Source organism: Taudactylus pleione, unplaced genomic scaffold (assembly GCF_031769625.1).
Source record: "Taudactylus pleione unplaced genomic scaffold, aTauple2 ptg000154l, whole genome shotgun sequence".
NCBI classification, from domain to species: domain Eukaryota; kingdom Metazoa; phylum Chordata; class Amphibia; order Anura; family Myobatrachidae; genus Taudactylus; species Taudactylus pleione.
Window position 1 is genome coordinate 24,414,575 of NW_028284556.1, and position 72,089 is coordinate 24,486,663.

Sequence of the window (72,089 nt, forward strand, 5' to 3'; positions counted from 1 at the left end):
AAATTAAAATGGTCTCCGAAAAGTCACAGATCCTTGAGGAGAGTCCAAATATGTCCGCGGTTGCCATGTGTGAGGCTGACATTTCTAATACTGTACTTAAAGAGGATCCTCCTTCCACCATTTGTGTGCCCTCTGAAAATGAGCAGCACAAGTCAACATACTGACGTATAAATTGAGGATGCTTCTGTGGAATTGCACCAGGAGGATGAGGAGTATATTTACGTAGTTGGCGATAACAACAAGAATGATGAGGATGTTGATGATGAGGAGGATGTTGATGCCAAAGGTGTTTTTATAAAAATGTTACATCAGGCAACAGTTGTTGCCCATGGTGGGAAAAAGCCCATTGTTGCCATGCCTAGGCAAAGCACCAAAATATCCACTTCTCATGTGTGGAATTATTTCCACCCAAAACCAGACAACCTTTGCCAAGCTATTTGGAATCTTTGCCATGTAACAGTGAGTAGAGGTAAGGACCTTAACCATTTATGAACCTTCTCCCTGTAACGTCACTTGCAGCGCATTCATCAAATTGGAAAGGGTATTTCAAATTCTGAGATTTGGGGACAAAAAAACGAACAATAATCAGTCCAGTGTCACCTAGCTGCTCCCTTCTATCTAGATCCTAGTGCCTGCAATCTCTACTACCAACACCTGCATCATCATCAACATCCTCATTCATGATTGGAAGTAGTCCTGCATCCAATTTCATAAGCATGACTGACTCCTCTCCTATCCGTGATTCCTTAGAAGGATCCTTGAGTGCTATGCCTGTTGCTGCTGCTGGGGGTGGATCTTCATCCCAGAAAGGGACCAAGAAGACTACTACTAGTAGTAATTAAAAAAAACAATTGACTATTTAACAGTCCTTTGATAGAGGAAGTAAGTATAACAGCTGTCACCCAGTTTCACAGCAGATCACTGATGCCTTGACGGCTGTGCTAGTATTAGATGGTGAAATAATAGAAAATGAGGATGATAGTGTGGAGGAAGTGCAAAAGGAGGATGAGGGGGAAATTTGTGTCCTATCTGACGCTATTGAGGATGTTGATGATGAGAATGTTGTTTGGGTAAATCAGCCACCAGTGGCAGTAGTTCTTGCTCATGAAAAAAAGAAAGCCAGAAAAGCCACGTCTTGGGTGTGGAATTATTTTAATCTAAATTCTGACAACAGTTGTGAAGGCATCTGTTCCATTTGTAAAGTCAAAGTTAGCAGAAGAAGGGACATTAACCATCTAGGCACCTTCTCCCTGTTACGTCATTTGCAGCGAGTTCATGCAATTTATTTAACAAAATTATCCAGTCCAGTATCAACTACCAGCAGTTTGGACTAGCACATGCAATCTCCACCACCAACACCTTCATCATCAACCTCCTCCTTAATAATTGAAGGTAGTCCTTCCAAAAAATGTTTTGTGGGGGCCCATACAAACCAAGGAGTTCAGCCACTATAGTGTCAGTCCTACTGGCTAAAGTGCTTGGTTTATTAAACTGTGCATGTCCTTTTTAATTAATTCCACATAAGAGTGGGTAGGAGGGACAATTCCATCTTGCACCTCTTTTCTTTACATTTTGCACAATTTGGCCCATTGCCAACTGACATTATTATAGTTAATTAAACTGCCATCCTGTCTGCCACTGCTGTGTGGCAATGTTTCATAGATGTCCTATATTTTTTTTAAATTCCCCTGCGTTTGTGCCGCTGCTCTGTTGCTTACTTTAGCCAGCCAGCTCGCTGCAGCCTTTGGCCTGTATTGGTGAAAAATAGTGAAATCAATATTGTGAGCTGTGAGGAGGTTGAAAATGCATGGAAATGACTGAAAATCATTGTTATTAAGGTTAATAATACTGTAGGAACAAAAACAGGCCCAAATTATGTGGTTTTAGCTGTTTATATAATTTTGGGGAAAAAATACAGATCCAAAACCTAAAAACAAAACACCAAGGAGATACAGATCCAAAACCAAAATACGGGGGTCGGCGCACATCTCTAATAATAATACACTATACAGTGCAGTGCATAAGGAGACCAATCTGTACATCTATGTCTAGGGCAGTGCTAGGTTCTTGTGCTGCTCCCCCAGACTCCCGAACTTGCTCAAATGATCTGGAATGGAGCCCACATCTGAAATAAAAACAATCAGCTCTGGCAGGATGGCCCTACTGCTGCATTTAATGGCTTACTGTGATCGCTGGTCCCTATATGCTGGAATTATGACACACAATACACTTTGTATGACACATATTATAGCTGCTAAGTGCTTAGTATACCCTCTTCATGGACTGGGCACACTTGCTTTAAAATCAAGCATTTGGAAACCCCCCTCTAGAAATCCTGCGTTTTCCCCTGAGACCACCCCGCACAACCCCACATCTCAACTAGTTCTCCACACATGCCACACAGACCTCCTGCCATAATATATATATGACTCCCGATATGCTCTTCAGACCTACCCACATGCCTCCCAGATTCTCTTACATTATTTCAGGACACTCCGTGTAGTACAGTTTAATTTTTTGGGGAGCGTATTTTGTTTTATAAACCCTAATTGGATTAACAGATGAATTCTTAAAAGGGGTCTTGGGGTATCTTTATTATTATATGTGTTTGTTAATAAACTTGTTTCTGTGTTTTATTTTCATTTTTCACTAGTGCAATACAGGTGCCAGGGTCCCAGGTACTATGCAAGGTGACACTTGTGGTTCTCCAAGAGTTAGCATGCCCTGATGGCCATTTTTGGCAATTGAGCCATGATGGGACTTATAGTTCACCAAAGAAAAAACCTTTTTTTTTCATATTAGTAACAATTCTGGTGCATGTAGCGTGCAAAGGGCCTGATTCAGCCAGGAAGGCACGCTAGCAGATGCACGCACCCGTCCGCTGCGAGAATATGCTAATCAATGCATACACACGGAGACCGCAGCACAAGATGCAGACGCCCAGCCCCATATTAAGCCGCTCATCTCCCTTTACTCACAGACTGATCAGCACGCAAGATAGCGTAAACATCGGTAACACTGAGAACCATCCAACCCATTAGCATAATAGTGGTTGACGTGCCGCAGGATTTTGGCCACTTCCTGTGTACAGCTTACGGTATGGCTGCATATGCCACCACACTACCTTAATTATGCACACCCCTATAACGGCGTCATAATGCCTGCGTTCGCCTGACCACCCCCCCGTCACCACCCACAAACAGCACTTCCTGCCAATCAATTTCTGAAGGTTCGGCAATAATAAGTAATTTCCCACTATAACAGTGCCACGATTTCTTTTCAGCACTCTCACACGGCTGCAATTTTACAGACTTGCATGTAACACATACAGTTTATACTCACACACATACACATCCAGCATATTTCCCTCCTCCCAACCCCCCACCACTCCCCCTGACATATACCCCATTTGCTGTGCTGTATCAGCCACTATAAAAATCTTTATGTATACTATTTATTGCTGTTTGACTTTATGACATGTACACATGACATCTTTCAGCCAATAGAGAATGTAATGGCGTGTTTTCACCATTACATACAATATTATTGTTATTTTATATTCTGATGGCAAAACCGCCACAAATCAGCATATTTGAAAATTATCAGCTTAGTAAATACAGCCCAAGGACTCAAACAAATCATCACAAAAAAATCTCTAGAAATGATGTGTATGCCCCTGGACGGCATTCAGCAATAGACACAATTTATGAGCCGTATTCAATTAGAGACGAAAAGCCGTAATAGGCGAAAAAGTTTCGCATATAGACGCTTTTCGCCTGGTCGGAACTTATCTCCAAATTCATATAGGGGTGTTAATTGACAGGATTTCAATTGACAGAGAAGGGGGAGGTTGTTAGGTCTGCAGGGGGTGGGGGACAGTTCTAGAATATGATTGCAATTCTAGGGGAAGGGGTTGTTAGATTTAGGGGCAGTTCTGGGACATGATTTTAATTGCGGTAAAAGGAGGGGTTATCAGGTTTAGGAGAGGCAGTTCTATGACATGGGTCGGGGCTCGACTTGGGGGGCAGTTCTGGGGTATTATTTACATTGAGGTAGTTGTCAAGTTTGAGACTGATTATAAAGTAATTGAGGAAGGAGGGGTGATTGTCAGGTACAGGGTATTTTGCAATTGAGGGAGGAGGGTTGTCAAGTTTGGGGTATGATTATAATTGGAGGAGCGGGTGAGGTTGTCAGGTATGGGGTATGATCATAATTGAAGGAGTCTGTGTGATCTGGGGTCTGATTTTAAACTAGAGAGGAAGGGGAACTGACCTGTCAGATCTGGGAACTATTTTTTAATGAGGGTGGGGTCAAATTTGGGATCTACTTGTTAATGTATAAAAAATTGGGAATGATCATTTATTTCTTTTACCAATATAAAGTAGTCACTGTTTTGCTTGTGTTGCTTGGTGTATATGTAGCAAATTGTTTGTATTGTGTTATATAAATGTATGTTTTAATATCAAGTCAGTAATATTCTTATTTATTTTTACCTTTAGGGGTCGATTCAATTAGCCATGAGGTGGCTTGCCCCGCGAGTAAGTGCAGCTATATAACGCAGTTTCGGTGGCTCTGAACACGCAGCTTTTGTTTGCAGCGCTGTGTACAAAAAAATTGAAGTCTGGGGCGGTATTGAGCCGGGACTGGGCAAGTTCAGCTGCCATTGCTGACATTTCTACACCATTTCAACTGAAGCTTTCTTCTCCTGCGACTATTTGAATTGAACCCATAGAGTGGCACTTTACTAACTCCATGTATTAGTCGTACTATTAATTATTTATGATTTGTCCTGGTTTGTGTCAGTGCCAGCGCTCACATTTGTATGTTGTACATCTTGTGGTACACCTGACCACTAAGCATATGTTTAGCTTTTGCTAATTATCATCATCGTACATCAGACTACACTTGTTGCAGAAGATGCACCAGGCGTATTTACACTAAGGAACAACTCAGTGGCTGCAGTTCCATCAATACGCCCTCACTGAACATTATCTACATGAAATTGCTCATTACAGCCCAGTTATGCCTCCTCAGCCATTAGTGGAGATTCACTTGAAATGCGTACTACCCTGTGTCTGTTACACTTGCATATGCCTGGTTTGTGCCTATATTTCTTTTGCCGTACACTGGTAAAAAGCCAGGGCCACTTGCTTGTATTTTCTCCCAGGCTAAAAGCTGCCAGACCCTGACTATTACCATTCACCAAATAATGTAACAAGCAATCCCAGACCAAACATTTTTTTGTAATTGCCATTCTGTAGGACTTCCATAATGCAGATTACTTGCATATGTACATTAATTAGTAACATAGATATGAAACATAATACACAAGAAAAATAAAAGAATTGTCTAATATTGGTGAACACTTGAATGGAAAAAAGGAGAGAAATTCCTCTTAAAATATAACCTTTATTGATACAGTATAAAACATCATACACATTAAAATATAAAAAATATATAAACACGTAAAAAAAGTGATACAAAGTTGGAAATGTGAGGTAATAAAATGTCACATTGAATGCTGCTATTTTTGTATTAAATTATACAGTACTGTACTAAATTGTAACCATGACTATAAATAGAGAATAGTGTTAGTAAGGTAAGTCCATATAACCCATAGAGAGGGAAATCCCCAATAAAGAATATAATAAAAAAAAAGAAAACATATATATAATTATAGAGAGATAGAGATCATATATGGTTTATATACTGGAAATAACACAGTTTAAACTTATAGCTAATAATAAAATGGCCCCCATTCAAGACCTATTCATCTTCCTCCTCAACATCACTAAAACCTGGCTTTCTCCCACAGCTCTCTACTATGGTGACCTCTTTTTTACTCACTCAACAGGTGATGGTGTGTTCGTCAAGGCTTTCATCTCCTCCAAATCCTCCAACTACCAGTGTCTCATCACCAACTTCTCTGCCCTCCTCCACTCCTATATCTCCTTCCCTATCTGCCTATATTCCTTCCCTATCTGCCTATATCTCCTCCCCTATCTGCCTATATCTCCTCCCCTATCTGCCTATATCACCTTCCCTATCTGCCTATATCTCCTCCCCTGTCTGCCTATATCTCCTCCCCTGTCTGCCTATATCTCCTCCCCTATCTGCCTATATCTCCTCCCCTATTTGCCTATATCTCCTTCCCTATCTGCCTATATCTCCTCCCCTATCTGCCTATATCTCCTCCCCTATCTGCCTATATCTCCTCCCCTGTCTGCCTATATCTCCTCCGCTATCTGCCTATATCTCCTCCCCTATCTGCCTATATCTCCTCCCCTATCTGCCTATATCTCCTCCCCTATCTGCCTATATCTCCTCCCCTATTTGCCTATATCTCCTTCCCTATCTGCCTATATCTCCTCCCCTATCTGCCTATATCTCCTTATCTATCTGCCTATATCTCCTTCCCTATCTGCCTATATCTCCTCCCCTATCTGCCTATATCTCCTTATCTATCTGCCTATATCTCCTTCCCTATCTGCCTCTGACTTTGTCATCTTTTCACCTGCAAAATAGAATCTATCAGACAGGAAATCTCTACCTGCCAGACACCTTCTGCCCCTGTCTCCTATCCTAGTTCTTCTCCCTCTAGCTATTACTCCTTTTACTCCGTCATCCTCATCATAGGGAACAAATCCAAGTTCTTCTCTCTTCTCCCCTGGTCCCCCTAACTCATCTCTCCCCTATTCAATCTACCCTTAGGGCCGTATTCAATTGCCGGCGAAAAGCCGAGATCGGCGAAAAGTTCTCACTGGTGATTTCATTTCGCCAGGCGAGAACTTTTCCCTGTATTCAATTCTAAAGACTTTTTGCCGGTGCGAAAAGTCTGTGCCTTGTAACCAGCGGGAAAGATTCGCCTCTGAAAGGAGTCGGAAAAAAGTGCAGAATTGGGGGTTTGGGGTGCAAAGTTGCTGGAGCACACCTTCAGCCTTGGGACAGTCCCTCAAAGGTAAACTGTGTCCAAAAAAGCTTAAAAATTATTTTGTTTTGGGGGCGAAAAAAACTAAATTTGGGGGACAAACTTAAAAACTAGTGTAATAGACTCCAGGGGGTCCCCCAAGTATTCCCCATGTGTTTTTTGGATTGCAGGTGTTTGCTGAAGGTGCATTTTTTATATTTTTTGAAAAACGCACTCTAGCGATTATTAACCATGCTTGCACCCATTTTCATGTACCCCAAATTTGTAGGGACTGCTTATTTTCTCCGTAAAAACCTTATGATGCTATTCTTCACCACTTATGCAAAGACGCTAAATAGCACTAATTGAGAGCATTTAAGCACTCCAAATACCTTCAGCATGGCTATTCGGGGGGATCCATAGTGATCCCCCATGTCAGTGCATCTTTTGGGGGGTGCCAGGATGATTTCCCCATTTCTGAAAGGACTTTTCGACGATTTGAGTTTCGCCGGAATGCGTTCTCGCATATTTTGCGATTGAATAGGGCGAAAAGAGGTAACGAGCGCGATACTTTTCCGGAGGCAAAGCAAGCGATGACGGAGAAATCTCCGGCATGCCAAAAGTCTGGGACTTTTCGCCGGCAATTGAATACGGTCCTTAATGTTAAGTAATATTTCTTTCAGATAATAATAATAATAATAATAATAATAATAATAATAATAACAGTAACACTGATTTGTACTGTCAATTAAAAAAAAGTGTAATACAAACTGTTTTATAATACCATGTTTTATTTAATCCGGCCTCCACCACCCCTAAATAGCCGGCCAGTCACACTCCTTTGATACTGTTATTATTATTATAATTATTATTATTAGTTTTAATAGCAAGTTTATATACTGGAAATAACACATTTTAAACTTGTAGTTAATAATAAAATGGCCCCCATTAATGACCTATTCATCTTCCTCCTCAACATCACTAAACCTGGCTTTCTCCCAAAGCTCTCTACTACGGTGACCTCTTTTCTACTCACTCAACCAGGTGATGGTGTGTTCTTCAAGGCTTTCATCTCCTCCAAATCCTCCAACTACCAGTGTCTCATCACCACCTTCTCTGCCCTCCCCCACTCCTATATCTCCTTCCCTATCTGCCTATATCTCCTCCTCTATCTGCCTCTGACTTTGTCATCTATTCACCTCCAACATAGAATCTATCAGATAGGAAATCTCTACCTGCCACCTTCTAACCCTGTCTCCTATCCTACTTCTTCTCCCTCTAGCTATTACTCCTTTTACTCCATCATAGGGAACAAATCCAAGTTCTTCTCTCTTTTCCCTTGGTCCCCCTAACTCATCTCTCTCCTATTCAATCTACCCTTAACATTAGGTCATATTTCTTTCATATGCTAACAATAATAAATGCAATAATAATAGTAATAACAATAATGACAGTAACAGAGATATGTACTGTCAATTTTTTTTGTAAATAACTAAAACACAAACTGTAGGTTTTATTTTTATATGGACACATATTTACCATGTTTTAGTTAAAACCCGGCCTCCACCACCCCTAAATAGCCGGCCAGTCACACGCCTTTGATATTTATTATTATTATTATTATTATTATAGTTATTAGTTTAAATAATCTCTCTTCTCCCCTGGACCCCCTAACTTCTCTCTGCCCTATTTATTCTCCCTTTAACCCCTCCCTTCAGCAATAATAGCATTAGTAGTAGTAATAATAATAATAATAATAATAATAAAACCCGGCCTCCACCTCCCCTAAATAGCCGGCCTGTCACACACTCCTTTGATGTTTATTATTATTATTATAATTATTATTATCTTAAATAATCTCTCCTCCCCTGGTCTCCCCTAACTCCTCTCTCCCCTATTCACTCTCCCCTTAAACCCCTCCTTCAGCAATAATAGCAGTAGTAATAGTAATAATAATAAAACCCGGCCTCCACCACCCCTAAATAGCCGGCCAGTCACACTCCTTTGATATTTATTATTATTAGAATTATTATTAGTTTAAATAATCTCTCTTCTCCCCTGGCCCCCCTACCTCCTCTCTCCACTATTCACTCTCTCCTTAAACCCTTCCTTCAGCAATAATAGCAGTAGTAGTAATAATTAAAATAATAACAATAATAAAACTCGGTCTCCACCACCCCTACATAGCCGACCAGTCACACTCCTTTAATGTTTAATATTATTATTGTGATTAGTTTAAATAATCTCTCTTCTCCCCTGGTCCCCCATAACTCCTCTCTCCCCTATTAACTCTCCCCTTAAGCCCTCCCTTTAGCAATAATAGCCATAGTAGTAGAAGTAATGATAATAATAATAAGAAAACCCGGCCTCCACCTCCCCTAAATAGTCGGCAAGTCAAACTCCTTTGATGTTTATTATTATTATAATCATTGATATTAGTTTAAATAATCTCTCTTCTCTCCTGGTCCCCCCTAACTCCTCTCTCCCCTATTCACTCTCCCCTTAACCCCTCCCTATAGCAAAATTAACAGTAGTAATAATAATAATAATAATAATAAAACCCGGCCTCCACCGCCCCTAAATAGCCGGCCTGTCACACTCCTTTGATGTTTATTATTATTATAATTATTGTTATTAGTTTAAATAATCTCTCTTCTCCCCTGGTCTCCCCTAACTCCTCTCTCCCCTATTAACTCTCCCCTTAAGCCCTCCCTTTAGCAATAATAGCCATAGTAGTAGAAGTAATGATAATAATAATAATAATAATAATAATAATAAAACTCGGCCTCCACCTCCCCTATATAGCCGGCCAGTCACACACCTTTGATGTTTCTTTTTTTTTTTTTATTATTATTATTATTATTATTATTATTATTATTATTAATATTAGTTCCATCCTAACTCATCTATCCCCGATTAAATCTCCCCTTAACCCTTCCCCTTAGCAATAATAATAGTAGTAATAATAGTTCAAATGATAATAAAAATAATAGGAATAATAATAGTAATAACAATTAAATAATAATAATAGTAATAACATCTAATGTATCTAAATTATTTGTAGAAAATGTAAAAATACAAAAAATATAAACATGTTTTAAAAATTCTAAAAACATAAACATGTTCTTCTTTTCTTCATCATGGTTCTGAAGTGCTGTGTAATAACAAAAAAAAAAGTAAGACTTTAATGTGTGTTTTCTATGGTAAAAAACACACACACTACAGTATCTTATTCTGTTTGTTGCTGTGTGATCCTGCACTATGGATGCAGAAGGTCTCCAACATGCATTGTCATCTCCTGCCAATATGTCTTATTTCTATACCCAGCACCCTCATCATTAGATCTCTCATATTGTGACTATTCATGATAGTAATTATCGGGATTCCGACCCCGATAATTAACATTCTAACTCGATGCAAGCGTGGAGACAGCTTATCCGAAAATCAGCTGTCTCCCCGAACTGTTTCACTGTTCCTTTCAGAGCAGTGAGACAAGTGCACATGCGTAACCTACAGGTCACGCATGCGCACAAGAGCCCCGTCGTGTAGAGGAAGGAGTCGGACAGGGGTGGAGGGATCCGAAAGAACCCTCTTCGCTATACGGGACTCCTTCCCATAGGAAGGAGTAGGTTGCGAGCCCGGAGCCAGAGCACTTGTCATCTAAAGATGGCGAATACTCCTGCACTCAAGCCTTGAAAATATTGTATTTTCGGAGCTTGATTAATTCTGACCCCATACTAGTGTATGGGGACAGTGGCCCATTCAGCGAGAGGAAGGTAAGCAGGAGATATCACGGATACCTTCTTGATGAATGGCCCGATAACTTAATTTCTACAATTGCAGGTGAAAATGTTCATTTTCCCCTGCTTTTATAGAAATTAAGTGATGATGAATAGGCCCCTATATGATGAAACAAGGGATGCACAGGATGTTATTGTTCATTTACTTATTTAATCAGTATGTGAGTTAATATATTCCCTATCCTGCATTACCTAATATCACATAGACAGCAGGCGCGTTACCAAATGGGATAGGCCATCCCCTTCCCCAAGTTCAGTCATACATTGTGTGGCTGCACAGTAACTGGGTATGAGATCTTCTTACACAGTAGCAAACTGATTGGTGGATGGTGCTGGTCATTCACAAGATGGAGTAGCTGGAGGTCTCCATACTTTAATTAGTGAATGTCTGAAACTATCCACTAATCAGAGTGCAGGCTGCTGTCACATGGCCTGTACAGTGCACAGACAGACTGCAAGACACCACAGGAGGGGTAAGTTATTTAATTGTTTCACCCTACAGATATGTGATCTAATTTCATAATAATTATACCAATAAACTTTTGGAAGTGGGCTCAGGGCCTGATTCAGAGCCGCTCGTAAGCGGGCGCTCGTTCACTCCGAGCGATGTTCGCACATCTGCGCATGCATATGGGTTGTAATGCGCATGCGCCAACCAGTCAGTGCGGTCGGAAATCGTCTGCTCGCAAAATAGCGAATGCCTGCTAATTTGAGTGACATGATGAGGCATTTGTGGGTGGTAACAGGGGAAGGTGCTTGAAAACTGGGAGTGGAGATCCGAACGCAGGTGTGCCAAATGGTCAAAACGGGCATTTTAAGGGTGTGCATAATTTACAAAGCAGCGTCATCGACCACGTCACTTGGTTGTCTTTTAGTCTGAACTGCTCGCATGATTGCGGTAGGAAAATGCTACCAGAAGAATAGCGAGCAGTTCATACGCCTTTCGATGTACTCGATTAATCTAATAAATAGCGGAGATGACGTATGATGCGAGCGGCCAAGGGGCGTCTTTACAAAATAGCGAGCGCATGTTTTGTTCGCTCGCTCAGACATAGAGGCGTCAACAGACCGCAAAGAGCGAGCGCTCAATTTAAATAGCCAGCCCCTTTTTCTGAACGACCGTCCACAAATTCCAGCTCTGAATCAGGCCCTCAGTCCAGGGTCGTATCTATAATGGGTGCAGGCTGTGCGGGGAACATGGGCCCCTGGGTCAAAGGGGGCAACGCACTGCACACCCTGCACCCATAATATTACGTACCTCTCCAGAGTCGCACATCAGTGCGGGGGTCCTGCGCTGTAAAACGACCATGGTGGCCATTTTCCTGTTGTTTGCGCATGCGCAGTACAGGGAAAATGGCCGCCTCTGCAGTGCCCAGAGTCTATACCTCCAGCGCTGGCCGCGCACAGCTCAGTGCACTGCCGGCCGCCGGGCGGAGAGGAAGGGGCCTATGTCGGAGACTGCACACGGGCCCCCTCCTCTCTAGAAACGGCGCTGGCTCAGTCTCATAATTACTTCAGAGATCTGATTTTATATTATATTATATAGAAGGTAGATTTAAATTATATTATGCTGTATTATATTATGTATATTATATTGTGCTGCTAGAGATCTACGGTCTCATTTAGCATTATTGCAGAGATTGGTAAGGAGGGGAATATTTTACATTATAATGTCATCAGAGATATGGGGCCTGATTTTGAATTACAGAGATTGAAGTATGGGGTACTCTATATTAAAATGCCAACAGAGATCTCATGAACAACCATGGCTGTGTATGAATCTAATAATTAAGACACTTTCATAGAGGAGCTGACTATAAAACCTCAAAGTTCAATATTATCACCAGCATCAATCAACTGATTTGCTGAGTGACAGACATGAGCCCTGAGATGTATAAGTCACCCTCTTAGAATTTACCTTCTTCATCCAGCGAGAAGTCTAAACTATTCCTGCTGGGAGGTGGTGGCATAATCTGTAGAGCACATCCTCAGAGGTGACCTCAGAAGAATAGAAAAGAAAATGTGTTAAAATTATACTCTTAACTTATAAAGAGAATATACACATACAATATAAACATGAATACGAAAACCATCAGCTTAAAACCATCTCTTCGTTCCATAACCATCTTCCAGGTGTTAGGCCATCTCGCTCCATGCAGTTGGAAGGCTGGTGTTCTGGGGATGGTCCTCCAGTTGGAGCCCACATATGAGAACCCTCTGAACAGCTCCTGGTCCATTGAGCTCAGTGGTGTTATCTGAGCCTCTGCTGCTTCCATCTCCTCGATGTTACATCCTCTGGAGCTGTGTTCAATGGTGGGCTACAGGAAGAAGAGACAAATAAACATCCATGTACTCAAATCTGATTTCAAATTCATAAAAGCTAAAAGTGTTAGAAAAAAGTAAGATGTGACATGTATCTATGGATCCGCTGATAGCACAGACTAATGTAGTGTGGTTCTGCCTCTCTATAAAGGGTGCGGGGTGTGCGGTGCATATATTGTAGGCTGCAAAGTCTACTGGCGCCCAAACCATACCAGGGCCAAAACTAGGATTTTTCACACCCGCGGGAAGGCAGTAATTTGGCCCCTCCCCCCCAAATAAACAACAAAGAAGACATTTTTTTACGTGCAATGCATGTGCACTCCTGAAAAAATTGTGTTGTTTCATGTATTACATTACGCCACACAGTAACGCCAACAACACATTATACCACAGTAATGTCCCTTACAACACATTATGTCACACTAATGCCCCTTACACATTATGCCACAGTAATGCCCCTTAAACATTAAGCCACCTTAATACCCCTTACACATTATGCCACAGTAATGCCCCTTACACATTATGCCATAATAATGCCCTCTTACACATTATGCCACAGTAATACCCTTTACACATTAACCCACCATAATGCACCTTACACATTTATATCCCCCTTCCTTCCCCGAAGCCTCTCACCTTGTTCCCAGGATTTGAAGCCTCTCACCCTAAAATTTGGAGCTGCACGCCGCATTGGCAAGCTTGCTTTCCAGCTAAGGATTTGGGGCCACATGCCTGCATTGGCAGGCAACCGTCCACAGCCCTTGAGAGACAAACACCACCATCATTCTAATGCGATACCGGTCACGGGCCATTCAGAACTTGCAGACTGGCAGCCGCTGCTGATTTGCAGCTGGCCCATGAGTTCTGATTGGCTCTCAATTGGCGCTACAAGAGAATGATTGCAGCTCTGTGTCTCTGCAGGGCAGCGGGCGGCTGCCTGCCAGTCCTGGCGTGTGGCTCCAAACCCACACTAACAGCCAGGTACCTAGGCCCCCGCTCAACAGCTTGTTCTCAGTGCCCCCAAGACCAGCGTCAAGGGCACGTGCCCCCCTAGTAGCTACCCTGACCATACACCCTGCACCCATGTTCAATACTTAGCTCTCCGGAGTTCCATGTTGGCAGTGGCTGGACTCAATATAATAATGTATATGAAATCACTTACTACATATGGGTGCAATGTGATTGCATTTATTTCACTAGCTAAATAAAGCAGGTAATGCCACAGTGATCACCATGTGGATAGGCTGAGCGATGTCCTCTCATCATAAAATGATAGTTGACTTTCATCTTTTTATTATATTTGTAAATGACCCTTATTATCTTTAAATGCATTAATTGTGCAAAACTGCATTTTTTCCTATACTTACTGGGTCAGGGACATGTGGTGGTGGGAGTCTAAGGGCTTCCAGCGAGACCCAATCCATACGCTGGAACAAAGGATGCTGGCGGATGTTTCCGGTGACTCCCAAACGCCTGGATGGATTTTTACACAGGAGCTGCTTAATGATGTCTTTAGCCACAGCTTCTGCCTCGTGGAACCGTCTGGGATGGAAGCGACGGGTTCCGGTAATCATTTCATTAATGATGACACCAAATGAATACCAATCCACTCCAGCGTTGTACTCCTCTCCTGCCAGCATCTACCATAAGAGAGATATTATAGCACATTGTTACTCTATCATTATCTACTATATGCATGTGTCTGTGTCTCATTGGCACTAGTTCTTTGCTATTATCATCCCACCTCTGTCAGTAGGTAACACTTTGGGCAGCATTCTATTAGCTGAGTCTTTGCCGCAAATTGCTTAAAGTGGCTAAAAACGTCACAACCGTGACTAGGAATGGTCATAATGTTTTATTTGTGTGTGGTGTAACCATTTTTTTCTCCATATGGAGAGTTTTTTCTATGTTTTAGAAAAGATTTTTACATTTTATGCCTAAAAGTGATGTATACACTGTATTTTGCAGTCAAAACAAATGGCAAAAAACATTGATTAATAATGTAATAAGTGTATGTGACATCTGCAAGGCGTAAGCCGGAGCATATGCTGCTGATAGTAATAATATATTATACCCCTCACCTCTGGTGCCATATATCCAGGGGTTCCAGCGTATGCTGTGGCTGTCTGGTCACCAAAGATGTTATCGATTGCCAGGCCGAAATCAGCAATTTTCAGATGACCAGACTCTGCCATCAGGATGTTATCTGGCTTTAGGTCTCTAAAAAGAAAGATTTATAATAAATGAGAACTGTTTTGTCTAGTGAGAAATATATACTGTACATGAATTACCAGTAGTATTACAGGAGTCACATTTTGCAGACAGCGCCACCTAGTGATTACAGTGATTTCAGTTCTTACTTTAAGCGTAATAAGAAAGTGCACATCACTGTGACCTGATTATGTATGAAATTGGAATTATTAGTATAATTACCGATGGATGACACCCTTAGAGTGCAGGTGTTGTACACCACATGTGATCTCAGCTGCGTAGAACCTTAAAGAGAGGAAATGACTGTAACTTGTTGACATTAGAGAAAGGTAGAAAACCTGATATTCCCACTTACCCCCTCATGTCATAACACTGCCCCTGTCACATGACACCCTATTATCACTGACACATTCTCACAACTATGCCCCCACATGATCAGCACATTGACATATATGCAAGACATTCCATGATCTAATAGGCCATATGTTAGCAGGGCTATCAAGACAATGGTGGGACCAGGTGATATATAGGGGGTGTGGTCAAATCCCCCTGAAAAAAATTAGTAGAAAATACTATGTGCACCTGCAAAGGGGGGTGTTTATCCCCCTCGACAGCTGGCCCAGGCACCCTGCCAAGCCCCTCAAACAAGTCCAGGTCCCGGTAATTAGTATCTGCTCCCCCTTCTCTCTGTGCCCCTGCATGTTATTCTATCCATACTCACATTCCACATAAAGACTTAATTAAGGTGATCAGACCGTACCTTAATGAAAAGATTACATTGAACATTTGCCATTCTCTGGAGAGGATGGCCCAGGTGTATGGGATGGGGGCATGTACATTAAAGTCTGCATTTTATTTAAGTCTAACTCATTTCAATGCAGATGTAATGCAGCTCAAAACTGAGTATTATTATCTTAAACAAGCTCTATTGAAAAGGACAAGGTACCCCAGTAATGTTAGCTGCTGGGCCATCTAGCATCCCAGCTTTGGGTAAAGGTGTAGGGGTAGGAAATATTAAGGGGAATTTACAAAAGGTGTACAACCCTTATACTGTCCCTATCTCTGCACACCCTGTTACAGTTCATTTCAGTACATGTCTGTTGTATTTGAGGTGCTTACGTTGCGCTGGTGATGTCCAAGCGGCCTTTCCTCTGCAGGAACTGGTATAAGTCCCCGCCACTCGCGTATTCCAGACCCAGAAATAGATGGTTCTGTTTCATTGGACACACACAATAGTCATATAATACATTTTATTAGGAGAACATGGCAACAACTCCAAGTGAGCGAACTGGCTCATAGTAACATTATTACCCAAGAAGAGATGAATCCTGTATATGTTAGATGTGTAAATATAAATAAAGAATCCCAACTAATGATCCTTGTCTAAGAAATACACTGTACCGTGGTCTGGAAGGCAAGGTGACCATGGATGAGGAAGGCACTACCAGACGCAACCTCTAGCACCCTGCGCTCCACAAACACCAGCTCCGGGTCCTTCAATAGCAGATTTCTCTTCCTGATGACCTTCACTGCCAATCGCTGACCAGTCAGAGAGTCCTCAGCCAGCAGGACCTACAGGTGATAGAGGCATACACACACAATCATATTTCTACTTACATTTTATTACCTCCATACGCATCCAGGTAGCTCCATATCTTTAGAGGTTAGCGGTATATTGTATTTCCAGTGTCATTAAAGTAAAAAAAAATTTCATTTTTACATATTATTTGATTCTATAACAGAGTAGACTGTGGATGATATTTCTGTAAATGACAATAGTAATATGCAGTCAGCCAGCACAGGAGTAAGGCCTACCCGGCTACTTTCCTGGAATGAGAATCCAGAATATTCCCAGATTAATGATGTGACTGAGGGTAATAGTGCCATTAAGTCCTGCCCCCACTGCAGGGCCGGATTAAGGGGGGGGGGGTGACGGGGTGGTTGTCCCTGGGCCCCACACACGGAGGGGCCCCTACACTTGATCAGTGTGACCCTGCCGAGAACAGGTGTCCAGTGACAGTGCCGCTGCATACAGCTCAAAGTGGCTCCCGAGTCTTCTTCTCACCGGCGCCACGTGACACATTACGTTCGTGACGTCGATTGGAGGACCAGGCAGCAGCTCTGCCGGGAGGAGGTCACGCCCGCACGCCGTCACTCAGATAAGTCAGCGGCAGAGTCTTTGGGGGTAGGAGGGCAGGAGGCTTAGGGGGAAGGGGGGAAGCTCCATGTGGCTTGAAGGGGCCCCCGCAATTTAAGGGGCCCCCACAAGCCTTAATCTGGCCCTGCCACACTGCTTTATGGTGATGCTTAATGACGTACATGGAGTGACAATGATAATATATTCATGATGCCTCCTTTACTACAATGTCTGAGTCACACAGTTGTTACCTGAGTTATGTAACCACAGTCACATGACTTACCTTCCCAAAGCTGCCCTGGCCCAGTAGATGGCAGAAGGACAGCCTCTTGATGTATGTAGAGACTGTTTCTCCAGGAGCAGCTTCCTGAACACCACTTCCTCCTTAAAGGGATAAAAAAGTGAACAATGTAACATTTACTATTCAGAGTTAGGGCTCTATTTATTATCATTAGTTTTACTAAAATTAAGTGAAAAAGGGTGTTTTCACACCCTTTTCACAATATTTTAGTTTCACCTAAAGTTACTACAGGGAAATTGGAGTACAATTCGTAAAATTCTACTCCAACCCCTACGTATCACTTATTTTTAGTAATCAGATCGCATTTCCCATAATTGGAATGGGAAATGCGATTTTGTGTGCAAGTTACTAAAAATAAATTGTGAAAAATATACCTGGGGAGGCCCTGTGATAATAACGCCACCTGGAGGTGGCATTATCCAGGGTCTCCTCCGGTTACCGGACTCCTGCTCCACTCTAACATGCAGAGCAGAGCCCGGAGTTGGCCCCAGTGATCAGCTGTGTGGTGGGGTAATCATTTAGCAGTGGATGGGAACTGTTCATTTAATGATGAGGGATATTAATATAATAGTGGCATCTTGGCAATGTCTATTCATTTAAGGTGGGGATGAGGGATATTTATTAAATATTGATGTTATTATGGGCTTTATAGGATGGAAGGTATATTTATTTATTGGGGATGGCTACATGGCATCAACAGTGGTTATGTTTATTATGTTGGTCTCAGAATGGGAGATGTGAAATGACTGAGCAGTGAGCGCTGTATACCGTGATCACTCGCACCGCCGGTATTCTGTGCTGACTGCCCCAAGTCCTGACAATGCGCTTGTGCTGCTGCGCAGTGTGTAACTTCCCGTGTCCCCATACAACTGCATGCCTGAAAACTCTGTAACCCTGGTTGTCTCTAGAATATGTGTTATTTATAGAGATGAGCGGTTCGGATTCTGTGGAATCCGAACCGCTCCGAACATTGGGGATCCGAGTCCACCCGAACCCTGTTCGGGTGTTCACCGCCTGACTCGGATCCCCGTTCGGGGCCGAACGGCGGCCGCCTGATGTCGGATTCTCACTAGAGAATCCGACATCAGGTCTCCTCGCGTGTAGGGCAGAGCGCAGTGATAGCGCTCTGCCCTACACAGACACAGACACACAGCCGCCAGCGGCAGCTGTGTGTTTGTTACAGCAGCCAATGAGAGTCACACAGACTCTCATTGGCTGCTGCATGGAGGGAGCCGGCTGGAGCTCACACATGAGCTCCGTCTTCCGGCTCCCTCCTCAGCGTGTGACAGAGCGGACGGCGCGGGAGCGGGGATACAGGTAAGTTTTATTTTTTTTATTTTTTTACTTGTCAAAGGTCCGGGGGCGCTACTGGGGGGGGGGGGGGTCTGCACTACTGGGGGGGTCTGCTACTGGGGGGGGCTATACTACTGGGGGGGCCATACTACAGAGGGGCCTGCTACTGGGGGGGCTATACTACTGGGGGGGGGTCTGCACTACTGGGGGGGGTCTGCTACTGGGGGAGGCAATACTACTGGGGGGGCCATACTACAGAGGGGCCTGCTACTGGGGGGGCTATACTACTGGGGGGGGGTCTGCTACTGGGGGGGCCATACTACTGGGGGGGATCTGCACTATTGGGGGGCCATACTACAGAGGGGCCTGCTACTGGGGGGGGGGCTATACTACTGGGGGGGTCTGCACTACTGGGGGGGGTCTGCTACTGGGCAGGGCTATACTACTGGGGGGCCATACTACAGAGGGGCCTGCTACTGGGGGGGGCTATACTACTGGGGGGGGTCTGCTACTGGGGGGGCCATACTACTGAGGGGCCTGCTACTGGGGGGGGCCATACTACTGGGGGGGCCTACTACAGGGGGGGCCATACTACAGGGGGGGCCCATACTACAGGGGGGCTACTACTGGAGCAGCCTACTACTGGGGGGGCCTGCTACTGGGGGAGCCATACTACTGGGGGAGCCATACTACAGGGGGGGCCCATACTACAGGGGGGGCTACTACTGGAGCAGCCTACTACTGGGGGGGCCTGCTACTGGGGGAGCCATACTACTGGGGGAGCCATACTACTGGGGGGGCATACTACTGGGTGGCATGCTAATGGGGGGCATACTACTGGGGGGGCCTGCTAATGGGGGACATACTACTGGGGGGGCCTGCTAATGGGGGGCATACTACTGGGGAGCATTCAACTGGGGGCACTGCATAGTGGACCGTACTACTAAGGGGACTGCATAGGGGGCACCACTGCTGGGGGACATTGTGTAAGGGACACCGCTACTGTGGGCATTGTGTAAAAGGGTCACTACTGTGGGCATTGTGTAAAAGGGGCACTACTGTGTGTCGTAACATAAATAAGAGACACTACTTTATGGTGTAATGTGAATCAGGCCCTATGTGCGGTGTAATGCTAATAAGATTGTGCACTGTGACTCCTAGGGCCGTAGCCCACTTTGTAAACAAGTACTGTGACTCTGCTGGCCGTACCCCACTGGGTGGGTGCACTACTTTTCATTTCTGCCACTGCTGTGTGGCAATGTGTCATAGATGTGCTTTATACTGTGGTGTCTGTGTCGTTGTGCCGCTGCTTTGTCGCTTAGTAACCAGTCAGCTCACTGCAACCTTTGGCCAATAATGTTGAAAACAATATTATAAGCTGTGATATGGTCTAAATTGACTGGAAATTAATGTTATTGAGGTTAATAATACTCTAGGAAGAAAAAAAAGACCAATTTATGTGATTTTAGCTTTTTTTGTCAATTTTTGTAAAAAAATCCAAATCCAAATCCAAATCCAAATCCAAAGCCAGTCACCGCAGTTTGGCAAATCCAAATCCAAATCCAAAGCCGGACGACGAATTAGAACCAAATCCAAATCCAAATCCGGCAAAAATGGTCCGGCGCACATCCCTAGTTATTTATTAATGGCAATGTGAAGGCACAATTGTCCCCTGTGGGCTATATTGCACTTTATACATTATATTGTGTAGGAATAATGTACTATAACTGTGAGGGAGGAGTGCTAGTCCCTTATTTTGCCAGGGGCCTTCGTCATATAAACTCTAGGTGGGGTCAGGTAGGTATTTGAAGACCCCATAGCAAAAGTTTGAGAAGGCCCCTATGTAGCACCCAATGGCAGTGTATTACTGGCCTCCAGGGGTACAGGGGAAACCCCTGGTGGGCCCCACTGCCCAAGGGCCTACCTTCTTCTCTAGTGCTCAGGTTCCAGACTGTACACTTGAATTATTAATTATACATATGTTAAATTATACTGCACAGAACTATGATGTATTTTCTACAATGCATTGCTGTTATTAATCTTGTACATTATCTTGCATGCATTAGCAGTATTTACTATATAGATTATTCAAGGGACCCAGACCATGCACTCTTGATGGTTAGCCAAGTCTCTGTGGAGGCTGGCCACAACCCCAAATATGGGCCCCTATCACTGCATTCCCCCGGTGGGTCCTTCATGCTCCAGTCCGAGACTGCCCAATGGTAAAAAATATAACACATATAACTTTGACAAGGTAGATCAGCCCTCCTCAGCACTGGGTCCTAAAGCAGGTGTACCCCTTGCACCTATTGTAGTTAGTAGGGATTAGCACAAGATGAGAAGTCAAGGCTAAAGCAACATGCAGGGCTGGCACGAGGCATGTTCAACCATTGCAGTCAAACAGGGGCGCCACCCCATTGATGGCGTACCCCTGCCAATCTTCCCGATTTTCAGCGGGACAGTCCCGTTTTTTGGGCACTGCCCTGCTGTTCAACCCGCGGGCTGAAGGGTCCCGCTGGTGGTCGGGAGGTTGGACACTCCCACCGCCGCAGCTGTGCCGGCCCCATAGAAAAGTAATGGACAATTCAGTGCAGGAAGAGGGCTGGGGGCAGCCCAGCTACTGAACGAGTGCTGGGCTTGCCCCCGGCCTGACGTTAAATGGGAGAAGTGCCATACAGGCACGTCCCCAATTAGTGTCACTTAGGGGGCATGGTCTATGATAATTAAGCCACGCCTCCTTTTTGGGCGCTCACGACTTCACCGAGCGCAGGGTGAGGGGCATCGTATTCCCTCTCCACACAGGGCGTGACACCTCCTCGAGCCGGCCCTGGTAACATGCAATAGTATGTGGAGTTGCAGCAACTCAAGTTGGAGCATATTACAGTAAACAGACCTAAATACATAAAAAACGCTATAAAGTATTCAGTTATACCCCATGTATTTCATTAATGTAGAGGTCAGATTGTATGCTGTGCTCCATTTTGTTGTGGCTAAAGGGTATTGACATTTAAAATACTCCCTGGAACTACAATGAAACATCTTACAATGGAATTGTTTCCTCTATGAGTAACAAGTAGATATAGCTTATTATGAGCATCTCCACATAATTGTGGGCTATGCAGGGATTGTGCATATGTGTAAATACACCTGTATATTCAGGAGGATCTCTTGCACCAGGGAAAGGGCTGACACAAGTGAGAACTGAAAATAATGACATCTATGACGCCAAGCATACAGATTGTAGCAGTCCAGTCACAAGGATGCATACAACTCAGCGTGTGGGTGATATCTGTATTTAGGGCCTGATTCATTATAGATCGCTATTGTGATCGTAGCTGTGATAATGCATGCAGTTCTGCTGCGAAATATGCTAATGTTTGCAACCACTCAGCCAGCATAGAGACGCCCACTACCGCTTTCTCACATCCGTAATACCTCTCAGTCCTGCGTATAAATCGGTAACAATGAGTAACATCAGCCCCTCACACAGAATTACAGCAGGTCTGACCTATCAAATTTTGCAATCGATAGAGGTTTTTAGCATAATCACGGCCAAGGTTATGGGCCTACCCTCCACATCCAGGTAACCTCTTTAGGGTAGGTCCCTAACATACTAGGGGTCAAATCCAGAGTGCAGGACACCCCCAAACTAGCCCAGCTAAGCCACCCTAGGGCACTGCCATAATAGGAAAAGTGAAGTGTAAAAGAAATAGTTAAGAGCAGCCACAGCTGCATATTATATATATATTCAGGGTGTGCAGTCCAGGAATCTTTCCTATATACTGAATCTTTCCTGTCTCAGGAATTGCAGGTTCCGTTGCATGCAGTGAGTACTCAGGCTGCATATGTCGTCACAGTAGCTAATGTATGCACACCCATGTAATAGCGTTCAAACGGACAGGCACACCTGGGTTTCTCTTACCACTCCCTCGTCACCCCCCCCCAAACACTGACATCCCATCACTCACTCTGCGATGGCTTTCTATCTGCGTGTGTAAATGCAATGCTAACCTTCACATGCGCACTGCGGTGCATACACATGCGCAGTATGCACCATTGACCGATATGCGTATGCAGTTGCAATTGCGATCCATGCTGTTTCAGGCCCTTAGTTCCATATATGCAATGCTGGAGCTATTATGGCCAACTCGCATTGCACTCTGCATTTAAAACCAGACACATGATCATTACCCAGCTGCATGCAGTCAGCTGTTATCATGCTTGTAATTAACCAGTTTATTTAAGGTGGTAAAATATTATGGTTTTACAGATGCAGCAAACAGAATGTATTATGCTATTTATTCATATAACCCGGGTTACTGACAGCTTAACTCAGACCCTCCAACGCATACTTGTCTACTCTCCCGGAACTCTCCCGATAATCGGGTGCTGCTCCTGGCACCCCGCAAGACTAGGCAAGTCCCCCGGAATGGCCTCCGGCACCTCGCAAACCCGCGAAAGTGGGCAGTCCGGGGGTGCGATGACACGATTCGCGCTGAATCTCGTCATCGTAGCCCCGCCCCCTGCCTTATAATGCCAGTAATATTAGCATTCTAAAGCGTGGGGGTTGGGGCCACTATGATGCAATCGCGTTGCCACACCCCCGCTCCGCCTACCTAAACCGCCCCCACCCTCCCTGCTGGACGGACCTGGAAGCCCCCTCCCGAAGCCCCCTGCAGAAAAGTCGGTAAGTATGCTCCAAAGTGACCATTCCATTAGGAATAAAATGCTCTGCTCCTGGACTTCCCTCTTAATTTATGATTGCAGACACCAGTGCTGAAACACCTGTCTCATCAATTACCTAGTTCAGCACAGGTGACTGCAATCATACATTAGGTGGGACCCCAGGAGCAGAGCATTTTGTATCTAATGGAATAGGTCATGTTAACTATGATTCAAGATATCAGAGATTTAGTTGTGACAAACCATTTACTGCACTAAATCCTGCCCCATATGTAAATAACTGGATAAAACCACATACTCTTCAGTAGTAAACATATACCTATTGTAGTCAGCTGTAAGGTGCCCATGCAGGAGAGCACAATCTCTTTCTCATAGTAATTATGCCTGCTGCCCCTTTACATTAAGCATCCTATTTCCATAGCCATGTAACAGCACTGGGTGTGGTTATCATTATCTAGTCCCCTATGCCCGATATCCCCTAACAATGCATGATAAAAGGGAAATGCTGCATTTTCCATCTAGAAGGATTAATCACCCCCTCCCTCGGACACATACAGGGGTATTCAATATGGGAGCGATAAGTCCGTTTTTGCGTTAATATTGGAGGTATGACATCATTATCGCAGGTTTTACTTTTACACCGTATTCAATTTCAGAGACATCGCATTTTTGAAAAGTCGAAGTTAAAAAACGGGGATAAGTTTTCACCATTGAATAGGTGTCGAAAAAAAGTGCAGAATTGGGGTTTAGGGGTGCAGGCTTAAAAAAAATAGCCTGCACCCTTCAGAATGACCCCTTGAAACGATCTGTGTAAAAAAAAAAAAAAAAAAATCGGGACAGCCCAAAAAAAGCACTTGGAATTTGGGGGCCAAAAAAAAAATGTTGGGGAACAAAGTTAAAAATAAGGTGAACTTGACTCTGGGGGGTCCCCAAGTATGCCCCAGGTGTTTTTTTCATTGCAGCTGCTTGTGCAAGTGGGTTTTTCACGATTTTTTCAAGTATGTTTAGCAACTTTAAAATATGCTGACCCCCATTTTCAAGTACCCCAAATTTGCTGGGCATAGTTATTTTTCCCAAAAAAAATTTCTAAATGCTCTTCTGCACCACCTTCTTCAAAGTCGCATTTATGCACTTGCCGCGGCTATTAGAAACCCCGACTTCCTTTAGGAGTTAAAAATGAGGGTACCCATAGTGATCCCCCATGTCTACACATCATTAGGGGGGTCCCTAGAATAATGTAGGGTTCCACCGTATTTAGAAACCAACACCAGACTGCAGGGACAAGTGCTGGTTTTAAATATAGGGGGCAAAAACGACGTGGGGTACCCCCTATATTTAAGACCAGCACCAGACCCAACCGACCGGGGTGCAATGCCACAGCCCGGAGACCCAATCACCGGGGCTCCAGGTCCAAAGCATTACACCCCAAGTCGGTCAGCGTAAGCCGGTGATCGCGGGGGAGTCTGGGACCCCCCAAAAAAGTGTCCCCCCTCTCCCGAGCACCACAGGCTTACGCTGAAGCCTGGGGCTCATCCCCATACCCCTGGAGCGGTGGGTATGGGGGTAATAGGGGGGCCAAATAATGTAAAACTATTGTACTTTACAGTGGAACTACAAGTGCCAGCATGCCTGCCATTTTGCACTTGTGGAACTACAAGTGCCAGCAGACATGCGGCACCTGTAATTTCACTGTAAAATAAATAGTTAAAAAAAGACAAAACACACACACCGTGATTAGTATAACTTTATTACATACACCTACCCATTCACACATACTTACCTATACCAGAAGTTTCTGTCCCCTTGTCCAGTAGATCCTTACAACTTGGCCCTGCAAGGAAGATTTCATACTCACCTACATCCAGCGCTGGTCTCCGTAGTAGTCCATGGGATTTAAAAAAAAATAAATGAGTTACCCGATCCACGCTACTAGCTATGTGTATGTGTGTTGTCACACATACACATGGCTCCCGAATGGCCACTGCCGGCACCTCACGGGGCATTGCAGTCCCGTCAGCCAATCAGCGGCAGCGCTGACTGTAGAGCGCCCGCTGATTGGCTCCGGCAACTGACAGTTCCCACGTGGTGTGACTCGACCACGTGGGAACTGTCAGTAGCTGGAGCCTATCAGCGGCAGCGCTACAGTCAGCGCTGCCGCTGATTGGCTGATGGGACTGCAATGCCCCGTGAAGTCCCGGCAGTGGCCATTCGGGAGCTATGTGTATGTGTGACAACACACATACACATAGCTAGTAGCGTGGATCGGGTAACTCGTTTATTTTTTTTTAAATCCCATGGACTACTACGGAGACCAGCGCTGGATGTAGGTGAGTATGAAATCTTCCTTGCAGGGCCAAGTTGTAAGGATCTACTGGACAAGGGGACAGAAACTTCTGGTATAGGTAAGTATGTGTGAATGGGTAGGTGTATGTAATAAAGTTATACTAATCACGGTGTGTGTGTTTTGTCTTTTTTTAACTATTTATTTTACAGTGAAATTACAGGTGCCGCATGTCTGCTGGCACTTGTAGTTCCACAAGTGCAAAATGGCAGGCATGCTGGCACTTGTAGTTCCACTGTAAAGTACAATAGTCTTACATTATTTGGCCCCCCTATTACCCCCAAACCCACCGCTCCAGGGGTATGGGGATGAGCCCCAGGCTTCAGCGTAAGCCTGTGGTGCTCGGGAGAGGGGGGACCCTTTTTTGGGGGTCCCCGACTCCCCCGAGATCACCGGCTTGCGCTGACCGACTTGGGGTGTAATGCTTTGGACCTGGAGCCCCGGTGTTTGGGTCTCCGGGCTGTGGCATTGCACCCGGGTCGGTTGGGTCTGGTGCTGGTCTTAAATATAGGGGGTACCCCACGTCGTTTTTGCCCCCTATATTTAAAACCAGCACTTGTCCCTGCAGTCTGGTGTTGGTTTCTAAATACGGTGGAACCCTACACATTTTGATCCCCGTATTTTTAGAAACCACCACTGGCTGGCTAGCCTGGGGCTGGTTTAGCTATTGGAGGGGGACATTATGTCATTTTTTTTCTAAATTTTTACAGATTTTTTTTACAGGTTAACAAAAATGGGAATTTTCGGGAAATATTCTAGGGACCCCCCTAATGATGTCTAGATATGGGGGATCACTTAGGGTACCCCCATTTTTAACTACTGAAGGAAGTTGGGGTTTCTAATAGCCGCGACAGGAAAAAACACCTGGCAAAGCTATTTAAAAACACGACTTTCTTTTGCAGGCAAAAACGGGGTTACCCATAGTGATCCCCCATGTCTGGACATCATTAGGGGTCCCAGGCATATTTCCCGAAAATTCCCGTTTTTTTCCTTAAATGGGGTCAAGTGGCATTTTTAAAAAAACAGGGATAATTTTTCAAATCACTATAGCAAGTGAAAAAAATGCAGAATAGGGGTTTGGGGGTGTAGGCTTATAAAAAATAGCCTGTAGTTTTGGGAATGTCCCCTTAAAAGGAAATGTTAAAAAAAAATGTCCCCATAAAATCGGGACACCATTACAAAAAAAAAAAAATTTGGGGGGGGGTAAAAAAAAAAAAATTATGTAAAAAAATTACCAAACTAACGAAATTATTTCTGGTGGGGTCCCCAAGTATGGGGCAGGTGTTTTATTCATTGCGCAAAGTAGCGGCAGGTGCACAAATGCAGAATTTTTAATAAACTTACTTTAGGGACATCAAAATATGCTAGTACCCATTTTCATGTACCCCAAATTTGATGGGACCACTTAAAAAAATGAAAAAAATAACGTAAGTGCTCTTCTGCAACACTTCTTCAATGTTGGGAAAAAAACACCTGCTGCGGCTATTTAAATCCCCGACTTTCATTTAAAGGCTAAAACGGGGGTACCCATAGTGATCCCCCATGTTTTTACAACTTTAGGGGGGTCTTACAAATTTTTTATGGAAAAAATCGTAACTTTATGCAAATCCAACTTCGGAGGTTCCCGTTTTCGATAATTTTATATTGAATACGGGGATAAGCGGGAGTGCGCCCGATACTTTAACGCAGAAAAAAACTCCGATATGAAACGTTAACTTCGGCAGTGAAGTTAACGTTTCATATTGAATACCCCTCTTAGAGGGGTATTCAATATGAAAGGTTAACTTCCCTGGCAAAGTTAACATTTCATATCGGAGTTTTTTTCTGCGTGAAGGTATGGTGCGCGCTCCCGCTTATCCCCGTATTCAAAATAAAATTAACGAAAACGGGAAACTCCGAAGTTGGATTTGCGTAAAGTTACGAATTTTTCCTTAAAATAATTGTAAGACCCCCCTAAAGTTGTAAAAACATGGGGGAACACTATGGGTACCCCCGTTTTAGCCATTAGTTGAAAGTCGGGGATTTAAATAGCCGGAGCAGGAGTTTTTTTCCAGACATTGAAGAAGTGATGCAGAAGAGCACTTACGTTATTTTTTTTCATTTTTTTAAGTGGTCCCATCAAATTTGGGGTACATGAAAATGGGTACTAGCAAATTTTGGTGTCCCTAAAGTAATTTTTTTTAAATTCTGCATTTGTGCACCTGCCGCTATAAATCTATTCTAGAAAACACCTGCCGCATACTTGCAGAATAGCCCTGAACCTATTTCCCTATTGTTTAACAATTGTTTCCCTTTTTTTTTTTTTGCAACCCAATTTTTAAATTCATTTTTTGGGGTGTCCCTGTTTTTTTTTTTTTTTTTTTTTTACTTTTTTTGACACAGTTCTTTTTTAAATGTCAATCTCAGGGGTGCAGGCTATTTTTTTTAAGCCTGCACCCCTAAACCCCAATTCTGCACTTTTTTTCGACACCTATTCAATGGTGAAAAGTTATCACCGTTTTTTATCAAAGACTTGTCAAAACTGCGATAAGTCTTTGAAATTGAATAGGGTGTAAAAGTAAAACCTGCGATAATGACTTCATCATTGCAATATTAACGCAAAAACGATGTTATCGCACCCATATTGAATACCCCTCATAGTGATTGCATTATGGCTGGTGGGGCAATTTAAGGCTAGGTGGTGCTAGGCAGCTGCAGAGGTGAAAGGACTGCAGATGAATAACATAGGGATAAATCACATACCTACAGTATAACCTAAGGCCATCAGGTTGAGGGGGAGGATATACAGATTGAGGGGACATGACAGCAGAAAAGAAGCTACAGAAGGTCACTAAGGGTATATCTTCAGTTGAGCCATGGGCAGGGCCGCCAACAGAAATCTTGCGGCCTGGTACACTGATATCTCTGGGGGCCCCCCTCGACCCCCCTCACCCACACATATCTCCCCTGCATTTGCCAAAACACGTGTTACAGCTATACATTGAACAGAGATACCCCCATATATATATTAGCTATACACTGAACAGAGATACCCCCATACATATTACAGAGACAATCAGCCTTTGTCACCCCTGTATTGCCACATACTACTGCAAGTCATATGTTGTAGAAGTAACCACATTATCATCTATAACTTGCCCAGGACCCCACGATAGACAGATAGATAGATAGATAGATAGATAGATAGATAGATAGATAGATAGATAGATAGATAGATAGATATAGGAGACAGATAGATACAGTCAGGTGCATAAATATTGGGACATTGACAGAATTTTCATATTTTGGCCTCTATTCACCACCACAATGGCTTTGAAATGAAACAAACAAGATGTGCTTTAACTGCAGACTTTCAGATTTAATTTGAGGGTAATTACATCCAAATCAGGTGAACAGTGTAGGAATTACAACAGCTTCTATATGTGCCTCCCACTTTTTAAGGGGCCAAAAGTAATGGGGACTATCAACTCAAAAGCTATTTTATCGACAGGTGTGGGCTATTCCCTCGTTATTTCATTAACAATTAAGCAGGTAAAAGGTCTGGAGTTGATTCTAGGTGTGACATTTGCATTTGGAATCAGTTGCTGTCGACTCTCAATATGAGATCCAAAGAGCTGTCACTATCAGTGAAGCAAGCCATCATTAGGCTGAAAAATCAAAACAAACCCATCAGAGAGATAGCAAAAACATTAGGTGTGGCCAAATCAACTGTTTGGAACATTCTTAAAAAGAAAGAACACACCGGAGAGCTCAGCAACACCAAAAGACCCGGAAGACCACGGAAAACAACTGTAGTGGATCACAGAAGAATTATTTCCCTGGTGAAGAAAAACCCCTTCACAACAGTTGGCCAAATCAAGAACACTCTCCAGGAGGTAGGTGTACATGTGTCAAAGTCAACAATCAAGAGAAGACTTCACAAGAGTGTATATAGAGGGTTTACCACAAGATGTAAACCATTGGTGAGCCTCAAAAACAGGAAGACCAGATTAGAGTTTGCCAAACAACATCTAAAAAAGCCATTACAGTTCTGGAACAACATCCTATGGACAGATGAGACAAAGATCAACTTGTACCAGAGTGATGGGAAGAGAAGAGTATGGAGAAGGAAAGGAACTTCTCATGATCCAAAACATACCACCTCATCAGTGAAGCATGGTGGTGTTAGTATCATGGCGTGGGCATGTATGACTGCCAATGGAACTGGTTCCCTTGTATTTATTGATGATGTGACTGCTGACAAAAGCAGCAGAATGAATTCTGAGTGTTTCGGGCAATATTATATGCTCATATTCAGTCAAATGCTTCAGAACTCATTGGACGGCGCTTCACAGTGCAGATGGACAATGACCCAAAGCATACTGCAAAAGCAACCAAAGAGTTTTTTAAGGCTAAAAAGTGGAATGTTATGCAATGGCCAAATCAGTCCCCTGACCTGAATCCGATTGAGCATACAATTCACTTGATAAAGACAAAACTGAAACGAAAATGCCCCAAGAACAAGCAGGAACTGAAGACATTTGCAGTAGAGGTGGCAGAGCATCACCAGGGATGAAACCCAGCATCTGGTGATGTCTATGCGTTCCAGACTTCAGGCTGTAATTGCCTGCAAAGGATTTGCAACAAAGTATAAAAAAGTAAAAGTTAGATTTAGGATTGTTTAGTTTGTCCCATTACTTTTGGCCCCTTAAAAAGTGGGAGGCACATATAGAAACCGTTGTAATTCCTACACCGTTCACCTGATTTGGATGTAATTACCCTCAAATTAAATCTGAAAGTCTGCAGTTAAAGCACATCTTGTTTGTTTCATTTCAAAGCCATTGTGGTGAATAGAGGCCAAAATATGAAAAATCTGTCAATGTCCCAATATTTATGCACCTGACTGTATGAGATAGATAGATAGATAGATAGATAGATAGATAGATAGATAGATAGATAGATAGATAGATAGATAGATAGATATGAGATAGATAGATAGATAGATATGAGATAGATAGACCATTTTAAAGCCACCCTCTGCTTATACCCATTTTTTTATATTATATATATTTGGCAGTAGCAGCACAGTGTTTTTGTTTTAAATATTATCCCATAATATTCTACATGTAAATCCAATGCAAAACTAATTAAATTAATTGATTTTGCTTACCGCATCTCACAGTTAGTGCGTGTTTCAGTCAGCTGCTGCGCTGCCATTCAGTGACTGTCAGATGCTATGGACTGGTTGGGACTGCCAGCCAGGGAAGGTCAGGTGTCATAGATAAGTGTCATAGATAGGATTCTGTAGTGTGGAGGGACTGGAGTGGAGGTGCTGCAGGGCTGCATATGGACAGTGCATATGGATTAGTTTTGCATTGGACACCATTACTGGGGGGATAGCTACTAGTGGGGGCACCATTACTGGGGGGGGCTACTACTACTGGGGACATCATTACTGGGGGGTAGCCACTACTACTGGGGACACCATTACTGGGGGGGAGCTAATACTACTGAGGACACCATTACTGTGGGGGACTACTACTACTGGGGACACCATTACTGGGGGGGCAGCTGCTACTGGGGGCACCATTACTGGGGGGGAGCTACTACTACTGGGGACACCATTACTGGGGGGGAGCCACTACTACTGGGGACACCATTACTGGGGGGGAGCTACTACTACTGAGGACACCATTACTGGGGGGGAGCTACTACTACTACTGGGGACACCATTACTGGGGGGGACTACTACTACTGGGGACACCATTACTGGGGGGGAGCTACTAGTACTGGGGACACCATTACTGGGGGGGACCTACTACTACTGGGAGCACCATTACTGGGGGGGAGCTACTACTACTGGGGGCACCATTGCTCGGGAGGAGCTGCTACTACTGGGGACACCATTACTGGGGGGCTACTACTGGGGGCACTGCATCGGGAGGGTGAACCTCTACTGGGGACTACTACTGGGGGCACTATATAAGGGGCTTACTACTAGGGGACCACTACTGGGGGCACTAATTAGGGAGAACCACTACAGGGTGCCCTGTATAGGGGGATCGCTGCTGGGGGCCTGCATAAGGGGGACCACTACTGGGGGCACTGAATAAGAGGAACTAATAAGGGGCTGCATAAGGGGGTCCACTACTGGGGCATTGCATACTGGGGGTACTGTATAAGCGGAACTAATGGGGGGCTGCTTAAGGGGGACCACTACTGGGGGTACTGTAAAAGGGGCACTACTATGGGCCTGCATAAGATTGACCACAACTGGGGACATTGTATACTGGGGGTACTGTATAAGGGGCACTACTGGGGTTAAGGTGCATTTGCAAAGGAATGGTCAGAGTTACGATAAAGGGGTGTGTCATGTTGACATGCCCCGTTTTTAAGTGACCACGCCCATTTTTCTGCCAGTTGTAGCCTTCCCAGTGCTTCTCTGGCTTGAATACATACTGCTTACCTTCCCAACATGCTCCTCCATCTCCAAATTGGAGTTTCTATAGAGGAGTGTATAAAGAGGCGCAATATGAAAAAGCTCAGGGATGAGCTATATATATATATATATATATATATATATAAATGCATTTTTTACAAATCTGTGTCATTATACTGCTGGGAACAGCTACAGGGACTGATTGTACAAGATCCCTCTATCCTGGTTGTTTTCAGGCTGAAAGAAGGATTTTTCTTCATATGACACTATTCTGAGATGACATTGTATAAAATAAGCGTCTACACCTTTATTTAATGTTTTGATGCTTGATGAGTTGCAAAAATGTTAAAGAGCTGTAGGGAGCAATGGCTTCCGCTCTACAGTGTGATACTGTGCGAGCTGGTATTAATGGAGAAGATAATTGCGTTATCTTCTCTGGTAACACTTTGCTGTATATTGGGAATAGTACTGAAAAATGTGGTAACATTCATATCCGCATTGCTTAGTAGAAATTTGTTTGCTGAATAAAGCCCCAACTGTGATATTTTTAGGAAAAGCAACAGAGATCATTATCTACGTAAAAAAAAGACTAATAACAGACAGTCCTAGGTAGTCCCTTGAACAGCAAAGTACATTTTTTGTATTTATTAATGCATATGTTAATCCATATAAATTAAGGTTGTTTATTGATTAGGCACATTTCATTACTGTGGTTCTTTTTCATAGAATATATGAAACTCTTTTTCTTTATATACTACACTTAAGCAAATTCTCGTTGGAATTACCACAACCCCACTAATGGCAGTATATCACCTCACTAGTGGTTGGCCTTACCCCTAAGTGGGACCCATGATTACATTCCCTTTAGGGGCAGTAGATGTAGTCTTGGACCATGCTAACTTGAGCAAGCAGTTAGAGACCCAAGAGATGGAAAATAACAGATAAAGAAGACTTTTAGCCAAATTAAACACATATTTCTAATTATATTCATAATTTCAGCTGCAAATCCTAATATTGTTATACTGCATGTGATGGCCATAAATGATTACCTCAGATAATATTGAATAATTACTTCATAAAGGTTATCATATTTACCACCAGGCAAAAGGTACATAATTTGTTGGATGTGTGATTCTCATAGGAAATGGGTGTGGTAATTGTGGATAATGGGAGTGGTCTAAACTGTCCAGATTGTTTTTGTTGTTTTCTTGTAAGGTTTGTATTATTCCAAGTCTACTGGTTGTCATGTCTAATATATTGATACGGCCATACCTGCTCGTTCCTGTCTCCTTCTAGAGTTACCAAAGCGAATGACCTCCCCAGATGTTTTCCTTCTCTTCCTGTCTGCAATCATTCCACTGTCTATGCCAATTTCTTCTATCTGATCCTCTCTCTTCCTCCTCTTATCACTGTTTTGGCTGGTATAATCCATAGAAAAAAATTCCTGGCTCCCATCATCAGAGCTGTTTTCCACATGCAGGCACTTCTTCCTTCCTTTTGTGCGAGACTCGGTGGAAATCCTCTTTCTGGCCTTCTTGATCGCCCAAGACTCCTCCAAACTGTCAGATATCTTTCTTTTCTTCAAAGCCATCATCTTCTTTCTTCTCTTGTAGATAGAAAACTCCTCATCCTCTGAGCTCCTGGCTTCCTCCAGATGTGACGCCATCCTGCCGACAGTCCAACTGTCTCTGACTCCCAACTGCCACTCAGAGTTTTGAAAGTAAACAGCAGCAGGTGATCATGTGACAGCAGCATGGCAGCTGATGATGGCACCAGCTATGCTTTACCAGACAGCCCATCACCATAGATGATGCCCATCTCATGTAGCTACATTGTAGCTGATACTGTTACTTCTCCTATTACAATCAATTGATGTTGACAAATGCTTGAAGTTACAAATCAGGGTAATTAAAAAAAACATTAATTCATATACATTTTTGAGCTTGGAAGAGGGCCTCTGTGGCATCACTGACAAATCTCCTTGCTGGACTGACGCAGATGGTGTATCGCTTGTATCTTTTATCATGGATGCTGTTTCATGCTGACTAACTATAGAAGGCTAGCTTGTATAGTAAGGAATTTAACCTTTCAGACCTAGAAATTGAATAAATTATAGAGGCTTAAGTAGAAATACGTATCAGCAACAGCATGACGCACAGTCACAGTGTCCTCTTTAGGGCCATATTCAATTTGAAGAGAAAAGTCAGAGGTTGGACTTTTCGCCATCATCGCCGTTTTTTGCAGGGATAACGTATTGGGCATGTGCCCGCTTATCCCCGTATTCAATTTGGATCCGCAGAAAACTGGACCCGGTGGAAAGGTAAGTATCGAAAAGTGCTGTTTGTTTTTGGGGAAATCACGCTGTCACCCCCCAAAAGATGTTCTGACATGGGGAATCGCTTTGGGTACCCCCGATTTGGCCTGCTGAAGATAGTCTGGGTTTTTACATAGCCGTGGCAGGTGCATAAATGCGCCTGTGAAGAACTAGTGAAGAATAGCACTTAGCTTTTTTTGGGGAGTAAAAATAACAATGCCTATCAAATTTGGGGTACATGAAAATGGGTACAAGCTTATTTTTAAGTCCCTAAAGTTATTTTTTTAAATTCTTCAAAAATGCACCTGCCGCTACCAGCTGCATTCTAGAAAATGCACCTGCCGCTACCAGCCGCATACATGGGAAACCCCCCTGACTCATTTTTGGTAGTTTAAAACTTTTTCCCCAATATTTTTTTTTTCACCCCCAAAATGAAAGTAAATTTTTTGGGGTGTCCTGAGGATTTTTTAAAAATGTTTTTTGACACAGATGACTTTTAGGGGACACTAAAAAGGCTGCAGGCTATTTTCTTTTATTCTGCACCCCAAAACCCCAATTCTGCACTTTTTTCACCATGTATTACATGGAGAAAACATATACCCATTTTTTTTACAAAGACTTTTCGCCCCGCGAAAAGTCTTTAAAATTTAATATTGGGATAATTGAAACAGGCGGAAATTACGTCATCAGCGATAAATTATCGCCGATGACAGACTTTTCGCCCCATATTGAATATGGCCCATAGTTGTTGTTGGTGGTAGAGTTTTAGAACTATTCTGCTGGCTGCACCTGAAAAACTCTTGAAAACAAAGGGTTACCCGGCAGTCATTTCTCATCCCAAGGGTCTTTTTCCTCTAATATTGATGACAACAGTTTATTTTGTAAATAGCCTATACAGTAGTTATTATATTACTCATAAACATTTGACCTTCAGTTACCAGTGGTACACGCAGGGTGGTGCTTATGAGCACCCAAAACTGTAAGACGCGAGAGCGGGTATCATATTATTAAGCCCTGGACCAATATGATGTGATTCCTTTCCTGCTAGGGAGAGGAGCCTAATGACATGGTGCCTGGACCTGTCTTCATCTACAACCCACAGCTGCTGCAAGGTATGTGTGTGTGTGTGTAATGCATATGCATGTTTGTGTTTAGATATATATGTGTGTATGTGTAATACACTGTACACGTGTGTGTATACACATATGTATGTTTGTATATATATATATATATATGTCTGTTTGAATATATATATATATATATATATGTGTGTATATATATATAACTATATGTGTGTGTGTGTGTAATATATACTGTACATGTATGTGTGTATATATGTATATATGTCTGTGTATGAATATTTATATGTATGTGTGTGTGTATATATATACAGTATATATATATGTTATATGTGTATATATATATATATAATATATATATATGCGTGTGTGTAAACTGTGTATGGAACGGCCCAATTCAGGAGCAGACCTACTTATTAGAAAAGACCACTCTTCTCTGTATTCTGAAAACGTCATCTGTACCAATATAAATAATAGCATCGGGGTCTATGCCACAGAAATGAGTTTGATAAGTGAAACTGATTCAAGCGACTAGAGTGTCTTATGTATAATGGCGTTTTATAACCCACTGGGTCAAGAATGAAGTGCAGTAGTGTTCATCTATATATGTGCATAAATCTTGTAGCAAAGTGTAGTAAAGTGCTTTGTGAAAAAAGTGCAGTGTGTGCAAAGTGTGCTACTAAAGTGCTGAAATAGACCAATAATTTAACCATTTAAAATTACCCCATCAAACTGGGGATGGTAAAGTGCTTCATAAATACCAAAAGATATACCAGTGATATGAACAGAGTGCAATAAAGATATATATAGCAATTTATTTATACATGAGCAAAAATCCAAAACACAGCCTAGCAATGATCACAACCTCTAATCAACCTTTAATGGGTTACCAGGTGGATACATTGCACTTTATTATCCACCTGGTTACCCCATTTTGATGGGATATTTTAATCGGTTAAATTATTGGCAATTTCAGCACTTTAGTAGCACACTTTGCACACGCTGCACTTTGGGGGTCACTCAGACCCGCTCGTGAGCAAAGTTCGCTCGCAAACGGGTCGATGTTGTGAGAATGCACATGCGCACGACGGAGGGAGCTCCGTCGTGCGCATGCGCGAGACCCGGTGAGCGACGAGAAATGCGTCGCTCCGGGTCTCGCACCAAAGGGGGCGTGCTGTCGATGGTGACTGATAGCACGCCCCCATGGGAACGCCTACCGTCTTAGTCCGGCCCCACTGACATCAGTAATGATGTCAGTGAGAGTGACTTTGGCTCTGATAGAGCCAAAATCACTCCTGGGCTTGCGGCAGCGAGACCGTACCGCAAGGTTCTCGTCGCAAGCCCGATGGTCGCGATGGTCTTGACCATCGTGACCATCATCATGGACGCTCGCATAAGCTGTGGGTGGTAACCCACAGCTATGCGAGCGTCCATAAGGCCGCTCCACATTTAAATAGGACGGCCCTGATTCAGAGCAAGCGTTCTGCTCAGAGCATTCAGCTCTGAATCAGGGCCTTTATTCACAAAGCACTTTACTACACTTTGCTACAAGACTTATGCATATATATATATATATATATATATATATATAAAACCATGTTCTCCCAAGGCTCTATATAAAGGGCGGTCTGCCCGGCAAAATTATCTTGCCACCCGGGACCTGCAGGACGCGCTGTTTACGCAGTGCCGCAGAAACCAATAACAGCCGGTGTCGTCTTCTCAACCAATCGCCGCCGGCAGATTCTCTTCACTACAGCTCCCAGAATCGCCCTGGCGCTTGTGGCTCCTCCTCCCTCTGTGTGCGCCTTCTGCAGCTGCCGCCCGCTCATCGCTCTGTGTTCCTGGCTTACTCAGCCTCACTCCAGTCCCTCTCCATCACACGCTGCTCCCGCCACAGCCACTCTCCATTCACTGTGCCTCAGAGGGGATGTCGGACCCGGGCTGGGGAGGTGTGCAGACCAGTTGCCCAGGTGTAAACGGTGCTGGTAGAGGAGCACCCTGAAAGGTAAGGACCCCTGTCATTGGTGTTACTGGCTGGCTTTGTGGGGGTGCGGACACATCGCCGGGGACCGGGAGGATTGCCTGATTTTCGGGAGGCTCCCGACCAAAATCGGGAGGGTAGGCAAGTATTTTATACATACATACATAAATACATACATACACACATACATACATACATACATACATACATAAATACACACATACATACATACACACATACATAAATACATACATACACACATACATACATACATAAATAGATGCACGGCAGAGACTTGCTGGCAGCCTGGAGTGAAAAGGTCATACAGGAGTTGGGGCAGATAGCGGCGGCTAATTAGACCAGCAGCCGTCACCAGAAGGTTGTATATTTCAGAGACATCCTTTTTTTGTTTGGTGGACTCAGCAGCGCCCTCCAGGGGCTGGCACTTTTAGGCAGCTGCCTAAAGGCCCCCATACATCAGAGATTGATTGCAGCAATCGTGCAATTTGCAATCGATTGTGTATAAAAAATCTTTCCCTTTTTCAATCGATTGCAGATTGCAGAATTGCCACAATCGATTGAAAAAGGGAAATATTTTTATACACAATCGATTGCAAATTGCACGATTGCTGCAATCAATCTCTGATGTATGGGGGCCTTAAGGCAGGGTACACATCAGAACGACCTGGGCATTATAGTGAGAGTCTGTATGTAATAGTGCAGCAAGCTGGGGATATGGGGCTTATATACTGTATGTATAGGACTGTACCTGACTTGCGCTGCTGAGATATCTCTGGAACTTGTAGTTTAGCAGAAATTATCTATCTACTTGTTCTAGATGGGATAGGCCTAGCATTATTTTTGCCTTTGTGGAACTACAGGTTCCAGCATTACCTTTAGAAACTAGAACAGAACCACACAATCACTAATACATTATTCTTGTGTATAATTTCCTATTGACTGTACCTACTATACATCTTGTATGCAGGTTCGGCAACAGAAATCTTGGGGCCAAGTACACTGATGTCTCTGGGGAGCCCCCCTCAAACACACGCACACACCACCACCCCTGAACCCACCCAGCACCAACACATCCCTCCCCTGCGTGTGAGGGAGGCAGGGACAGAATTGCCGGGGGAGGGGCAGCATTGCCTGTAATGTCACTGCTGCATCATTCATTAATAGTCACAGCATGAACCAGGTGATGAGGATACTCGGAGGGGGGCTGAGAGATGGTGCCATGGCTCATACCTCCAACTTTTGTGTTCCACAGAGAGGGACACTTAGCGCGCCCTAGGCGCGTGCGTGAAAAGTGGGCGGAGCTACGACAAAAAGGGGTGGAGTTTATTGGAAATGGGCGGAGCCTCACAGCAAACCCCGTTTATGTCATTATAGGGGGCATGCCCAGCAGTCTTCGAGATGCTGGGGAGCCCCCTACACAGGTGAACAGATGCGGCATCTGTTCACCTTCTGCACACCCGCTGCTATTCAGAGCATCGGTATGTGCTCTCCCCAACTTCCCCCCCACTGCAGGACACTGCGGCCCGCGGGTGAGACAGCGGGACAGTCCCAGAAAAACAGGACTGTCCCGCTGAATGCGGGACAGTTGGGAGGTATGCATGGCTGGCTTTATTTTGCTTAGTTGTGCGGCCGGCCAGTGTGGTCAGTCTGTATATCAAATTTAGTTGCTGCAGTGGCCCCATCATTTTCTGCACCTCTGAACCTCAGGGCACGGTACGGGTGTACCCTTAGTACCCCCTGTTGCCGGGCCTGCTTCTATGTATGTATATTGAGTCTGAATATGGTGTCATGTGTTCACATGATTATAGAATGGTCAAATAGAAATGTATTATTGGGGGACAATGTGGTAGTTTTTATAACTGTATAGGATCTAACATTTCGTGAAGGTTCATATTCTTGAAGTTCTGTAACAGGAGATTGAGTTTAGTATGAGCTATGACATTTGGGTATATGCTAATGACCTAGTATGGTAATTTAGGTGTTGTATGTAGTGTTCAGCCTATCTGAGAAGCACATATTGATGCTTAAACTATTATTTAGAAGCATTGCCACTGCCAGTGCGCAGATCAGTCACATCTTCTGTTTGGAAGTTCGATGGTTTCGCAGACTTGCCAAGCATTACGGATGTGTGTAAGGTAAAGTGGGCATCCTAATGTTTGGCTGTGACGGCATTACGATTGCAATCATTAGCATATTTTCGCAGTGAGACTGCGATCCGTAATGAATCAGGCCCATAGTGCATACACACTGTGCAATCTACCAAACGACTGAATGATATTTTTAATTGTCTGATGGTTAGATCGTTAATTATATGATGTTAACATATCGCCTGGTCGTCCGGTAGTGCATACACACTGCATAATTTGCGGGGAATCGAGATTGTCAGATTGAGCTGCACGTAGGGGTGACCTGAAGATGTGATGGCCGCCGCCACAGGAGCGAGCATAGTGCATATACAGGTGATGATTTGAACAATTTGTCGTTCTGATCCGTCGGAATCAGCCAAATCGTTTAAAAAAATCATCTAATGTGTACCCAGCTTTTTCTTTGTCATGCAGAAACGCTGGTCTTCACAAAGATAATTGCTTCAAGTCCCTGCAGGAAGACCAACGTTATAAATGAATAGAGCATCTAGTGTTAGTTCTCTGGTGGCACTAGGACTCATGTGATGCAATACAGTGCATGGATGCAGGGGCGGATTGGGATGGAAAACCAGCTCAGGAAATTTATGGAAGCAGCCCTAATAGGGACGGGGTCTGTTGAAGAGGAGGGGTCTGTCAAGGGGTGCGGGATCCATTCTCATGGGGCTTGATTCTGCCCATAGCAACCAATCAGATTCTACTTAACATTTAACTAGCACCTTCTAGAACATAATAGCTAGAATCTGATTGGTTGCTATGGGCAACATCACTTCTAAAACTCACTTCTAAAAACTCTCACTTTAGTAAATTTACCCCTGAGTTGCAGCTGTCCTTGTGTCTTTTGCTGCCGTTGCATCTGTGACTTTAGGCTAATGACATTACAATGCCCTTCCCTGGTGTACAGATATGCCTCTGAATATGCAAGTACTGAGACGCCCACTGTCAGTGTAAGAGGGGCATTCAATATGAAACGTTAACTTCACTGTCGAAGTTAACGTTTCATATCGGAGTTTTTTCCTGCGTTAAAGTCTGGTGCGCGCTCCCGCTTATCCCCGTAATCAATATAAAATGAACGAAAACTGGAAACTCCGAAGTTGGATTTGCGTAAAGTTACGAATTTTTCCTTAAAATAATTGTAAGACCCCCCTAAAGTTGTAAAAACAAGGAGGAACACTATGGGTATCCCCGTTTTAGCCTTTAATTGAAAGTCGGGGATTTAAATAGCCGCAGCAGGTGTTTTTTTCCCGACATTGAAGAAGTGATGCAGAAGAGCACTTAGGTTATTTTTTTCGTTTTTTTAAGCGGTCCCATCAAATTTGGGGTACATGAAAATGGGTACTAGCATATTTTGATGTCCCTAAAGTAAGTTTTTAAAAATTCTGCATTTGTGCACCTGCCGCTATAATTCTATTCTTCAAAACACCTGCCGCATACTTGCAGAATAGCCCTGAACCTATTTCCCTATTGTTTAACATTTTTTCCCATTTTTTTTTTTGCACCCCAATTTTTAAATACATTTTTTGGGGTGTCCCTATTTTTTTAAAAAACTTTTTTTGACACAGTTCTTTTTTAAATGTCAATCTCAGGGGTTCAGGCTATTTTTTTTAAGCCTGCACCCCTAAACCCCAATTCTGCACTTTTTTTCGACACCTATGCAATGGTGAAAAGTTATCACCGTTTTTTATCAAAGACTAGTCAAAACTGCGATAAGTCTTTGAAATTGAATAGGGTGTAAAACTAAAACCTGCGATAATGACGTCATAATTGCGATATTAACGCAAAAACGATGTTATCGCTCCCATATTGAATACCCCTGTAAGTCTTTAGACACCTCCATTGGTTGCATTATTGGAGCTTTCACCATCCTATGCTAGGTGCAGATCATCCGTATTGCCTCCAATGTGAGCAATTCAGCTTCTCTATATCCAACCCCATGTGACATACTTACCTACCCTCCAGACTTGGCCGGGAGCCTTCCGAAAATCCGGTGCCACTCCTGGCCCTCCTGGAAAGGCAGGCAAGTCTCCCGGCCCCAGCGATCCGCCTGCATAAATCCCGGGGCCAGTGACGCAATCCGCGTCATCGTAGCCCCGCCCCCTGCATCACAATGCCATCGTCCCCAATGACGTGTCATTATCCAAGCCACGCCCCTTTTCTCCCATGACACGCCCCTTTTTACCGCGAGACTCCCCTCGTGTGGTTGCCCGACAGCTCCCTCCCGGAAGTGCAGTATTTTCTTTAAAATTAAAATATCTGCCGCGATACAAAACCCGCATCGGCAAACGGCAGCATCCTGACCAGGTGCTGTTCACTTCGGAGGTCAGGAAGCTGCGTCAGCCGATGCAGCCCCTGGCCTCGTCCCTCTCGGAAAATGTTGCATGTTGGGATCCCATCCTAACCAGCTATTGCTGGGGATAGTGAAAATATGTCAGTCATGCTACGGCTTGGGGGGTGGGTCTGCGAGCGTAATCGCAGGACCCATTCTGTACATGTGCAGAGAACAAGCCTCATGCAGGAGCAGAACCCTAACCATCAGAGATGTACGTTTATCATTGGATGAATGTACATCCCTGAATCAGGTCCTATAATTGGTTATACCCATCAGAAGAGAGTGTCAGTTTACTTATTATGTGTCAAACTGTGGCCCTGATTCAGAGACGGACCACCCACAGCTATTGCCAGCGGCCAGGATGATGGTCGCGATGGTCAAGACCATCGCGACCATCGGGCTTGCGACAAGACCCTTGTGGTAGGGTCTCATGTCCACAAGCCCCAGAGAGCTTCTGGCTCTAATAGAGCCTGAAGCTCTTTCACTGACATCACTGGTGATGTCAGTGGGGCCGCCCACAAACGGCAGGCGTTCGCTTGGGAACGCCTCCATTTGTGAAGCCACCCCCCCACCACGCCTACAAAATGGGGCGAGCTATCAATCAACATCAACAGCCGCCCCTTTTGTAGTGAGTCATGGAGCGATAGATTTTCTCTCTCGCGACGGGCTTGCGCACACCATCGACCCGCTCGCGAGCGCTCAAGCGCTTGCGAGCGGGTCTGAATCAGGCCCAGTATTGCTATATGCATCTGATGTGTAGCTACATTCATTATAAGTGGACACATGCGCTGTCGGTTGCCACTACTCTGTTTATTTGTTGGGATTCGATTTCACCTTAGACAAAGCATCACATCACAAGAATTCAATGGAAAAAAATATTAATATCACTGTTTGCGCATGTTAAACAGCTGAGTTCAGCTTTATTTTGACATTGGATGGTCATCTCTTCCACACCATTGGTGAAAACACTACCTTCGAAAGGAAAACATCCCTAATGAAAAGTCACTCCCTCGGTGGTGACTGCACAGATGCATACTAGCGTAGCGTGTGGACTCTCACCTCTGCTCTCCCTTGAGTCCCTTACAGCAGTGGTAGCCAACCCTGGTCCTCAAGAGCTACCACTGGTGCATGTTTTGTAAGTCTTCTCACAGAATCACAAGTGATATAATTAGCTCCACCTGTGGATCTTTTCAAATGTGTTAGTTTGTAATGAATACACCTGTGCACCTACTAGGTGGTCTGGAAAACGTGAACTGTTGGTAGCTCAAGAGGAACGAGGTTGGCTATCCCTGCCTTACAGCACTGCAGTTCTTTTTTTTTGTAAAAGCTTTATTATCAAGCGGCCAAACTAACAAGAGCTCTCTTCTTGCTTATCAGGTGTGGAGAAGCAGATACTGGCAACTAGCTGTGACAAAGGTGCCGCTTGAGAAGACAGCTGACAGTAATAGTGACTTGGAATACATACAGGAGACCAGCAGCCGGCAGTCAGAAGACCAACAGCGACATCACAATGCTCAGAATCCAGACGGGCTCACTAAGTATCCTAACCCTCCCCCCTAACCATCCCTTCCTGCATCCTAACCCTTTCCTCCCGCAGTCTAACCCTAAAGCTGGCCACACACTAAACCAACTTACATCCAACCAGCCAACTTGTTGATTGGTTGGAATGAAAATCTGGTAACGTATGGGAGTAACTGATGATCAGAAATTTGCTCCTAAATGCCAGAAAACAGATGAAAATGGTCGTTCAGACAAGTTTGTTAAATGTTTGATCTAAACAATTTGTTCAAACAACAGTTTTGGTCCATTTTCCAGCGTTTGGGAGCAAATTGCTGATTGTCATTTGCTTTCATTCCTTACCAGATTTTCATTCCAACCAATCAACTAGTTGGCTGGTTGGACAGATAATCTTTAGATGTGTGGCCAGCTTAACCCTCCTCCCACTGCAGGCTAAAGCTGGCCACACACTAGACCAACTTACATCCAACCAGCCAACTTGTTAATTGGTTGGAATAAAAATCTGGTAAGGAATAGGAGTAAATGATGATCAGCAATTTTCTCCTAAATGCCAGAAAACAGATTAAAATGGTCGGTCAGACAAGTTTGTTAAATGTTTGATCTAAACAATTTGTACAAACAACAGTTTTGGTCCATTTTCCAGCGTTTGGGAGCAAATTGCTGATTGTCATTTGCTTTAATACCTTACCAGATTTTCATTCCAACCAATCAACAAGTTGGCTGGTTGGACAGATAATCTTTAGATGTGTGGCCAGCTTATGTCTAACCCTCCCCGTTAGTGCCTAAACCTATCCTTTCCCCTTGGTGCCTAAACCTAACCCTCCCCCTAGTGCCTAACCCTAACCCGCCTCCCCGATGTTGCCTAAACTTAACCCTCTCCCACCCGCAGTCTATCTCTATCCCTCCCCACCACAGTCTAACCCTACACCCCCCCTCCCGGTGGTGCATAAACCTGACCCTCCCCCCCGCGACCTAAACCTAACCCACCTCGCTATACTTACGTTCGATATGCCAGCTGTCGGGATTCTGGTGTGGGCATATCAAGTGATGTCGGGTTTCCGGCGCCGGGGTTCTGGTCACGGTTCGGGATTCCGGCACTGGGATTTCGCCCGCCGGCATCCCGTGACCTCTCCTTAGTAACATCTGGTTTACTTAGCCCTTCCTATGAGGTGCCTATGGCAGGGCTAAGTGACCCATTTGCAGCACGAAATTGTAGCCTGCTATTAACTCTAGCAGGCAGAAGGCAGAGAAAACCCTTTAGTACATACCAAGAAGTGATATGTATAGTGCATGTACTCCTTTGTGTGTCCAGCCCACCAATCTATAACTTCCCAAGCCTGTATTAGGTAGGTGCGCTCAATATAATGGTCTGTAAGTGTAAGTAACCAGACCATTTAATTTCAGCCTCTGATGTCCCATATGGCATCATTCATGGGACTTCACGGGCCCCCTATTCCACCATGCCTTGTCCTTGCTTTGTTAGAATTGATGCGGACTCATTGAAGCCAACCACATACCAGCTAATCCCCAGGTTATCCACAATCGCAATCTTAATATCTTCATACCCATCCAGATTGGAAATGTCCCTAATATGTTGTTATCTTGACTGTATTCCTGTGGGTGTAACACTGCTCTCTAAATCTACACATTAAGTCACGCCACTGCAAGCCGTATTGAAGAATCTCTACAGTACGGAAACTGGAGAGTCAGCGGCTGTAGGATTAGCAGGAGTGCTGGCAGTCAGTTATCTGTATGCCCCATCAGCCATATGGCATTTACTTATTGCTGACTGACTGCTGCATTGCAGATCCTCCTCCCTGGTTATTGGTGGGAGTAGCAGCAAGGTAAATAATAGTCAAGGCTGTGATCTAAACAGGTCAAATGTATTAGGTGGGTGGGGTCAAACTGGGGGAAGGCATAATAATAATAATAATGTGAAAAGGGACTGGACAGTTTGGTGGCGTGCTTTCAATGCTGCATTATACATGCCTACTCTCCCGAAAGTCACTGGAGGCTCCCGATTTTTGGAGTAACCCCCCGCACCCCTGGTAGAGGAGGCATTTCTTCCACATTCTGCCCACTTCCTAGTGAAGTGGGCAGAATGGGGAGAATTTCTGTGGCAATCGAGGGTCCCCATGTAGGGGGCGGGGCTTAATGGCGTGATTCTTCAGGAATATTTAAATTTGCCCCAATCGCGGCAATTTACCGTGAAGAGGGACGTCTTGCCCCGTTGCAACCGACCTGCTTCTCCTCCCCGAGCTTCTCCTCCCCGGGAGGAGAAAACAAAAGTAGACAAGTATGTGCTGCATTCTCTTTTTCATTATTTGCGCTTTACAGTTCGTCTTTAGTTTGTTTTTTCCCCCAAGCAGTCACCATGGACCATGGGGAAATATTCGTTGTATAACAACCTTTGATAACAATCTACTTCATTTAAAATATAATTTTTTTAAATTAAGCTATTTGTAATTCCAACATAAGTACATGAAACAGAATCTTTGGCATCCATTTCATGGTCCACCACATTTATCAAACTTCATCTGAACCTTCTGAGAACCCGGATCACACGTTATCCAGCAAATTCTTTCATTCAATTGTTTTTCCTCCTTTTTTGTTGGTGAAATCATTTTCAGTTTAGCATTGTTCCTGTAATACTAAATGGGATTTGCTCTCTTAACCCATTTTCCAACATTATAAGCTCACCTAAATAGGAGTGGTATTGTATAGTCTAAAGCTGGGTACACTCCATGTGATACATACATCATATGATATATCGTCCCAGCGCGGATCAGAATGATATATCGCACAAATCATATACAGGTTGAGTCTCCCATATCCAAATATTCCGAATTACGGAATATTCCGAAATACGGAATATTTTTAGCATATCTGACATATTGAAACCTTTGTTTTTTGATGGTTCAATGTACACAAACTTTGTTTAAGGCTCAACATTATTAAAACTATTGTATAAAATTAACTTCAGGCTCTGTGTAAAAGGTGTATATGAAACATAAATTAATTTCATGTATGTACACAAACTTTCTTTGAGCCACAAAATTATTGAAAATATTGTATAAAATTACCTGCAGGCTGTGTGTATGAAGTGTATATAATACATAAATGCATTCTGTGTGTATATTGGGGTCCCATTCCCAAGATATTTCATTATGATATGCAAATATTCCAAAATACGGAATATTCCGTTATCCAAAATACCCCTGGTCCCAAGCATTTTGGATATGGGAGACTCAACCTGTAGTATGTACGACCGATCTGTTGTTCCCGGCTGTCATTCATTGAATCATCCCATCTGCTACGCTGCACATAAGAAGGGATGATTCAATGAATGACGTTGTGTAGTTACATGTAAGAATACATTGTGCTGTCATACTGTGGATCATGCAGAGTGCATGGCGCCTGCATTCTAGCTTTACATCACTCGCCGCATCGCTGGGTTGCACCGTCATAAGGTGTGTACCCAGCTTAAGGACTCATACTCACTGATGTTAATTTTGTGTGTTGCACTAGTTTTATAATGCTAGTGCAATGCTCAAAAAGGTGCCTAAATATGGAAACAATTGCTTCCAATGATAATATACATCAGGGGCGATTCAATTAAGCGCGAGGTGAATAGCACCAGGAAGTTAGTCCCAGAGCTATTCAATTCAGCGCGTTGTTTAGTCTGACTATTACAACATAAGTTGGAGAATTCTGGTTCTTGTGACTTAACCTGTGTGTTTAGTTGCGAGAACCTGCATTCTACATTTAAGGTGCCGTCAACGAGACTGTTAGTGCTGCGCTAAGCCCGGCAAACAGCCTAGCACTCGGCACTTTAGTTGGATTTCTTCTCACTCCCTCAGGAGGGTGCAAGAAGAAATCCTTTAGTCGGCCTAACAGCGCACTGAATTGAATAGCTCTGGGAACTCCTTCCCGGCGCTAACAACAGCACGCTTAATTGATTCACCCCCCTGAGACTTGAGAAGTTTGAGAATGTTGCAGTACTATGAGCGCTGGCTATTTCATTTTGGGGATGTGAGTTGTCCGGAGGTACCGTTAGTGCGGCATATCGCTGCACTTACTTGTGGTGCGACATATTAACTTGATGCCCCTAAGGTCAGTAGTTCATCCTACTGAAACACCTTTGGGTATAAGAACTGTTATATTCACAAGAATAGGTTAGGGGTGCTAATCAACAGCACACCAGCCCACACCTAGTTTTATTTAGCAGCATAAAAAAACAAAACATGAAAATAAATCGTGGCCTATCTAGCTCTAAACTAAACAGAGCACTCCCTCTCTAAGGTAGAAGGACCTAATGTTCCACTTACACAAAAAAAAGCAGAATGTACATGCAAATAGCAGTGTCTCTCTGCAGTCCTGCCAGCCTGCTTTCCCTAGGTAGTGGGAGTCTAGCACACTGACACACCATTTTATCAGCCTCTCACAGGTGTCCAACAATCAAAGCTGCTCATTACCTTTATGATCACTAGGCAGACTGTAATGGGAAATAAAACCCTAAATATTATCCACCTAGTGCATTTTCCTATAAATACTTAGAGGGGAATTTAATTAGAAGCGAACAGTCACGTTTTGGTGAAAAGCGATCGCAGTTGCGAAATTTTCGCATATAAGTGCGTATCGCGCTATCCAATCCCGAAGTGTACGCATGTGCGAAAACTCCATAGACCGAAACAGGTGAAAAGTTTTCACCCTCTCAGAGCAGCAGAAAAAAAGTGCAAAATCCCTATTTTAGGCTAAAAAATGTGGGGACTTGATTCAGAACTCTTTGGGAATGAAAATGTAAAAAATTTTAGAAAATAGGTTTAAAGTACTGGGTCAGGTATTTTGGGGGGCTGTATGGATGGGACAGGTGTTTTTAGGATTGCAGGTTGCTGCAGAAGGTGTATTTTGAACTTTTTTTTAAAACTGCACTTTATAGACACATAAATATACTAACACCCATTTTATTGTACTTCCAATTTAACTGCAGTAATTATTTTCTCCCATAAATATTGCTTTTTATCAATTTTCCACATTTATGCAAATATGCATATAACAACCTTTTCACACTATTTAAGTACCCAAAATACTTTTATTAGGACTAGTAATACACTTCTGTATTGATTTTCTATGTCAGTTAGGCTTTTTATGGGGTACAGACTGATTTCCCCAAAATGTGCTGTACTTTTCACTAGTTTCGCTATGCACAATTATCGAAAATATGCATTTTTGTGTGTTTTGTATTTGGATAGGGTGAAAAATGGGACCGCGCATAGCGAAAATACGTGTAAATATCGCACCAAAACTGGTGAATAGTGCGAAAACGGCTAATTGTATCCGGCCCTCAACCTTAATATTAATTATTCTCTTTCAACCACTTGCCTTGCATAGTTGCATCCTTTGCGACCACACCAGGCTGTCCGTTATCTGATCTGGTCACAAACGACACAACCAGTCAGATACACAGTGTGGGCGGCTGCAGGAGAAGATATTTTCTGCAGCTGCTGCTCTCAGAAGGACCTTCTGGTCCCTCTGCTTCCCTGCACCCTACCTCCCAGTGTCTGACCTGCTGCCGATCACTGCTGATCAGTCAGCACAGCAGGACCCTCCCAGTGGCTGCAGAGTTTAGCAGTCACTGGGGAAAAGTAAATTAACCACCGCTCAGCCCTCTAGTGTGTTCCTGGTGGCTGAAGCCACTGGGAAAAGGAAAGTCATGATGGTCGTGATGTTCCCAATGTTCTCGATGTTCCGATAGTGGCGATTCGAAAAGAAAACAAAGAAGAAAAAACATATTTTTTTAATAATGAAATTGTTTTGGATAAGCTGAGATACATGTTCTTCACCTAATTCACTCATAAAAAAAGGCAATTTCTGAGCGTTTTTTTTAGAAAAAAGAGTTGTCAGTTAAGTGGTTAATATACAGAAACATATTTCAGCGTTCAAAAGTTACGTTCAGCAGCTTACAAAAGCAAAATGCGGTGTGTTCTCGTTATAATTCAGGTAAGTACAGCAAAAAAGCTCTAAAATATTTTTACATTGGATGTTTTAAAACAGAGGTGGGGAACCTTTTTTCTGCCGAGGGCCATTTTAATATATAGAACATTATTCGCGCACCTGGTGCAGGCCATGCCCCTTCCGCGTAATGTCACATGGGGCGGGGCCACAATCACAGGTGATTACAGCAATGCCCGGAGCATCCTGAGGATGCTCTGGGGAGCTGTAAGGGCAGCGGTGTGAATGTCTAAAGCATCCTAAGCAGTGATCGCGGTGAGCGAAAACAAATGTGGGTCCCAGGGACCCCTCACTTTAGAAATTTGGGGTCCTACTCCACAATTTCTGGGTCCCATTACAATATATGCTTCTGAGCTCTCATAAGCCATGAGACCACCCACATGCCCTATATACTTGTTGTAATCTGGCACAAAGGTATGTCAGGTAGTAGAACAACTGAGCAACTTGGCATGTGAGCGCTACTAAGGATGCAATATTTAAGAATAAATCCACAGTGCCATGTGCTACGCATTGTGAAAAGCCTCTAGGATGGAAACAAGATGGGCAGAATATGACGACAATTGTAATCACTCAAGCTCTGTCCCTCCAGTGCATATAATAATAATAATACATGATTATTATTATTATTCTCTTCACAAAGTGGCCAAAAAATCCTTAAATGTACTACCATCTCAGACCTCTGGTGCATGTACAAAAAAATAAATAAAATTAAGCATAAATATAATAATTGATATGATTACAAAAAAGAAGACATAAGGATATAAATTTGTATATATTTAATTAAAAATTATATATAATAATTGTAATGGTGCTGCTATTTATATAAGGAGCCTCAGTGAAATACTTCTCCTAATGCTGGGGATATAACTCGCAGGGACAGTGGTTACCGAACCCGCTGTCCCTGGAAGTTCCCCTTGGTACATAGCCAGGATATTTTCAGTCCCTTCCCACACAGCCAGTTCCCCACAATCTTCTTAGTACTTCAGCTCCCAGCCCCATCCCCCAGCACATTACAGGAAACACATAGTACACGACACAGATCCCTGCTGGGTCCATTTTGTCCGGTACAGCCCACGAAGATCATGTTCAATCACAGACCAGATCCTGTGTGTGTGTTATACACTGTTTAGCTTAAAAAAAATACAAATTCTCTACAGCTTAAAAACTCCCACAGTGCGACAGTTGACATTCTCTTCTACATTTAATATTTATCACACCGCCGCCCCCCCCCCCTCGACGCCCCCCACCCTGATGCACACTTATGGCTAATAGCAAAAATGGAAGGAGGTAGATGCAGCCACCCTCTCAGTCAGGATATGTTGGATATGAGGAAGCAGGTAGCTGCAGCCGCGTTACTGGTTCAGCTGCATGAGCTCCTCAGACAATATATATGAGCTGCTGCAGAACCACTTGGACCGAGCTACCTGTCAGCCTGGGCAGCAGCTAGACATGAGCTTTAGGTTTATCCAGCTGTGGTGCAGTTACAAGTCCTAGGCTGCCCGATGCTGGTCCCCCACCATGCTTACCTCTCCACCCGCCCCTCCAGGTCCTGGATCTGCAGCAGGAAATGCTCCTTGCTCTCCTGGGACACCGGCTCCGCTGTCTCCTGTCCCCCCCCTGGCTTCTCCTCCTTTCCGACGGTGGTGCTGCCCTTCTTTTTCTTGGGTGGGATTTTACTTAACTCTCAGATGCCCCCCTTCCCCCCGCGTACGTGCCAGCTGCCCGCAACAGCTCATCCATGAAGTACTGGCCCCACCTGCCACAGCCCAGCACGTCACCTGCTCACCCCAGAAGAATCCCTACCTACCACAGCACTGAAATGCCATTAGCTAAACCACTCACCCCCACCCGCCACAGCACCGGTCACCCACTCCCCTGCAGTACCAAACCCCCACCCGCTTGCACTTACCGGACGTTGTCTTCCAAGCCGGGTGCAGGGGACTTCTTCACTCCTCTCCAGTGCAGGGGATATTTTTACTCACGGCCGCATGTTCCTATAGTGGCTCCACCTACGCTTTATAAAGCCTACAGCCGGGTCATCAGCAATCACTTGACTTAATCAGGAGCCAAGGGATTGGCTGCTGGGGAGCGCGTCCTCGGGGACCCACCCATTCTGGAAAAGGGAGTCCCCAGTCCCAGAATTATATGTACAGCTGCTTACTAACTGTATCGTGTCTTACACACTGCATATGGTATATGTGGGCCTGATGCAGAATTATATGTACCGTGCTTACAGACTGTATCGTGTCTTACACACTGCACATGGTATATGTGGGCCTGATGCAGAATTATATGTACACCTACTTACAGACTGTATCGTGTCTTACACACTGCACATGGTATATGTGGGCCTGATGCAGAATTATATGTACACCTGCTTACAGACTGTATCATGTTTTACACAATGCACATGGTATATGTGGGCCTGATGCAGAATTATATGTACACCTGCTTACAGACTGTATCGTGTCTTACACACTGCACATGGTTATGTGGGCCTGATGCAGAATTATATGTACACTTGCTTACAGACTGTATTGTGTCTTAAACACTGCACATGGTATATGTGGGCCTGATGCAGAATTATATGTACCGTGCTTACAGACTGTATCGTGTCTTACACACTGCACATGGTATATGTGGGCCTGATGCAGAATTATATGTACACCTGCTTACAGACTGTATTGTGTCTTACACACTGCACATGGTATATATGGGCCTGATGCAGAATTATATGTACACCTGCTTACAGACTGTATCACGTTTTATACACTGCACATGGCATATGTAGGCCTGTTGCAGAATTATATGTACCGTGCTTACAGACTATATTGTGTTTTACACAATGCACATGGTATATGTGGGCCTGATGCAGAATAATATGTACACCTACTTACAGACTGTATCGTGTCTTACACACTGCACATGGTATATGTGGGCCTGATGCAGAATTATATGTACACCTGCTTACAGACTGTATCATGTTTTAAACACTGCACATGGTATATGTGGGCCTGATGCAGAATTATATGTACACCTGCTTACAGACTGTATTGTGTCTTACACACTGCACATGGTTATGTGGGCCTGATGCAGAATTATATGTACACCTGCTTACAGACTGTATTGTGTCTTAAACACTGCACATGGTATATGTGGGCCTGATGCAGAATTATATGTACCGTGCTTACAGACTGTATCGTGTCTTACACACTGCACATGCTATATGTGGGCCTGATGCAGAATTATATGTACACCTGCTTACAGACTGCATCGTGTCTTACACACTGCACATGGTATATGTGGGCCTGATGCAGAATTATATGTACACCTGCTTACAGACTGTATCACGTTTTATACACTGCACATGTCATATGTAGGGCTGTTGCAGAATTATATGTACCGTGCTTACAGATTATATCGTGTTTTACACACTGCACATGGTATATGTGGGCCTGATGCAGAATAATATGTACACCTACTTACAGACTGTATCGTGTCTTACACACTGCACATGGTATATGTTTGCCTGATGCAGAATTATATGTACACCTGCTTACAGACTGTATCATGTTTTAAACACTGCACATGGTATATGTGGGCCTGATGCAGAATTATATGTACACCTGCTTACAGACTGTATTGTGTCTTACACACTGCACATGGTTATGTGGGCCTGATGCAGAATTATATGTACACCTGCTTACAGACTGTATTGTGTCTTAACCACTGCACATGGTATATGTGGGCCTGATGCAGAATTATATGTACCGTGCTTACAGACTGTATCGTGTCTTACACACTGCACATGGTATATGTGGGCCGGATGCAGAATTATATGTACACCTGCTTACAGACTGCATCGTGTCTTACACACTGCACATGGTATATGTGGGACTGATGCAGAATTATATGTACACCTGCTTACAGACTGTATCATGTTTTACACACTGCACATGGCATATGTAGGCCTGATGCAGAATTATATGTACACCTGCTTACAGACTGTATGGTGTCTTACACTCTGCACATGATATATGTGGGCCTAATGCAGAATTATATGTACACCTGCTTATAGACTGTATCGTGTTTTACACACTGCACATGGTATATGTGGACCTGATGCAGAATTATCTGTACACCTGCTTACTAACTGTATCGTGTCTTACACACTGCACATGGTATATGTTGGACTGATGCAGAATTATATGTACACCTGCTTACAGCCTGTATCGTGTCTTACACACTACACATGGTATATGTGGGCCTGATGCAGAATTATATGTACTCCTTCTTACAGACTGTATCATGTTATACACACTGCACATGGTATATGTGGGCCTGATGCAGAATTATATGTACACCTGCTTACAGACTGTATCGTGTCTTACACACAGCACATGGTATATGTGGGCCTGATGCAGAATTATATTTACACCTGCTTACAGACTGTATCGTGTCTAACACACTACACATGGTGTATGTAGGCCTGATGCAGAATTATATGTACACCTGCTTACAGATTGTATCGTGTTTTACACACTGCACTGGTATATGTGGGCCTGATGCAGAATTATATGTACACCTACTTACAGATGGTATCATGTTTTACACACTACACATGGTATATGTGGGCCTGAAGCAGAATTATATGTACACCTGCTTACAGACTGCATCGTGTCTTACACACTGCACATGGTATATGTGGGACTGATGCAGAATTATATGTACACCTACTTACAGACTGTATCGTGTCTTACACACTGCACACGGTATATGTGGGCCTGATGCAGAATTATATGGACACCTGCTTACAGACTGTATCGTATCTTACACACTGCACATGGTAAATGTGGGCCTGATGCAGAATTATATGTACACCTGCTTACAGACTGTATCGTGTCTTACACACTGCACACTGTATATGTGGGCCTGATGCAGAATTATATGTACACCTGCTTACAGACTGTATCGTATCTTACACACTGCACATGGTAAATGTGGGCCTGATGCAGAATTATATGTACACCTGCTTACAGACTGTATCGTGTCTTACACACTGCACATGGTATATGTGGGCCTGATGCAGAATTATATGTACACCTGCTTACAGACTGTTTCGTGTCTTACACACTGCACAGGGTTATGTGGGCCTGATGCAGAATTATATGTACACCTGCTTACAGACTGTATTGTGTCTTAAACACTGCACATGGTATATGTGGGCCTGATGCAGAATTAAATGTACCGGGATTACGGACTGTATCGTGTCTTACAGACTGCACATGGTATATGTGGGCCTGATGCAGAATTATATGTACCGGGCTAACAGACTGTACCGTGTCTTACACACTGCACATGGTATATGTGGGCCTGATGCAGAATTATATGTACACCTGCTTACAGACTGTATCGTGTCTTACACACTGCACATGGTATATGTGGGCCTGATGCAGAATTATATGTACACCTGCTTACAGACTGTATTGTGTCTTACCCACTGCACATGGTATATGTGGGCCTAATGCAGAATTATATGTATACCTTCTTTCAGACTGTATCATGTTTTACACACTGCACATGGTATATGTGGGCCTGATGCAGAGTTATATGTACCGTGCTTACAGACTGTATCGTGTTTTACACAGTGCACATGATATATATGGGGGCCTGATGCAGAATTATATATACACCTGCTTACAGACTGTATCGTGTCTTACACACTGCACATGGTATATGTGGGTCTGATGCAGAATTATATGTACACCTACTTACAGACTGTATGGTGTCTTACACACAGCACATGGTATATGTGGGCCTGATGCAGAATTATATGTACACCTGCTTACAGACTGTATCTTGTCTTACACACTACACATGGTATATGTGGGCCTGATGCAGATTTATATGTATGCCTGCTTACAGATTGTATCATGTTTTACACACTGCACATGGTATATGTGGGCCTGATGCAGAATTATATGTACACCTGCTTACAGAATATATCATGTTTTACACACTGCACTGGTATATGTAGGCCTGATGCTGAATTATATGTACCGTGCTTACAGACTGTATCGTGTTTTACACACTGCACGTGGTATATATGGGCCTGATGCAGAATTATATGTACACCTACTTACAGACTGTATCGTGTCTTACACACTGCACATGGTATATGTGGGCCTGATGCAGAATTATATGACCACCTGCTTACATACTGTATCGTGTCTTACACACTGCACATGGTATATGTGGGCCTGATGCAGAATTATATGTACACCTACTTACAAACTGTATCATGTTTTACACACTGCACATGGTATATGTGGGCCTGATGCAGAATTATATGTAGACCTACTTACAGACTATATCGTGTTTTACACACTGCACATGATATATGTGGGGCTGATGCAGAATTATATGTACACCTACTTACAGACTATATCGTGTCTGCATCGTGTCTGCATCGTGTCTTACACACTGCACATGGTATATGTGGGCCTGATGCAGAATTATATGTATACCTACTTACAGATGATATCATGTTTTACACACTGCACATAGTATATGTGGGCCTGATGCAGAATTATATGTACACCTGCTTACAGACTGTATGGTGTCTTACACTCTGCACATGATATATGTGGGCCTAATGCAGAATTATATGTACACCTGCTTATAGACTGTATCGTGTTTTACACACTGCACATGGTATATGTGGACCTGATGCAGAATTATCTGTACACCTGCTTACTAACTGTATCGTGTCTTACACACTGCACATGGTATATGTTGGACTGATGCAGAATTATATGTACACCTGCTTACAGCCTGTATCGTGTCTTACACACTACACATGGTATATGTGGGCCTGATGCAGAATTATATGTACTCCTTCTTACAGACTGTATCATGTTATACACACTGCACATGGTATATGTGGGCCTGATGCAGAATTATATGTACCGTGCTTACAGAGTGTATCCTGTTTTACACACTGCACATGGTATATGTGGGCCTGATTCAGAATTATATATAAGCTGCTTACAGACTGTATCGTGTCTTACACACTGCACATGGTATATGTGGGCCTGATGCAGAATTATATGTACACCTGCTTACAGACTGTATCGTGTCTTACACACAGCACATGGTATATGTGGGCCTGATGCAGAATTATATTTACACCTGCTTACAGACTGTATCGTGTCTAACACACTACACATGGTGTATGTAGGCCTGATGCAGAATTATATGTACACCTGCTTACAGATTGTATCGTGTTTTACACACTGCACTGGTATATGTGGGCCTGATGCAGAATTATATGTACACCTACTTACAGATGGTATCATGTTTTACACACTACACATGGTATATGTGGGCCTGAAGCAGAATTATATGTACACCTGCTTACAGACTGCATCGTGTCTTACACACTGCACATGGTATATGTGGGACTGATGCAGAATTATATGTACACCTACTTACAGACTGTATCGTGTCTTACACACTGCACACGGTATATGTGGGCCTGATGCAGAATTATATGGACACCTGCTTACAGACTGTATCGTATCTTACACACTGCACATGGTAAATGTGGGCCTGATGCAGAATTATATGTACACCTGCTTACAGACTGTATCGTGTATTACACACTGCACATGGTATATGTGGGCCTGATGCAGAATTATATGTACACCTGCTTACAGACTGTATCGTGTCTTACACACTGCACAGGGTTATGTGGCCCTGCTGCAGAATTATATGTACACCTGCTTACAGACTGTATTGTGTCTTAAACACTGCACATGGTATATGTGGGCCTGATGCAGAATTAAATGTACCGGGCTTACGGACTGTATCGTGTCTTACAGACTGCACATGGTATATGTGGGCCTGATGCAGAATTATATGTACCGGGCTAACAGACTGTACCGTGTCTTACACACTGCACATGGTATATGTGGGCCTGATGCAGAATTATATGTACACCTGCTTACAGACTGTATCGTGTCTTACACACTGCACATGGTATATGTGGGCCTGATGCAGAATTATATGTACACCTGCTTACAGACTGTATTGTGTCTTACCCACTGCACATGGTATATGTGGGCCTAATGCAGAATTATATGTATACCTTCTTTCAGACTGTATCATGTTTTACACACTGCACATGGTATATGTGGGCCTGATGCAGAATTATATGTACCGTGCTTACAGACTGTATCGTGTTTTACACAGTGCACATGATATATATGGGGGCCTGATGCAGAATTATATATACACCTGCTTACAGACTGTATCGTGTCTTACACACTGCACATGGTATATGTGGGTCTGATGCAGAATTATATGTACACCTACTTACAGACTGTATGGTGTCTTACACACAGCACATGGTATATGTGGGCCTGATGCAGAATTATATGTACACCTGCTTACAGACTGTATCTTGTCTTACACACTACACATGGTATATGTGGGCCTGATGCAGATTTATATGTATGCCTGCTTACAGATTGTATCATGTTTTACACACTGCACATGGTATATGTGGGCCTGATGCAGAATTATATGTACACCTGCTTACAGAATATATCATGTTTTACACACTGCACTGGTATATGTAGGCCTGATGCAGAATTATATGTACCGTGCTTACAGACTGTATCGTGTTTTACACACTGCACGTGGTATATATGGGCCTGATGCAGAATTATATGTACACCTACTTACAGACTGTATCGTGTCTTACACACTGCACATGGTATATGTGGGCCTGATGCAGAATTATATGACCACCTGCTTACATACTGTATCGTGTCTTACACACTGCACATGGTATATGTGGGCCTGATGCAGAATTATATGTACACCTACTTACAAACTGTATCATGTTTTACACACTGCACATGGTATATGTGGGCCTGATGCAGAATTATATGTAGACCTACTTACAGACTATATCGTGTTTTACACACTGCACATGATATATGTGGGGCTGATGCAGAATTATATGTACACCTACTTACAGACTATATCGTGTCTTACACACTGCACATGGTATATGTGGGCCTGATGCAGAATTATATGTATACCTACTTACAGATGATATCATGTTTTACACACTGCACATAGTATATGTGGGCCTGATGCAGAATTATATGTACACCTGCTTACAGACTGTATGGTGTCTTACACTCTGCACATGGTATATGTGGGCCTAATGCAGAATTATATGTACACCTGCTTATAGACTGTATCGTGTTTTACACACTGCACATGGTATATGTGGACCTGATGCAGAATTATATGTACACCTGCTTACCAACTGTATCGTGTCTTACACACTGCACATGGTATATGTGGGACGATGGAGAATTATATGTACACCTGCTTACAGCCTGTATCGTGTCTTACACACTACACATGGTATATGTGGGCCTGATGCAGAATTATATGTACTCCTTCTTACAGACTGTATCATGTTATACACACTGCACATGGTATATGTGGGCCTGATGCAGAATTATATGTACCGTGCTTACAGAGTGTATCGTGTTTTACACACTGCACATGGTATATGTGGGCCTGATTCAGAATTATATATAAGCTGCTTACAGACTGTATCGTGTCTTACACACTGCACATGGTATATGTGGGCCTGATGCAGAATTATATGTACACCTGCTTACAGACTGTATCGTGTCTTACACACAGCACATGGTATATGTGGGCCTGATGCAGAATTATATTTACACCTGCTTACAGACTGTATCGTGTCTAACACACTACACATGGTGTATGTGGGCCTGATGCAGAATTATATGTACACCTGCTTACAGATTGTATCGTGTTTTACACACTGCACTGGTATATGTGGGCCTGATGCAGAATTATATGTACACCTACTTACAGATGGTATCATGCTTTACACACTACACATGGTATATGTGGGCCTGAAGCAGAATTATATGTACACCTGCTTACAGACTGCATCGTGTCTTACACACTGCACATGGTATATGTGGGACTGATGCAGAATTATATGTACACCTACTTACAGACTGTATCGTGTCTTACACACTGCACACGGTATATGTGGGCCTGATGCAGAATTATATGTACACCTGCTTACAGACTGTATCGTATCTTACACACTGCACATGGTAAATGTGGGCCTGATGCAGAATTATATGTACACCTGCTTACAGACTGTATCGTGTCTTACACACTGCACATGGTATATGTGGGCCTGATGCAGAATTATATGTACACCTTCTTACAGACTGTATTGTGTCTTACACACTGCACATGGTATATGTAGGCCTGATGCAGAATTATATGTACCGTGCTTACAGATCGTATTGTGTCTTACACACTGCACATGGTATATGTGGGCCTGATGCAGAATTATATGTACACCTACTTACAGACTGTATCGTGTCTTACACATTGCACATGGTATATGTGGGCCTAATGCAGAATTATATGTACACCTACTTACAGACTGTATCGTGTCTTACACACTGCACATGGTTATGTGGGCCTGATGCAGAATTATATGTACACCTGCTTACAGACTGTATTCTGTCTGACACACTGCACATGGTATATGTGGGCCTGATGCAGAATTATATGTACACCTGCTTACATACTGTATCGTGTCTTACACACTGCACATGGTATATGTGGGTCTGATGCAGAATTATATGTACCGTGCTTACAGACTGTATCATGTCTTACACACTGCACATGGTATATGTGGGCCTGATGCAGAATTATAAGTACACCTGCTTACAGACTGTATCGTGTCTTACACACTGCACATTGTATATGTGGGCCTGATGCTGAATTATATGTAAACCTGCTTACAGACTGTATCGTGTTTTACACACTGCAAATGGTATATGTGGGCCTGATGCAGAATTATATGTACACCTTGTTACAGACTGTATCGTGTCTTACACACTGCACATGGTACATGTGGGCCTGATGCAGAATTATATGTACACCTGCTTACAGACTGTATTGTGTCTTACACACTGCACATGGTATATGTGGGCCTGATGCAGAATTATATGTACACCTGCTTACATACTGTATCGTGTCTTACACACTGCACATGGTATATGTGGGCCTGATGCAGAATTATATGTACTCCTGCTTACAGACTGTATCGTGTCTTACACACTGCACATGGTATATGTGGGCCTGATGCTGAATTATATGTACACCTACTTACAGATTGTATCGTGTCTTACACACTGCACATGGTATATGTGGGCCTGATGCAGAATTATATGTACACCTACTTACAGATGGTATCAAGTTTTACACACTGCACATGGTATATGTGGGCCTGATGCAGAATTATATGTACACCTGCTTACAGACTGTATGGTGTCTTACACACTGCACATGGTATATGTGGGTCTGATGCAGAATTATATGTACACCTGCTTATAGACTGTATCATGTTTTACACACTGCACATGGTATATGTGGGCCTGATGCAGAATTATATGTACACCTGCTTACTAACTGTATCGTGTCTTACACACTGCACATGGAATATGTGGGCCTGATGCTGAATTATATGTACACCTGCTTACAGACTGTATCGTGTTTTACACACTGCACATGGTATATGTGGGCCTGATGCAGAATTATATGTACACCTGCTTACAGACTGTATGGTGTCTTACACACTGCACATGGTATATGTGGGTCTGATGCAGAATTATATGTACACCTGCTTATAGACTGTATCATGTTTTACACACTGCACATGGTATATGTGGGCCTGATGCAGAATTATATGTACACCTGCTTACAGACTGTATCGTGTCTTACACACTGCACATGGAATATGTGGGCCTGATGCTGAATTATATGTACACCTGCTTAAAGACTGTATCGTGTTTTACACACTGCGCATGGTATATGTGGGCCTGATGCAGAATTATATGTACACCTGCTTACAGACTGTATCGTGTCTTACACACTACACATGGTTTATGTGGGCCTGATGCACAATTATATGTACACCTACTTACAGACTGTATCGTGTCTTACACACTGCACATGGTATATGTGGGCCTGATGCAGAATTATATGTACACCTGCTTACAGACTGTATCGTGTCTTACACACTGCACATGGTATATGTGGGCCTGATGCAGAATTATATGTACACCTGCTTACAGACTGTATCATGTTTTACACCCTGCACATGGTATATGTAGGCCTGATGCAGAATTATATGTGCCGTGCTTACAAACTGTATCGTGTTTTACACACTGCACATGGTATATGTGGGCCTGATGCAGAATTATATGTACACCTACTTACAGACTGTATCGTGTCTTACACACTGCATATGGTTATGGTATATGTTGGCCTGATGCAGAATTATATGTACATCTGCTTACAGACTGTATCGTGTCTTACACACTGCACATGGTATATGTGGGCCTGATGGAGAATTATATGTACACCTGCTTACAGACTGTATGGTGTCTTACACACTGCACATGGTATATGTGGGTCTGATGCAGAATTATATGTACACCTGCTTATAGACAGTATCATGTTTTACACACTGCACATGGTATATGTGGGCCTGATGCAGAATTATATGTACACCTGCTTACTAACTGTATCGTGTCTTACACACTGCTCATGGTATATGTGGGCCTGATGCTGAATTATATGTACACCTGCTTACAGACTGTATCGTGTTTTATACACTGCACATGGTATATGTGGGCCTGATGCAGAATTATATGTACACCTGCTTATAGACTGTATCGTGTCTTACACACTGCACATGGTATATGTGGGCCTGATGCACAATTATATGTACACCTGCTTACAGACTGTATGGTGTCTTACACACTGCACATGGTATATGTGGGCCTAATGCAGAATTATATGTACACCTTGTTACAGACTGTATCGTGTCTTACACACTGCACATGGTACATGTGGGCCTGATGCAGAATTATATGTACACCTGCTTACAGACTGTATTGTGTCTTACACACTGCACATGGTATATGTGGGCCTGATGCAGAATTATATGTACACCTACTTACAGACTGTATCGTGTCTTACACACTGCACATGGTATATGTGGGCCTGATGCTGAATTATATGTACACCTACTTACAGATTGTATCGTGTCTTACACACTGCACATGGTATATGTGGGCCTGATGCAGAATTATATGTACCGTGCTTACAGACTGTATTGTGTTTTATACACTGCACATGGTATATGTGGGCCTGATGCAGAATTATATGTAAACCTGCTTACAGACTGTATCGTGTTTTACACACTGCATATGGTATATGTGGGCCTGATGCAGAATTATATGTACACCTTGTTACAGACTGTATCGTGTCTTACACACTGCACATGGTACATGTGGGCCTGATGCAGAATTATATGTACACCTGCTTACAGACTGTATTGTGTCTTACACACTGCACATGGTATATGTGGGCCTGATGCAGAATTATATATACACCTGCTTACATACTGTATCGTGTCTTACACACTGCACATGGTATATGTGGGCATGATGCAGAATTATATGTACACCTGCTTACAGACTGTATCGTGTCTCACACACTGCACATGGTATATGTGGGCCTGATGCTGAATTATATGTACACCTGCTTACAGACTGTATCGTGTTTTACACACAGCACATGGTATATGTGGGCCTTATGCAGAATTATATGTACACCTGCTTACAGACTGTATCGTGTCTTACACACTACACATGGTTTATGTGGGCCTGATGCACAATTATATGTACACCTACTTACAGACTGTATCGTTTCTTACACACTGCACATGGTATATGTGGGCCTGATGCAGAATTATATGTACACCTGCTTACAGACTGTATCGTGTCTTACACACTGCACATGGTATATGTGGGCCTGATGCCGAATTATATGTACACCTGCTTACAGACTGTATCATGTTTTACACACTGCACATGGTATATGTAGGCCTGATGCAGAATTATATGTGCCGTGCTTACAAACTGTATCGTGTTTTACACACTGCACATGGTATATGTGGGCCTGATGCAGAATTATATGTACACCTACTTACAGACTGTATCGTGTCTTACACACTGCACATGGTATATGTTGGCATGATGCAGAATTATATGTACATCTGCTTACAGACTGTATCGTGTCTTACACACTGCACATGGTATATGTGGGCCTGATGCAGAATTATATGTACACCTACTTACAGACTATATCATGTCTTACACACTGCACATGGTATATGTGGGCCTGATGCAGAATTATATGTACTCCTACTTACAGATGGTATCAAGTTTTACACACTGCACATGGTATATGTGGGCCTGATGCAGAATTATATGTACACCTGTTTTCAGACTGTATAGTGTTTTACACACTGCACTGGTATATGTGGGCCTGATGCAGAATTATATGTACACCTGCTTACAGACTTTATCGTGTCTTACACACTGCACATGGTATATATGGGCCTGATGCAGAATTATATGTACACCTGCTTACAGACTGTATCGTGTCTTACACACTGCACATTGTATATGTGGGCCTGATGCTGAATTATATGTAAACCTGCTTACAGACTGTATCTTGTTTTACACACTGCAAATGGTATATGTGGGCCTGATGCAGAATTATATGTACACCTTGTTACAGACTGTATCGTCTCTTACACACTGCACATGGTACATGTGGGCCTGATGCAGAATTATATGTACACCTGCTTACAGACTGTATTGTGTCTTACACACTGCACATGGTATATGTGGGCCTGATGCAGAATTATATGTACACCTGCTTACATACTGTATCGTGTCTTACACACTGCACATGGTATATGTGGGCCTGATGCAGAATTATATGTACTCCTGCTTACAGACTGTATCGTGTCTTACACACTGCACATGGTATATGTGGGCCTGATGCTGAATTATATGTACACCTACTTACAGATTGTATCGTGTCTTACACACTGCACATGGTATATGTGGGCCTGATGCAGAATTATATGTACACCTACTTACAGATGGTATCAAGTTTTACACACTGCACATGGTATATGTGGGCCTGATGCAGAATTATATTTACACCTGCTTACAGAGTGTATGGTGTCTTACACACTGCACATGGTATATGTGGGCCTGATGCCGAATTATATGTAAACCTGCTTACAGACTGTATCATGTTTTACACCCTGCACATGGTATATGTAGGCCTGATGCAGAATTATATGTGCCGTGCTTACAAACTGTATCGTGTTTTACACACTGCACATGGTATATGTGGGCCTGATGCAGAATTATATGTACACCTACTTACAGACTGTATCGTGTCTTACACACTGCACATGGTATATGTTGGCCTGATGCAGAATTATATGTACATCTGCTTACAGACTGTATCGTGTCTTACACACTGCACATGGTATATGTGGGCCTGATGGAGAATTATATGTACACCTGCTTACAGACTGGGTCATGTCTTACACACTGCACATGGTATATGTGGGCCTGAAGCAGAATTATATGTACACCTGCTTACAGACTGTATCGTGTCTTACACACTGCACATGGTATATGTGGGCCTGATGCATAATTATATGTACACCTGCTTACATACTGTATCGTGTCTTACACACTGCACATGGTATATGTGGGCCTGATGCAGAATTATATGTACACCTACTTACAGACTGTATCGTGTCTTACACACTGCACATGGTATATGTGGGCCTGATGCAGAATTATATGTACCATGCTTACAGACTGTATCATGTCTTACACACTGCACATGGTATATGTGGGCCTGATGCAGAATTATATGTACACCTGTTTTCAGACTGTATCGTGTTTTACACACTGCACTGGTATATGTGGGCCTGATGCAGAATTATATGTACACCTGCTTACAGATTGTATCGTGTCTTACACACTGCACATGGTATATATCGGCCTGATGCAGAATTATAGGTACACCTGCTTACAGACTGTATCGTGTCTTACACACTGCACATGGTACATGTGGGCCTGATGCAGAATTATAGGTACACCTGCTTACAGACTGTATTGTGTCTTACACACTGCACATGGTATATGTGGGCCTGATGCAGAATTATATGTACACCTGCTTACATACTGTATCGTGTCTTACACACTGCACATGGTATATGTGGGCCTGATGCAGAATTATATGTACACCTTGTTACAGACTGTATCGTGTCTTACACACTGCACATGGTACATGTGGGCCTGATGCAGAATTATATGTACACCTGCTTACAGACTGTATCGTGTCTTACACACTGCACATGGTATATGTGGGCCTGATGCAGAATTATATGTACACCTACTTACAGACTGTATCTTGTCTTACACACTGCACATGGTATATGTGGGCCTGATACAGAATTATATGTACACCTGCTTACAGACTGTATCGTGTCTTACACACTGCACATGGTATATGTGGGCCTGATGCAGAATTATATGTTCACCTGCTTACAGCTTGTATCGTGTTTTACACACTGCACATGGTATATGTGGGCCTAATCCTGAATTATATGTACACCTGCTTACAGAATGTATCGAGTCTTACACACTGCACATGGTATATGTGGGCCTGATGCAGAATTATATGTACACCTGCTTATAGACTGTATCGAGTCTTACACACTGCACATGGTATATGTGGGCCTGATGCACAATTATATGTACACCTGCTTACAGACTGTATGGTGTCTTACACACTGCACATGGTATATGTGGGCCTAATGCAGAATTATATGTACACCTTGTTACAGACTGTATCGTGTCTTACACACTGCACATGGTACATGTGGGCCTGATGCAGAATTATATGTACACCTGCTTACAGACTGTATTGTGTCTTACACACTGCACATGGTATATGTGGGCCTGATGCAGAATTATATGTACACCTACTTACAGACTGTATCGTGTCTTACACACTGCACATGGTATATGTGGGCCTGATGCTGAATTATATGTACACCTACTTACAGATTGTATCGTGTCTTACACACTGCACATGGTATATGTGGGCCTGATGCAGAATTATATGTACCGTGCTTACAGACTGTATTGTGTTTTATACACTGCACATGGTATATGTGGGCCTGATGCAGAATTATATGTAAACCTGCTTACAGACTGTATCGTGTTTTACACACTGCATATGGTATATGTGGGCCTGATGCAGAATTATATGTACACCTTGTTACAGACTGTATCGTGTCTTACACACTGCACATGGTACATGTGGGCCTGATGCAGAATTATATGTACACCTGCTTACAGACTGTATTGTGTCTTACACACTGCACATGGTATATGTGGGCCTGATGCAGAATTATATGTACACCTGCTTACATACTGTATCGTGTCTTACACACTGCACATGGTATATGTGGGCCTGATGCAGAATTATATGTACACCTGCTTACAGACTGCATCGTGTCTCACACACTGCACATGGTATATGTGGGCCTGATGCTGAATTATATGTACACCTGCTTACAGACTGTATCGTGTTTTACACACAGCACATGGTATATGTGGGCCTTATGCAGAATTATATGTACACCTGCTTACAGACTGTATCGTGTCTTACACACTACACATGGTTTATGTGGGCCTGATGCACAATTATATGTACACCTACTTACAGACTGTATCGTTTCTTACACACTGCACATGGTATATGTGGGCCTGATGCAGAATTATATGTACACCTGCTTACAGACTGTATCGTGTCTTACACACTGCACATGGTATATGTAGGCATGATGCCGAATTATATGTACACCTGCTTACAGACTGTATCATGTTTTACACACTGCACATGGTATATGTAGGCCTGATGCAGAATTATATGTGCCGTGCTTACAAACTGTATCGTGTTTTACACACTGCACATGGTATATGTGGGCCTGATGCAGAATTATATGTACACCTACTTACAGACTGTATCGTGTCTTACACACTGCACATGGTATATGTTGGCCTGATGCAGAATTATATGTACATCTGCTTACAGACTGTATCGTGTCTTACACACTGCACATGGTATATGTGGGCCTGATGCAGAGTTATATGTACACCTACTTACAGACTATATCATGTCTTACACACTGCACATGGTATATGTGGGCCTGATGCAGAATTATATGTACTCCTACTTACAGATGGTATCAAGTTTTACACACTGCACATGGTATATGTGGGCCTGATGCAGAATTATATGTACACCTGTTTTCAGACTGTATACTGTTTTACACACTGCACTGGTATATGTGGGCCTGATGCAGAATTATATGTACACCTGCTTACAGACTTTATCGTGTCTTACACACTGCACATGGTATATATGGGCCTGATGCAGAATTATATGTACACCTGCTTACAGACTGTATCGTGTCTTACACACTGCACATTGTATATGTGGGCCTGATGCTGAATTATATGTAAACCTGCTTACAGACTGTATCGTGTTTTACACACTGCAAATGGTATATGTGGGCCTGATGCAGAATTATATGTACACCTTGTTACAGACTGTATCGTGTCTTACACACTGCACATGGTACATGTGGGCCTGATGCAGAATTATATGTACACCTGCTTACAGACTGTATTGTGTCTTACACACTGCACATGGTATATGTGGGCCTGATGCAGAATTATATGTACACCTGCTTACATACTGTATTGTGTCTTACACACTGCACATGGTATATGTGGGCCTGATGCAGAATTATATGTACTCCTGCTTACAGACTGTATCGTGTCTTACACACTGCACATGGTATATGTGGGCCTGATGCTGAATTATATGTACACCTACTTACAGATTGTATCGTGTCTTACACACTGCACATGGTATATGTGGGCCTGATGCAGAATTATATGTACACCTACTTACAGATGGTATCAAGTTTTACACACTGCACATGGTATATGTGGGCCTGATGCAGAATTATATGTACACCTGCTTACAGACTGTATGGTGTCTTACACACTGCACATGGTATATGTGGGTCTGATGCAGAATTATATGTACACCTGCTTATAGACTGTATCATGTTTTACACACTGCACATGGTATATGTGGGCCTGATGCAGAATTATATGTACACCTGCTTACTAACTGTATCGTGTCTTACACACTGCACATGGTATATGTGGGCCTGATGCAGAATTATATGTAAACCTGCTTACAGACTGTATCGTGTTTTACACACTGCAAATGGTATATGTGGGCCTGATGCAGAATTATATGTACACCTTGTTACAGACTGTATCGTGTCTTACACACTGCACATGGTACATGTGGGCCTGATGCAGAATTATATGTACACCTGCTTACAGACTGTATTGTGTCTTACACACTGCACATGGTATATGTGGGCCTGATGCAGAATTATATGTACACCTGCTTACATACTGTATCGTGTCTTACACACTGCACATGGTATGTGTGGGCCTGATGCAGAATTATATGTACTCCTGCTTACAGACTGTATCGTGTCTTACACACTGCACATGGTATATGTGGGCCTGATGCTGAATTATATGTACACCTACTTACAGATTGTATCGTGTCTTACACACTGCACATGGTATATGTGGGCCTGATGCAGAATTATATGTACACCTACTTACAGATGGTATCAAGTTTTACACACTGCACATGGTATATGTGGGCCTGATGCAGAATTATATGTACACCTGCTTACAGACTGTATGGTGTCTTACACACTGCACATGGTATATGTGGGTCTGATGCAGAATTATATGTACACCTGCTTATAGACTGTATCATGTTTTACACACTGCACATGGTATATGTGGGCCTGATGCAGAATTATATGTACACCTGCTTACAAACTGTATCATGTCTTACACACTGCACATGGAATATGTGGGCCTGATGCTGAATTATATGTACACCTGCTTACAGACTGTATCGTGTTTTACACACTGCACATGGTATATGTGGGCCTGATGCAGAATTATATGTACACCTGCTTACAGACTGTATGGTGTCTTACACACTGCACATGGTATATGTGGGTCTGATGCAGAATTATATGTACACCTGCTTATAGACTGTATCATGTTTTACACACTGCACATGGTATATGTGGGCCTGATGCAGAATTATATGTACACCTGCTTACAGACTGTATCGTGTCTTACACACTGCACATGGAATATGTGGGCCTGATGCTGAATTATATGTACACCTGCTTACAGACTGTATCGTGTTTTACACACTGCACATGGTATATGTGGGCCTGATGCAGAATTATATGTACACCTGCTTACAGACTGTATCGTGTCTTACACACTACACATGGTTTATGTGGGCCTGATGCACAATTATATGTACACCTACTTACAGACTGTATCGTGTCTTACACACTGCACATGGTATATGTGGGCCTGATGCAGAATTATATGTACACCTGCTTACAGACTGTATCGTGTCTTACACACTGCACATGGTATATGTGGGCCTGATGCCGAATTATATGTACACCTGCTTACAGACTGTATCATGTTTTACACCCTGCACATGGTATATGTAGGCCTGATGCAGAATTATATGTGCCGTGCTTACAAACTGTATCGTGTTTTACACACTGCACATGGTATATGTGGGCCTGATGCAGAATTATATGTACACCTACTTACAGACTGTATCGTGTCTTACACACTGCACATGGTATATGTTGGCCTGATGCAGAATTATATGTACATCTGCTTACAGACTGTATCGTGTCTTACACACTGCACATGGTATATGTGGGCCTGATGGAGAATTATATGTACACCTGCTTACAGACTGTATGGTGTCTTACACACTGCACATGGTATATGTGGGTCTGATGCAGAATTATATTTACACCTGCTTACAGACTGTATCGTGTCTTACACACTGCACATGGTTATGTGGGCCTGATGCAGAAATATATGTACACCTGCTTACAGACTGTATTCTGTCTGACACACTGCACATGGTATATGTGGGCCTGATGCAGAATTATATGTACACCTGCTTACATACTGTATCGTGTCTTACACACTGCACATGGTATATGTGGGTCTGATGCAGAATTATATGTACCGTGCTTACAGACTGTATCATGTCTTACACACTGCACATGGTATATGTGGGCCTGATGCAGAATTATAAGTACACCTGCTTACAGACTGTATTGTGTCTTACACACTGCACATGGTTATGTGGGCCTGATGCAGAATTATATGTACACCTGTTTACAGACTGTATCGTGTCTTACACACTGCACATGGTATATATGGGCCTGATGCAGAATTATATATACACCTGCTTACAGACTGTATAGTGTCTTATACACTGCACATGGTATATGTGGGCCTGATGCAGAATTATATGTACACGTGCTTAGTAGCTTACAGACTGTATCATTTTTTACACACTGCACATGGTATATGTAGGCCTGATGCAGAATTATATGTACCGTGCTTACAGATTGTATTTTGTCTTACACACTGCACATGGTGTATGTGGGCCTGATGCAGAATTATATGTACACCTACTTACAGACTGTATCGTGTCTTACACACTGCACATGGTATATGTGGGCCTGATGCAGAATTATATGTACACCAGCTTACAGACTGTATTGTGTCTTACACACTGCACATGGTATATGTGGGCCTGATGCAGAATTATATGTACACCTGCTTACATACTGTATCGTGTCTTACACACTGCACATGGTATATGTGCGCCTGATGTAGAATTATATGTACACCTACTTACAGACTGTATCGTGTCTTACACACTACACATGGTATATGTGGGCCTGATGCAGAATTATATGTACCGTGCTTACAGACTGTATTGTGTCTTACACACTGCAGATGGTATATGTGGGCCTGATGCAGAATTATATGTACACCTACTTACAGACTGTATTGTGTCTTACACACTGCACATGATATATGTGGGCCTGATGCAGAATTATATGTACACCTGCTTACAGACTGTATTGTGTCTTACACACTGCAGATGGTATATGTGGGCCTGATGCAGAATTATATGTACACCTACTTACAGACTGTATCGTGTCTTACACACTGCACATGGTATATGTGGGCCTGATGCAGAGTTATATGTACACCTGCTTAC

The 72,089-nt window shown here is 43.2% G+C and overlaps 1 protein-coding gene across 1 annotated transcript; it reads right to left on the reverse strand.

Moving 5' to 3' along the window:
* Positions 1-9,810: 9,810 nt before the first annotated feature.
* Positions 9,811-34,079, reverse strand: LOC148521953 (protein kinase C delta type-like). The gene is made up of 9 exons (XM_088474319.1): positions 33,686-34,079; positions 17,661-17,761; positions 16,642-16,812; positions 16,360-16,451; positions 15,463-15,525; positions 15,111-15,249; positions 14,397-14,669; positions 12,626-13,025; positions 9,811-10,061 (listed from the first exon to the last, which is right to left on the reverse strand). The coding sequence occupies exons 1-8, from the start codon at positions 34,077-34,079 to the stop codon at positions 12,747-12,749; spliced, it is 1,512 nt and encodes a 503-aa protein (XP_088330445.1). The 3' UTR covers positions 9,811-10,061; positions 12,626-12,746.
* Positions 34,080-72,089: the final 38,010 nt, after the last annotated feature.

Coding starts and splice junctions, on each gene's coding strand:
- LOC148521953 (XM_088474319.1), bottom strand. CDS start 34,079: ATGGCGTCACATCTGGAGGAAGCCAGGAGCTCAGAGGATGAGGAGTTT. Junction 16,813..17,660: donor GCCAGGGCAGCTTTGGGAAG/GTAAGTCATGTG, acceptor TATCACCTGTAG/GTCCTGCTGGCTGAGGACTC. Junction 15,526..16,359: donor TTGGACATCACCAGCGCAAC/GTAAGCACCTCA, acceptor CCTCTCTTTAAG/GTTCTACGCAGCTGAGATCA.